The sequence below is a fragment of the Puma concolor genome, chromosome B2 (genome assembly GCF_028749965.1).
Source record: "Puma concolor isolate L17-30 chromosome B2, mPumCon1.1.hap2, whole genome shotgun sequence".
Lineage (NCBI taxonomy): Eukaryota > Metazoa > Chordata > Mammalia > Carnivora > Felidae > Puma > Puma concolor.
Window position 1 is genome coordinate 102,657,919 of NC_141671.1, and position 67,422 is coordinate 102,725,340.

Consider the following 67,422-nt stretch of genomic DNA (forward strand, 5'->3'; position numbering starts at 1 on the left):
GTATTGGGAATTGCTTATATACCATCTCTGCTTGGATTTCTGTAGTAGGCTGAGTAATGGCCCTCGAGACCATATCAATGTCTTAATCCCTGCCATCTGTTATGTTACCTTAAATGCTGAAGGAAGACTTTGAGGATGTGATCATATTAAGATGGGGAGATTATGTAGAGATAGGGAGATGATCCTGAATACCTGGTGGGTCCTAAATGAAATCACATGTAACTTTACATGAGGGACGCACAGGGGGATTTGACACACAGAAGAGAAGAAGGCAATGTGACCACAGTGGCCAAGATGAGAGTGATGCAGTCACTTGGGGCACCTGGGTGTCTCAGTCAGTTAAGTGTACAACTTTGGCTCAGATCATGATCTCATGGTTCATGGGTTTGAGCCCCACATCGGGCTCTGGGCTGACAGCTCAGAGCCTGGGGCCTGCTTCAGATTCTGTGTCTCCCTCTCTCTCTCTCTGCCCCTCTCCCACTCTCACACTCTGCCTCTCTCTGTCTCTCAAAAAAAAAAAAAAATGCAGGAGAGTAACACAGCCACAAGCCAAAGAATGCCAGCAGCCTCCAGAAGCTGGAAGAGGCAGGGAATGGATTCCTCCTTAAAGTCCTGGAGAGGGCATGGCCCTTCTGACACCTTGATCTTGGCCCAGTAAAACTGATTTTGGACTTCTGGCCTCAAGAACTTTGAGAAAATACACTTTTGTTGTTTTAAGCCACCTAATTTGTGGCAGCTTGTTACAACAGTCATAGAAAACTAATACCATATCTACTGGGCGTCTGGAAGCCTAAGCATCCAGGACCACACTCCTGGGATTCCCTGCCAACCTGCTCTTTTCATAGCTCTCCTTATCTCAGAAAAACGAAAATCCTGTACTGCTAGATGCTCAGGCCAGAAACCCTGGAATCATCCATAACTTCTCTCTGCATTTCACATTTCACATCTCACTTAGTGAATCCTGCTTGCTTGATCTTCCAAATGTATCCAGAATCACCATCAGTGCCACTACCATCCTGAGTCATCATGTCCTGCTGGAATCATTGCAAAAGACTCTAACTTGTCTCCCTGTGTCCTTCTCTTGCCCCGACACAGTTGAGAAGACAGTGTGGCAGCCAGAGATCCTTCTGATGGCTCCCATGGCATTAAAAGTGGAAGCCGGGGCGCCTGGGTGGCTCAGTCGGTTGGGCGGCCGACTTCGGCTCAGGTCACGATCTCGCGGTCCGTGAGTTCAAGCCCTGCGTCGGGCTCTGGGCTGACAGCTCAGAGCCTGGAGCCTGTTTCGGATTCTGTGTCTCCCTCTCTCTGACCCTGCCCCATTCATGCTCTGTCTCTCTCTGTCTCAAAAATAAATAAGCGTTAAAAAAAAAAAAAAAAAAAAGTGGAAGCCCAAGGTTCTTATGACTTCCAGGCCCTCTTGGACTTGGTCCCAGTTACCTGCCTCACTTCATTTCCATCCCATGCTTCTCAGAAACTCTCCTTCCACACCAGCCACTCTGGCCTTCTTCCTCTTCTGTACTACTCCTGCTGTGGGCCTTTGCACCTGCTGTTCCTTCTTCCTGGAATGCTCTTCTCCCAGATATCTGATGGCTCATCCTTCACCTCTGTCAGGTCTTTCAAATGTCACCTTCTCAATGAGGCCTCCCTGGTCATCCTGTGTCAGATTGCCCCCCCCACCCAGTGTAAATGGTGCATCCTACACATCCCTGCTTTCATTTCATTCACTTATCTATTATGTTTTCTTTTTTCCCCTCACCAGAATATGAGTTCCTTGAAGAAGCAGGTTTTTATTTTTATCCACTGCATATCCCAATGCCTAAAACAGCACTGAACACATAGTAAGTGCTCAGTCAATACTTGTTGAAGGACTGATTGAATGAATTTCCTGGTGGTCATTTTGGCCAGGAGAGTAGGGAGAGTCACAGCCTTTCCCAAAGAATCTGTGCAACAAACACATGTTTTAATTGAGGTTCTCCAATGGCTACATCTCAGAAGACTTTTGTTAAGCAAAACATCCTTTGTTTAAAGTGAAAAGAGAATGATAATTCCTGAATTTTCTTTGACCTCAGCCATTCCCGCATTGGCTGTTTCTGTCCTTTATTCATAGGTGTTTTATTTTTCTAAGTTCTCCTACTCTTTTGAGTTTCCAGGGTTGTGTAAATTATGAGAAAACTAGAAATGTTCAGCAGAAACTGATGACAATCTAGAATCATTTTGCTTTTTAATGGTTTAGTATCAGAAACAAGAAAGCACTGTAAAACATTCTTCTCTTCAAGGTCATGTCTGGCCATGTGAGATCCTTAGCTCTGCACCTTGCATGGCTCAGTCAAGTATCTAGTGAATAAAAGTAATTGCAAAGCACCTCGGCATCCATCACTCTCGATAAACCCAAGTCCTTTTACATATCCATGCTCTACACTGAAGCTACGTTTAGAAATGTCACAACCCAGCAAAGAGTTGTAAATTAGGACTTACTACACCAGAATTTATGACATCAACTCCTGTCACTGTTACATGGAAAAGGAGAGAGTTTTGACCATTAGAAGACCTCATTGGTCTTCTGTGTCAGGTACCATTTCTAAGCACTCTAAAAATATTAGCTAATTTAATCCTCATAACAACTCCATGAGATAGGTAGCATTGCTAACCTCATTTTAAATGGAACTGAGGCACAAAGATTGATTTGCAAAGGCCTCTGTATCAATTTTCCCAGGGCTACTATAACAAAATACTACAAACTCTGTGGCTCAAATAACAGAAATTTATTGTCTCACAGTTCTGGAGGCCCGAAGTCTGAGATCAAGGTATCATTAGGGTCATGCTCACCCTGAAGACACCAAGCAAGGATCTATTCCGGGCCTCTCTCCCAGCTTCTGGTAGCTCCTTGGCTTGTGTCCATGGAACTCCATTCTTCGTAAGAAAGTCTCCCTGTGTGTGTGTGTGTGTGCTTGTCCAAATTTCCCCTTTTTATAAGGATACTAGTCATACTGGATAACAAGCCCACCCTACTCTAGTGTGACCTTATTTTAACTTAACTGATTACATCTGCCAACAGCTCTGTTTCCAAATAAGGTCACATTCTGAAGAACTAGGGAGTTCGGACTTCAACACAGGAATCTTGGGAGGACGTAACAGCAATCATCCACCAGTTAGTAAGTGGCAGAGCTAGGACTTGAACCCAGTTCTGTGTGTTGACACCACAACATGCTATGGCTTGTGCATGGACAGAGTATATAGTAAAAATGGTGGTGGTGGTGGTGCAAGGTGGGGTACTAAGTACTTGACCATGGTAGTTGCAGTTATTGCCATTTTATGGTGTTCAGGGTATTTGCTCTCATGTTCTACCTGCATGGAAAAAAAAATAGAACTATGGCAGAGGTTTCATAATTTCAATGGATTTTATATGCTATTAACCGTTCTATTGCATTTCTGACAGTTTTTATGGCTCTCTTCTGGGATTTTAGAATGTTATGATGGGACATCATTGAGTAAAGGATGGGGGTAGGTGGGCATGATTCCCTCTACCCTGGGACTGGCCTGAAAGATAATAACTTATTTTTGCATTAATTAGTAAATACTTACTGAGCTCTCCAATTTTGCTGGGCTGTGTGCTGGGGACAGGAATGACCTGTGGCCATGTCAGCATAAGGCCTGCCCTCTCAGAGCTCATAGTTTCGTAGCAGATGGGAAATTATGATGGACGCTGTGGAGAGTGGTTGCTGTAGGCTGCAGAGGTCCAAGATCAGAAACCATGCAAGGCAGGCAGTGGTGAAGAGCCAACTTTTAATATTGATGAACACCAAGTATGAAAAGCTCTGAATATATTTTCATACGTAAAACAAAAAACAATACTGTGGATACACGTGTATAGCATTTAGATTGCTCTCCTATTACTCAGTGATGAGAATGGTGAGGGGGTGGTGTGGGGAAAAATCAAAATGGCTGCTTTCCTATGTCCCTTCATTGTGATTTTTTTTAATGTTTATTTATTTTTGACAGAGAGACAGAGCATGATCAGGGGAGGGGCAGAGAGAGAGGGAGACAGAGAATCTGAAGCAGGCTCCAGGCTCTGAGCTGTCAGCACAGAGCCTGACGTGGAGCTCGAACTCACAGACCGCGAGACCATGACCTGAGCCGAAGTTGGATGATCAACCGACTGAGTTAGTGTCAAGATCAAGCTAGAATACAAGCCACTGGACAGTTAACAAGTGTCAGGAGTCTTGTTTCTGCTCAAGATAGGATCCATTTTTATTTCAGTCCCCAAACACCAAAAATAGCTCTTTCCATCACATTCTTCCCTTCCTCCACTGCACCTCCACAGTGGTTCAGAGCACTGGTAGGCCCAGAGAACACACCCAGAACAGATCTCAGGGCAGAGAGTGCGTGTAAAGCCAGTGCCCAAGTGACAGAGGAAGATCCAGCTGGCAGCCAGCCTGGTGCAGTGTGTGTAGGACACAAGAAGCAACGACTCAGCCTGGCAAGAAGCCAAAACAGGCAACAATCCTCAGAGGAGGGCCAGTTGAGACCGGGCAACACAAGGGGAAGAGAAATCTGAACACATCAGAACACAAACCAAGGATCTGGTTTTCACTAGTTCCTGAATGATAAAGAAGTAGAATTGTGTCTCAGATCCCAAGGCATACCCTCATCTGAAGTTGTGTGTTTAGAGATTTCTAAGTAAGCTGTGTGGTAACATGCATCTAATTCTCTTTCCAGTGTGTTGGTCTAATCTTTTCCCAGCAAACACTTTTGGTATGTTCCTAAAGTCCTAAAGGACCCTCTCAGGGATCACTTTTGATAGTTGTCTAGATGGAGTTGACCCTACCTAATAATTCAAAGCTATTCAGTGGCTGTAGCAGGAAAACTCAGAAAGCCACCTTCCCTCCAGAATGGAGCTTAAAGAAGTCTACTTCAGTCTGAGTCTGTTACACTTTGCACCCCTACTACCCAGCAGGGACTGTGTCTTGATTTTTACTTCCCATAGTGCCAAGTACTGTGCATGCTAGGCATTCAATAAATAAATATAAATATATAAAAACTATATGTTGAATTAAATTACATGTTCTGATATTATCAGTAAATTCTGCACATTTTGGGCAGGGGTTTTCAGACACCCTGTTCCATCTAGCTCCATAGGGCTACCAAGACCTATGAATCTTGACCATCTAACCACATCCTGTTGTGCATATGTACCAGCAACCAAAGTGCTTGCCAAGCAGTTGACTCTACCCAAGTCTCAAGTGATAAGAGATTACCCATGATGATATTGGATGGTTGTCTCTAGGGTCATGGGAGGACTGCTGCTGCTGTTTGTTAATCAGGTGTGAGCTGAGATGGTCCTTGCTGAATGTAGAAGAGGGCAGACCCCAAATGCACCTTTCACAGAAAAAAATCTCAACCTCCCAACTGGTCTTCAAGCAAATTCTCTCACCTTATGAGGCAAGATGCTTGATACACAGAGGAAATAACCCCAGTTAAAAGACATGGCCATTAGTCAAGGTATAGATTTTAATTCTTCCTGAAAGGGTCAGAGGACCGTCACCCTCCTGGTGGGAGCTTTTAGTGTCATGAGTCTGGGTTGTGAATTCCGCGGTGGTAAGGTGATTATTGTCCTCCAAAAGGCGGAATCAGAAGAGCCTGGTTTCAGTCTGCCTTTGCCGCTCCCTCCCTCCTCCGTTCCACCCAGTTCTTGGAACTCACTTTACCAAAGTGTGGGCTTGTGAGGTCAATGACCTCCGGGATACCTACCTAGGTAGAGGTCAATAAAACTTGGATGGAGTAATGGGTTTAAAATTTGAACTCTGTGTATATATCTAAAAGTCTCCATGACTGATCACTCCTTTATTTTGGCTAGATGAAATGTAACCCAAATGATACAGATAAGTGTGAGATCCAGAGAAGCCACAGGCTTAGCCAGTGTTTAATGATGATGCAGTCAGGTGGCACAAAAAAAACCCACAAAAGCATAGGGCCTTCGTGGAAAGGCCCAGCTTCTTCCTACATGAGTCCCATATTGTGAGAAAAGGAAGGACCACCGAAGAAACACCTTACTATTTAACCTCCCTGACTCCCCACATCCCTCATGGACAACCCCCTGCTGGTACTCATTGCAAACTTCTTGTTCATGAAGAGGATGACCTGGGCCCAGTAGGTTTTCTCTTGTTCTTATGTTCAAATTATTAAGGTTGGGCTGGTACACATAGAGGCAGTTGCCCCTGGACTGGTCTGAGGATCAGATAAATGTGGGGTCATGGTTTGTGTGCACAGAGAAGGCAGGAGGAGGGATGGGAGAGAACGACAAGATGCCCACCATTGTTCCATCCCAGAAGATTCAATGAGATCTCTGCTGAAGGCTGTTTGGAAGCCTCCTCTGTGGACTGGCATGCTCTTCATCTGGAAGACTTCCCTGCTTAAGATTCAGGAACCATCTAATTTACTCCTCACTATGCAGATTTCTACACGTTCCGTCTTTGACACGGTCAAATACTCAAGATGCACTAGAGAGGACCGTAGGGTGAGGAAGGCACAGGAATCACAGTATTTAAGACTCAATGGTTAGTATAGACCACTCCCTTGAGAATGCCTGCTCAGGGATGCAGCACGCGCATGCGTGGTTGATCTCCCTGGGGCCTTGCTCGTGCAGGAGGAGAATCTGATCTCAGCAGTGCCTTCTTTGCTCTCACTCATCATTCCTCTGCTGTTCTGCAGTTAGTAGGGGTGCACCCGTTGTGTACCAAACACTGTTCTCTCTCAGCTTCTCCTCCTCTGTTTCCTAGTGATCATATCAGTTCAGGGATGTCAAAAGTCACTGTCTTCAGGAAAAGAGTAGCCTCAACCCATCCGTAATCTCGGAATAATTCTACAAAGATGTGATTATTTTACTTGTGTTTGACACAATTTGACACCAGTGATTTAGAGAAGGTGACTGTGTCCTGGGTCTGGGACAGTATGCTCATTTAAAATCATATATGCAACATTTTTTTTAAATGTAAAAAAAAAAATCATTTATGTATGCACGCATTCCACAGACTTAGGCACCCACTGTGCCACCAAACTTTAATTAACTCTTCTGAATTGACCTTCTTCCTCTTCAGGCTTTTTGTGATATGGCCCCACCCTACCTATCTGATCCTACTTCCCACACAAGTATAACCTCTTTCACTGTGTTCACACGAGGGTAGATCATAAGCATGCTGCTGCAAACCAGCATACGGTGCTTGCTGTCCCCCAAGTCCGCTCTCCGTGATGCTGTTGGTCCTTACTATACCGCACCTCACCGTGGCGAGCATGCAGCGCATCTCCAATAAAAATGTGGCTCCACAGATTCATCCGTGAAGCCACAATCTTTGAACACCCACAAGATCATCAATAAGGAGCTGCCTGATGCAAGAGAAAAAGGGGAAATGTTGAGAAACAGGAATCTAGGGCAGTTTCTGCTTTGAATTTGGGACTGAAGCTAATTTAAAAGGCTGCCAGAAATCTGGAACCACTTTGCTGGCTGGAAGTCGTTGGTGGAAGCACAGAAAAGAGTGTTTCCTTTTTCTTGTGGCCAGTTTGTAACATCCTGGAAACGGCCCTTGGACCCCAAGTCTCTGTTCTCCACGCCCTGCTGCCTTCATCGGGGCCACGTCTTTTTGTGTTGTTGGGGTGTCCTCTCCCCAAGACTGAAATTAACCTCAACCTCATTACATTCCTTCAAGTCTTGCCTATTCCCCACCTCCCAATATGTGGACCAGTATTGTTAATCCTCTTCTTTATTCTGGCTCCTAATTCATGAACATCCTTTCCTCCTTCCCCAGAGATGAGCTGAAAGCGTACCAACATCAAAATGATCTTCCTCCAAAGTATTTATTAAATGACTCTTTGCAGGCAGTTCTGGGCTGGGCAGAGCACCAAGTGAGTTCAGGGAGCAAGGTCCATGCCCCTCCGGGTGTCTCACCCTTCTATAAACACCAACATGGATAGAATGTTGGCCAGTTAATACGTACTTTCTCTTTAATCTTTCCTGTGCATTATTTCCTTTTGTTGTTTTGTCAGCAAAATGAGAATAGGATCACTTGCCTCACAGAGCTCTTTAGAGGAATAAATGAAGTAATTTACCCAAAAGCACTCTGACAACTATAAGGGCTCATCTACATGTTTGACATTATTTCAAGCACCCTGCATAATACCTGGCACCTTGGGTGCTTGATCATTTTTTGTTGAAAGAATCAGTGAATGAGTGAAAAAAAACAAATATAGCTTCTACACTCTGGTTAGAGTCAGGTTGGCAAGAATCAGGCTGGGAACACTCATGAAATACCATGAGAACTGTGTGACCGTACCTCATTGATGGAGATACCCTTTTTGAATAGCAGCAATGATCTGGAACATAGTTGAAAACCAGTGTTCCCAGATGAGCCAGAATACATGTCCCTAAATGCATGTACTAGAGCGCATGCCCCTTATTCATTAAAGAGGGTTTCAAACATAATTGATTTATTTTTATGATTTTGCTCATTCTTCTAACAAACATGTTCCTCTGGGCTCCTAAACTCACAGCAACACTTCAGAGCAAGTGGAAGGTGGGAGCTTCTTGCTAAAGGGACTTTACTGTGGGTCCCAGAGGTATTGCTGTAATATAGCCAGTTGTCATAATTGATATTTTTAATGATGGTCATTTGGTGATCAAGTGATACCTACAGTAGATTTTGCATTTTCTGCAATCGTTTAAATTAAATAACACATTTTAGAAATGTTAAAAAGAAAAGAAACTTACACACTTAAAACGTCAAGTCCAGTGGTTAGAAAAATGTTGGATAAGGGTAGCATGGCCAAATCGGCAGATGTGGAAGCAATGCTGTCCAGGTTCAGTGCCTACGTGCCACAAAGCAGAGGCTTCAAGCAGAGGCTATTCACCGTGGCTGTCTCTTCTCGGAGGAGCGGGTTGAACAATAATAACAATTGGTATAGCAGGTGACTTGCTCTGTGCTCTGCACTATTCTGGCTTTGTCTGTATTAACACATTAAATCCTTGCAACGAGTCTCCGAGGCAGCCTTTGCTATTATCAGCCTTTTGAGGATGATGGAACTGAGGCGCAGGGCAGTTCACTTGCCCAAGGGCACACAGTGGTGGAGGTCAGTCTGGCTCCAGACTCTGTGCTCCTCGTCACTGTGCTCATTGCTTCCCCAGGTTTTAAATGAGGAGAATAAAACTCATTGATAAGGGAGAACAATACAAGCAACGCGCTGAGCGGGAATAATGAAGGAAAAAGGAAATATTAAGACAGTCCGTTAACAACTGTGAGATCGCAAAGAAGCTGCTGTGAAAAAAATCCATGAAAAAAAAAAAAACTGTGGTTTGGGGAATTGTCTGAATGCTGTCCCAGGAGAGACCATCATTCAAAAATAGGGCACATCATATATAGCAGGGATGACGATGATTCCATACTGTGTGTGTGTGTGTGTGTGTGTGTGTGTGTGTGTGTGCGTTTAACGACCACTCAGGCCATAAGCAAACGTGGATCCAGCACCTACCATGTAAGGTCCCCTGTGTTAGGCTACTCGGGCTCTTGTAGTTTGGATTTGACAATGGTAGGTTAGGTGATGTAATGATGTAAATTTTAAGAACGGCAGACGGGAAAATTTGTCTTGAAATGGGAGCAAGAAAACAAAGTCCTCTCCCTGCTTGTCTCTGTAGCTTGACAAGCTTCAGCTTAAGCATTGGCTTGAACTCTGTTTTCATTTCCAGTGGGGTATGCTCGGAGTTGGCACACAAATGCCATGTGTGAATGGTGTGGGAGTTGAGAAAGTTGCAGTGCTGGGTCTCTCTTTAAAATTAACAGTGGAATCCTTATGAGAGCAGTGTAGGCTCTGGAATGTGCCCCACACGGTTCTCTAAGCGCATAATTAGGGAGGTCTCCATAATAAAATAGTCCTCATTCTTGCCCAAATTGGCACCCCCTCCTCCACGGCTTCCTTCGAGAGGCAGCTGACTGACAGCTGCTCTTCAGGCTTCTCCAAGCCTAGAATTTTGCCGTCAGCATCACATCCACACCCTGGTCATTAGAGTCTCTCAGGTGAGCTTTATGGATGTGTCTGCCTGCTCTGAAGTCCTGTTGCCATTAGCTTCCTGGCTGTTCTGAATTCACCGTGCATACCTCACCGATCTACGGGACGTGCACACACTCCCCAGGGCGAGATCAGTCCCCAGTGGCTCACTGCTACCTTCGTAGGGAAAAGCTCTCTACACAAACCTGCTTGTCACGGAAGCTTGCTGAAAATGATGCATACGAAGATGCAGAAGGAGTGCTTCAAAACCTACGTGATGAAAAGCGAGAATGGAGACAAGCATTCGTACGCTGTACAAGATTCTAGAAAGGCACATGCATGAGACACAGAGATGTGCTGCCCAGGGTGCCTTTTGGGAAGGAGTCGCATACTGTCAGAGCCATTGGGCCTCTCAGTGAGGACTGCTCCCCACCCAAGGTCTCACTCTTGGGGCAGCCCGTAGCCTGGGACTGAGCGAGGTAGAGAGACAAAGGCCCAGCCACTTGGCTTCACCTGGAGTGTGACAGGCAACACTCCCCTCTGCCCCAATAGCCCCACTCCCTGCAAGGGAGTGCCTTCCTGCCCAATCCAGCTTCCTCCCCTTCCTTCTGTAGGTGTTAATCTCTAATAAACATTTTGCACCCCAAGCTCCCTCTCAGCGTCGGCTTCCAGAGAACTCACCCTGTGCCATTAAGGGTAGGATGTTAATAAATATTGCACTAAGATATTGATTAGTTTGTCTATACGCTTATACATTTATAAATTCAGGATGGCTGAATTTTTTAAAAAATCATCTCCTGGGGGAAATTGGGTATCACGTCATGAGCAAACTCTTTTATTTGCGTGTACTCAGTATTCCCATTACTATTGTATTCAGGCCGGTTCACTCCCTGTCCTCACATCCCATGTGCTGACCCCTGTGTCCCATCCCATCCCACTCATTCCTGCTCTGAAGCTCTGCCCCATGCTGTTCCCTTTACTGCAAATGCCCTTCCTTCCACTCTCTTGGACATCTAAATCCTACTTATTCTTTAAGATCTTCAAGGAAGGTACTACATATCTTCCACGAAGACCTCCTTGCCTTAAGTAGCCCTCTCTTTCTATTCCTTTATTTTTTAATTAGATTTTATTGTGTTTCAACAATATGAGTCGGTTAAGAGCAGCTCCTCTCTAATTGTTCATGTGAATTAGATGCCGAATCCATACCTCCCAGTACCTGATATTGCATAGAACGTAAGGTTGTTACCTTTTTAAATCGCAGCTATTAGCATCGCTGTGGAGTTGTGTTGGATAGAAACGAGCTCTGGGAGCCACGCTTTGGCAGGTAGCAGAGTTGGTGTCAGCTCTGAGAGCACAGTTATGTGATGCGAGAGTGATGGACTCTCCTGGGAGATGAACTGATGACTGTCATTCCCAAATCCAAAGTGGGCAACACGGCCCCACAGGCAGGTGAAGTGTGACACACTGTTCCAAGCACAGGAGGTCAGGAGTAGGAGTAGGAGCGGGGAGAGGGAGAGCTGGCAGTTAATACCAACGACTCCTGGGTTAAGGTTTCCCCGGGGCAGCCCGTCTCAGCTGTGGCTGCATGTTGGAGTCAGCTGGGAAAGCTTTAAAATCCTGGCACCTGGATCTCACCCCTGCAGATGCTGATGTCATTGGTCTGAATTGGGTCCTGGGATATTTAAAAGATCCCCAAGTGATTCTAATGGTAGCAAAATTGAGCCTTCCCATTCAAAGCCATGGCTTTAAGGAAAAACGGTGATAGGAATATGTACAATAATGTTTCCTTGTAGGTTTCCTTTATTGAGTGTATCTTGCTCCACCAGAAATTGCTCTGCAAAATTGTCACCCCCACTACGTAAACTGTCTGTGTGGTTCCTCTTGGAGCCTGAGCCTCCTACTCCCAGTGGGGTCTGAGGACCACCAGCACAGACACTACTCCAGAGTCCATTAGAAAAGCAGAATTTCAGACTCCACCCAGATCCTGGATCGTGATCCCCACACTATTTGTATTTCTTTGAGAAGAACCAGGCGAGGTAGAATTGCCCCATGAAACACAGCTCCACTCCGCTTAAAATCTGCAATTCAGAGTGTCTACCTGTGTGGCTGCATCTTAATTTATCTTCAGATCAAAGCACGCCTCTCCTGGCCAGCAGTCACCCTGGCCTCCTATACCTCAGTTCTGCTACCCTGGTGGATGACTGCCATCTCTTGAGGGAGCCTCCAGGGTCCCCAAATTGAATTTTTCAGTTGGTCAATATTTTAAATTTTTTTTTTTTTTTAAATTTTTTTTTCAACGTTTATTTATTTTTGGGACAGAGAGAGACAGAGCATGAACGGGGGAGGGGCAGAGAGAGAGGGAGACACAGAATCGGAAACAGGCTCCAGGCTCTGAGCCATCAGCCCAGAGCCCGACGCGGGGCTCGAACTCACGGACCGCGAGATCGTGACCTGGCTGAAGTCGGACGCTTAACCGACTGCGCCACCCAGGCGCCCCAATATTTTAAATTTTTAAAAATATTTATTTTTGGGAGACAGAGAGAGTGCAAGCAGGGGAGGGGCAGAGAAAGACACACACACACACACACACACACACACACACACACAGAATCTGAAGCAGGCTCCAGGCTCCGAACGGTCAGCACAGAGCCTGACGCAGGGCTCGAACCCACGAAATGCGGGATCATGACCGAGGCCGAGGTCAGACGCTTAACCGACTGAGCTACCCAGGCGCCCCACTTGGTCAATATTTTAAGTTAGGAAATCTGTCTAGCTGCATTTCCCTGATGTGGTCAAAGCGGAAGAAAACAGAAATGTAATTTTATTCATATAGATAGCAAATGTTGTCAGAAATGGTTCTTTTCATCCTTCGTTTTGCATTAAAGAATGGGGCAAAATCAGAAATGTAGTCCTCAAGAGATTAGCCAAATCATCCAAATGGTTGTGAGTCAGCTATAGAACAGTCTGTTATTCCAGGTGTTCCTGGAGAGCTGAGCTGGATGAATGAAGAGAGAGGAGTTAAACAGAACCTTTAGTGCCAGAGACGAACTCTTAATGGCGGAGGGTTGTGTTAGCATATCTAACTCTGCCGTCACACATGATCACAACCTGACCCATCACTATGTGCCTTATGGCTTGAGTCTAAGCCTCCCGCTGGGTGTGCTTGTAACCTTAACAGAAGGACTTAATTGTAAATTTTCCTCACAATGGAAAACAAACAGACCAAAACAGCTTCATATTTTTGCAATGAGTAGATGTTCTGGATCATCAGCCCTGTTCTTTCTTCCTCCGTTACCAAGCTCATGGAAGGTCTGTCATTACAGAGCGAGCCCGAAGAGCTGACTCCTCATTCTATTCTGGTATAGTGCTTGGGCATGAACTCATTAGCTCCTTTACTCATTTGTTCAGCAAACATTTATTATCTACTTTTCTCTAGGAATAGTGCTAGGTGCTGGGGATGCACGCTCTTGTGTACGTAAAAGGTCAGAGAAGAACACATTGTGGATAAACTGTCAAACTTAAATTTTTGTTTTTCAAGAAGAAGGTTATATGAGAAGGTGAAGCTATAATATATTACTTCATCAATAGAGAATACTAATTTATTAATGTAAACGGTAAGATTGCTGTTAGAGATGTTCCGGCACATCCATTTTATTTTATTTTATTTTTAAACTTTTTAATGTTTGTTTATCTTTGAGAGAGACAGAGAGACAGAATCCAAAGCAGGCTCCAGGCTCTGAGCTGTCGGCACAGAGCCTGACGGGGGGCTCAAACCCACAAACTGTGAGATCACGACCTGAGCCAAAGTCAGGTGCTTAGCCCACTGAGCCACCCAGGCGCCCCCGACACATCCATTTTAAACAGAAGATGAGATGTTGATATTTGTATAAATTCAGTCATGCGGAAAACAACTTATTTTCTTCTCTCCAGAAGAAAACCACGAGCCCCTAATCTGCTACTGTAACTTTGAAAGCAGCGTGGGATGTCTGGTACCTGCACAGTCCTTCTGACCTCTTCCATCACAGTCTGTGCTGTGGAATAATATTCAGGCCAAATGTGGCCAAGTGGAAGTCCAAGCACCACAGGATTGTTCAGGAATCAATAGAAATGTGCCCACCTTGGGAATTGAAATAGTGATGTTAGATACTGGTGATGCAATGAAGGACCGAGGAGCAAGCTGTGTGCATTTTTGGTCACTTAATTCCTTAAAAGCGTGAAAGGGAAAGGCAAGGTTCTTGGTTACAGATCAAAGACCACTGCCTGGCTAATTTATGCAGAGAAGGAATCCACTGGCAACATTTTAGGCAGCTCACAGAATCCACAGGAAGCCTATAGAACTAGGCACAAAAAATGGGAGGCTGGGCAGGGGGAGCCTGTGAGGGTCATATTGCAGGTGCAATCTGGTAAGCACACTGCCATTGGTGCTGCCCCCTCCACAGCCAGGCTCTGGACGACAATACCACCGTCACCATGACAACCACAAGTCATGTCTATGTTGTTCTTTCCGAAGTCCCCATTGGGAGCATTCAATTAGTCCAGCCCAGGTCACATATCCACATGGTAGCGGCCAATGGGTGAAGAAAAGTATTGTTTGGCAACTTCTGGTTCCTATAGTAAGAGGTGGGGCCCTGTCTCCCACCATATGCATATTCTGGAAGGTTCATGCCCAAATACGAAGAGGGTATGGCTGGGCAACCAAAAATATAGGAAATGTCCACTAAAGATCGTAAATTTAAGGTTGTGTTCGTCTGAGTTCTCCTATTCCATGCCCTTCACCTGTCGTCGGAGTCCGTGGATGGTCAGGTGCCCCTGGCTTTCTGCTTAGGGAAGAAAACAAGTTGAAATTCCAAACAAACGGCAGACAAGTTATATCTCTGCTGGCTACAGTTACCAGAAGCCCAACCCAAATTAGCTTCAGCCAAACAAAAACACTATTTTTAAGACTATGCGGGAGGAATGTGTCTCATGGAGCCCAAGAGCTGATAATTGCTAAGATTTTGGCAAATGATAGCAACTCGAATGCTGTCGGGATTCTGCTCTAATATTATTATAATTAATAGTAATATTTATGAAGCACTTATTATGGGCTTGAAGTTATTTTTAATAACTACTCTATGAAATGTGAATGAAAATCACTTCCATTTTACAGATAAGGAAGCCTGGAGAAGTTAGGGCCTGTGGCCAATGTCACATAGTTGTAAGTAAGAGAACAGGTGTGGACCCAGAATCTGTGTCTGCGACCGTCACCACACTGCATGCTCCCGCCTCGGTGCCGATCCTCGGTTCTGCAGACCCCGCGTTTCACACCTGCTGTGTATCCATCAACCCAGGAAAAGATCACACCTTCCTATGTCCCATGTCCAACCTCTCACGAAAGCAACTGTGATTGGCCAGCTTGGCTTAGCTGTCAGCGGTAGCGTCACCCTGAGTGGCTTTGCTACAACCAAGTAGATGGAATGGGTGAGGGTGCGAGGCTTCAGGGGTAAGACGACCGCTTCCAGAAAATAAGGGTTGCTCGCAGCTACACAACGGTCAACGGCAAATTTCAACGTTGCCTTTTGCGTGACTTTTCATTTTGCCTTAGTCTCTAGCAATTTAGAAATAAATTACATTTTCAAAGGCAACGGCTAACTCATTCCATGTGCCTGGGAACATCTATTTCTCTACTCTCTTTTACAGAGCTGTTTTCTTCTTTTATTTTCATTAGAAAATCTCCATTTTCTTCCTTCACGCTGCACTTGGTTTCTTGGGTAAGTGACCTTAGAACCTTTATGGAAGTGGGTGAGGGATAAATCATACGTTAAAAGAGAAGACGACTACCCGGTTGAGCTGTCCAACATGGTAGCCCCTAGCCGCATCGGACTATTTAAATTTGAGTTCAACTAATTGAAATATTAAATTCCATTTCCCAGTTGCACTAGCCTTATTTTAAATGCCTAATAGCAAGCACAATATAGCTCCATATTCTAGAATATTTCCATCACCGCAGAACGTTCTACTGGACAGTGTTGCTGCAGAGGGTTCCAACAACAGCACGGACGGTCTTGAAACAACAGGCTCCCTAATGAAAGTGGCTTGCTGACCTGGCGTGACCCAGCAGCTCCCAGGAGCTGTGAGTTCCCTTTCTTTCTCGCTGCTGTGCTTCCTGTTGATCCAGTCCTGATTTGTGTCCATATTTTCTCAAAGCCAGCATTTACACCACACACGCTTGCATTTCTTTTCCGTAGTAGAAAAGATGTACGTCTGTGACAGAAAGCTTTTGGGCTGGAGGGACATTGTTAACTGATACTGCAAATTTAATGCACTTGCTTAATTGTAGCTGGGACCGAAGGAAGGTGGGAGCCTTCCTAACAGGCACTGGTTAACACCTGACATGTTTGGATGTGGAAATGCTTCAAGAGCCCAAATAAACAGAGCCCGCATGTTCTGCATAGTGGGCAAGTTTCCATCCTCCTCTTTTTTACAACTGACCAGAAAAAACCCAAAATATTCGTGCTGGAGACTGCTCTGAATCTTTAACGTGACTTTGTCCCTATTAGAACAGAACTTATTTCAATGCCGCGCCAATCCACGAACTCTGTTTCTACTACCCCCTTGGTTCTGAGGAAGGTCACGACGAGCCCATCTGAAAGGGCTTACAGCTGTCACTGTTTACAGTAAATTCTACCCCAGGGTGGGAGGGGGAAGGGGCCTGTCTTTGGCGGCAACTGGACGGGGAGGGAGAGATTCTCCTCCAAGACTAGTCAGAGGTCTTGCGAGAGTGGGGGCTGCTCTCTAGTCCTTGGCTGTGTGCTGTGGAGATGGCAGGACATCCCTAGGGGTGACCCAAGCCAGAGAGAGTGGACCCCAGATGCAGGACCTTCCAGGTCGCCGATGATTCTCAGACCCTGAGAGTGCGGCAGAAATAGCAGATCTGGGAACACGGGGGCTGGAACAATGTGGCTTGTGTGTTGCAGGACAGGATCAGGATGGAGCAGGTGCCGGATAATGATTATGATTCAGCTGCCCATCATCTCTGCGGAAGGGGGACGTGGAGCCACATTCAACCTGATTTAAAGGATGCTAAAAATATATGCTATTTATTGTACATCTGCATTGCAGAACCAAAATTCTTGCTTGCTGCGGTGAAATGTACTGGCTGAGTTTGGACATAGTTTCTGAGGCCGGGAAGGGCAGCGTCTGTGTGGCTGGCACAGGACATGGATGGTGTTCTAGCAGCCAGTGGCCAGAACTGAAGAGTTGCTTCCCACAGTCTGAAATGCTGACATGCGACTCACGCTTGAAATGTTTTGTGGGGAGCCTCATCAGCTGACAACACTCGCTGGGGCTAAGAGTGAGCTCGGCTTTGTTCTGCCAGGTCTTAGGACAGATCTCGTGTGATTTGGCGATGGATTCAATTACATTACATGTGGATTTGGCTAAGTGATAGGTGAGTGTATATTTTTTTATCGGTCTCTTGAAAAGTGATTATGGTTTTTCTGAGTTCAAGTGGAAGCTCTCATCACTGACCTCCACGTAACGGATTGGCCAGACGAACTAACTCTCCATTTCCTTTGTGCAAGAAACCGACTGTAATGGAACCGATATTTGCATCCCCCTCAAAATGCATATGTATAGAAGGTGGGTCTTTGGGAAGTATTTAGGTCCTATTCATGAATAGGATTGCTTCCTTTATACAAGAGACCCCAGACAGCTCTCCCCTCACCATAGGCGTGCTCAGTGAGAAGGCTATATTCTATGAACCAGGAAGGTGTCCTCACTGAAACACAACCATGCTACCATGCTGATCTGGGGGCTCACAGCCTCCACAACTGTGAGAAATAAATTTCTGTTGCTTATTAGCCACCCAGCCTTGGTATTCTGTTATAGCAGCCTGAGCTAAGACGCTAATGCCCATAGTCCACGAAGGCTAGTTGCCTACTGTGGCAGGAGAGGGCTGTTTGTTAGTCCACCGTGTGTGTTTGCGTCTCTCCTAACCTGTCCGTTCCATTTGATTGTATTCCAACAGTTATACATTTTGACCGCCTATTATTAAAGCCAGCAATGCAAGAATACCCAAGAAAGTGGAATGTGTTACCAATGAAAATCTCACTGCTCTGGAAAAACTCAATGAAGGAAAGTTGTTTTAAAAAGCGTTGCTAAATTATATTTGATAGTTCTCAAGAATCTAGAAGGATTCTTGAATCATGATGCTATGGACAGTCTTTAAAGTCTCATTTTGCTAAGGTAACCCAAATGCTACAACATAGAGGATATATTATGTGAGCGATTCGCCAAGCAAGGGGACAAGACAGCATTCTAACCGGCAAATCCATATTCAAAGACCATGCAGGCACTGGCCAAACAAAAGGACTGGTGAGTGAAAGCACATTTTAAAGATTCCTGTTAGAACACAATGTTTGCTGTATATATGTACCATTTGGGTGTGTGATCCCCTTTTTGTCTGAATGCATTACCGCCCTCTACTGGTCAGGAGGAAGGGACGCCACCCATGGATCCCGTGGAAGCCCCACCCACTGTTTAGTTTCGGAGCATCTATTTTCACTTAGAACGTTCAGATTTCCGGTTAAAATGCTGGCTGAAAATGTAGCCGTGGTTCCGTCAATATAATGGCATTGTTTTACATTGACAGTATTTTCATGTATTTATAGAAGAACGTTTTATAATTGGGTGATGAACACCCTCACTCCACCCCCCCCACACGATTTTATTGCCTTTTAATTACACTCGGTAATATTTTAAAATAGATGTTGATTTCAGAGGCAGTGGCTTTCCCAAAGTACAGCTTCTATTCTTTGGTGCCGCCATTCACAGTGACAATGCGAAATCAAAATGGTTCTAACGAAAGGGTCCATCTTGCAATGAATGGGAACAATAACGTGCGTGCTACAGAGAGCTCGCTCCTCGCACATTACACGACTTTTTGTAGGGAGGGAAGAGCGTTCTTGAAGGGACGTAGACGATGCGGCAGCCTTGGCGAGATGGCTGCGGGCTCCTCCCACCTCTGCGGCAGCGTCACAATCAATAATGCAGGGCTCTGCGGCACAGCCGCGCCTTCTTCCTCCACGGCGCCCGCAGCGCGCGCGGGGAGGCTGCTGCGTTAGCCTACTGCGCCATCTAGAGTCCGTCCGTGCTCATTGCAGGTTGGCCCTGGAAGGTCAAACACTGCCATCTAGGTGGTGCGTGGGGCAACGCGTAGCCTTCAAGAGGGGATCGAATTTAAAAACGCAAAAATCGAGCGTGCGGCTTATTAGTTTGCCTGCAAGGTGAATAATTTTAAGGCTAGAAATTCCAAGTGCCAATCGTGTAAACTTGAATAATGGCTAGCAAGCATCTGCCAGTCATTTGGGGTGGTACCAGGGCTATGCTGAGGAGTCTCATCAGTCTTCACTTTCACGTGACACAGCCTCGAAGGGAAAAATCCGTGTAAGCATACACCCAGTTAAATTTGAACTTCTGGTCAACCACGAACGACATTTTTTGTGTAAGTATGTCCCATATATAGTTGAAAATTTTAAGCGGGCATCCTGTTATCATTTTTATTAGCTAAATCTGACATCCCTATAGGGAAACAGATGATTGCAGTACAGGCCCAGGGGTGGTGCACAAAAGGTTTGAGGAACTTCCGGGTGCTGATTGGGATGGCTTCTCAGGGGAAGTCACTTATGCAAATGGTTCACCAGACCAGCAGACGGTAGGCAGGTTGGGCAGCATAAGAAAAGGCAAGAGGCTGGGGGCGTGGAGGGGAAAGCTCACAGCACAGCAGTTTTGTGCCCCTAGAGCACAGGGGTGAGGAGGGGACAGGCCCAACGGGAGCTTGCTGCAACACAGAGGGCCCCTACCGTGTTACCCAGGAGCTGGATTTCCTCCTGTATGCAAGGGGGAGTGAAAGAAAGGTTTCTCTTCTTCCTTTCTTCCCTTCCTTTCCGATTTTCTTTTTAAGTAGTCTCTACACCCAGCATGGGGCCCAGACCCACAACCACAAGATCAAGAGTCCCATGCTCCACCTACTCAGCCAGCCGGGCGCCCTGAAAGAAAGGTTTTGAGTAGGAGAGTCACATGGTCAAATTTGTTTTTAAGGAGGTAAATCTGGCACAGTATTGAGGATGAAACAGGGGGGTTAAGAAGCCCAGAAGAGGGGTTGGGGGAAGGCTGTCTAAGGTCAGTGAGCTAATAAGTAGCAGAACTTGGATGTGAACTGGGGTCTTCTGGCTCTAAGTCCAGCCTGCCTGTCACCTGGCCAAGGGGCCTGCCCTTTCATTGGATTAGGATTCCCACCTGCAATCATTTTTAAGATCAGGAATGCCATACCACGTTGTGCATGCTGCTCTTCTCTGAAAGAGGAGCTCCACCCACATTTGGAAATAGGGGAAAGAACCCCATCCTCGCCTTCTCTCCTCTCCTGCTTCTCATGTGGCATCCTTGGTGCCTGCCTCCAATTAACTCAACCCTCTTTCCCACGCAAACCGGACTACCACGGCCAAGTGACAAAGAGAATTAGATCCCTCTGAGGTATTTGGTCTTGTTTTCCTTAGGCCACAGCGTCACTTTTTGATGCCCTGGGAACGAGGCGAGGGCACCTGCTTCTTTTCTAAAGACGCTGCTGTGAGCCCCCACGCAGATGGCAGGGCCAGGTGTTTTGTGGTTGTTAGGGGCTGCTTGTTCTTGGATATGGTTCGCTAAGAGCTGGACGGGAGGGGGCCGCTGACAGTGCCTTAGCATAGGGCAGCCACTCAGAGAACAGAATGCACAGGTGTTGGTAGACCAGGCTCGCGCAGGTTAGTGGAGGAAGCAGTGAAAATACACCTGCTCTCTCAGGCTGTGCCACAAAAATCACGGCGCAATCTTGAGGCTGGAACTTTGTAAAAAGATTGGGATACGTTTAAGATGAAGACATAAAAGGGGGCGCATGGGTGTCTCAGTTAAGCCTCCGAGTTGGGCTCAGGTCATGATCTCACGGTTTGCGGGTTCGAGCCCCACATTGGGCTCTGTGCTGTCAGCTCAGAGACTGCTTGGGATTCTCTTTCACCTTCTCTCCCTGCCCCTGCCTCACTTTTGCTTTCTCTTTCAAAACAAACGAACAAACTTAAAAAAAAAAAAAAAGAAAAAGAAGAAGAAGAGGGGCACCTGGGTGGCTCAGTCGGTTAAGCATTTGACTCTTGGTTTCAGCTCAGGGCAAGATCTCGCGGTTTGTGAGTTCAAGCCCCACGTGGGGCTGGCTGCTGTCAGCACAGAGCCTGCTTCGGATCCTCTGTCTCCCTCCCTCTCTGCCCCTCCCCAACTTGTGCCCTCTCAAAAATTAGTGAGCATTAAAAAAAAGATGAAGACATGTAGGAAAAGGTAAGAAGTGCAATAATTAGTAATAGAAAAGGAGCATAAAAAGATGCAGTGAATACATGTATACAACAGGATAGTCGTGCTTCGCTCTGGTAGTAAGAGTGTGATTTTAAAAGGAGTCCTTTTAATGTTTATTTATTTTTGACACAGAGACAGAGCATAAACGGGGGAGGGGCAGGGAGAGAGGGAAACACAGAATCCAAAGCAGGCTCCAGGCTCTGAGCTGTCAGCACAGAGCCCAACACGGGGCTCGAACTCACAAACCTCGAGATCATGACCTGAGCTGAAGTCGGACACTCAACCTACTGAGCCACCCAGGCGCCCCTTAAAAGGAGTCCTTTTAAATGACCAACAAATGTTCATTGAACACCTGCCATGTGCATGTCCTTCCTCACTGTTCTGCCTGCGGTAGCAATCTGGCTGGAAAAATTACTGAATTATTAGCGATCGGGTTGCAGGCCCTGCTGGGAGAGGGCAGTGAACCAGAGGCGGTGGTACAGAGGTCCCCAGCTTCCATTTTGGTTCTGAGGCCTGTGAATTTTCAGGGAAGGGAACCCAGGCAGGGAGCATAGCAATCTTGCGAGACTTAGAGGGTTTGTAGCAAGCATGACGGACTCTACAAGTCATGTAGGGGAGTGTAAGAAACGTCCATTTCTTCATTTTCTTCAAATTAAAATTAACCACTTATTAAATTAAATTAATTGATTAAACTTTAATTAAAATTAGAATTAAAATTAAAGCAGGCTCTGAACCACCCCCCGCCCCCACCCCGTCTCCTCTCCATCTGGAAAGAAATTTATTCCGAGCTATCATTGGTGCGTTCTTTGCGGCCTCCAGTACCAGCGCAGACACCATCAGAGGCTGAGAAACAAGCCAGGAGGCCTCGCTGGTGCCCAGGAAAGAGGCCAGGCCCCTGGTCTTCGCTTTCCGAGCTCCCCGCCCACACACCCCGATGGCTCCGGGTCTGCGCGCGCACTGGAGGCTTTGCAGGCGCACAGACGTCTGCAGGACGCTGGCTGATTGCAGAGCCCCAGCCCTGGGTCAGCTTCCAGAAAGCACCGTTGAACACCGAGTCCCTCTGGGCTTTGAGGCTGTCACTGCTATGGCCTGAGCGGCCATGTGGCCTTGCCCGTGGCCTCCTCAGAAGCCAAACAAAAGATGCACCCATCCTGTGGTGTTGCCTTGAGCATCAGGCGAGTCAGTGCGTACACAGCCCCCAGCACAATGAGGGACCCCTGAGCCCTCACTGTTAGTGGTTACATTCCATCTCGTTTCACGCATGCGAACGCGGACCCTCCCTCGCAGCGCACTTGCAGCGTGTTCCTGTAACCAACAGGGTCTCCCTCCCACAACTGCCACGAGAGGGGAGAAAGGAAGAAGGTGTGGGTTTGGACCTTTGCCTGTCTGGGCGGCTGATCGTCCCAGGGGAAGGGAATGTTCTAGTTGTGATGATGCTCCTGATAGCAGGATTTGGGGAATCTGGTGGGAAGGGCAAGTGGGCTGTGCTCTTAGCAGATGCAGGTCGTCACCATCAGAGATGAACATTTTGCCGGTGGAAAGAGCACTGGAGCGGGAGTCTTCCCCAGCAATCCAGCGGCTTCAGCTCTCAACTCTCTAAGTGCCATTTCCTCAGGGATGTCCTCTCTGCTCCCTGGTCTCAATTAGCTCCTCCCTGTCCTTCTTTCTTGGACTCTCTTGTTCTTTGTTACTAGCCTTTACTCAGTTTTTAGTTATGGATACTTTGTGTGTGTGTTTGGCGACTTCTCTCCCAGTAGATTATATATAGCTCTAGAGGGCAGGGATTAAGTGTGTTTTATTGACCAAGTACAATCACTTAACTTCAAGTTTTTACTATGTCAAATGAGGAAGGTTAATACTGCTTTTGCCTACCTCACTGAGCTGTGAAATTAATAAAGATAATAATGTGAAACTTCCTTGTAAATCATAAAACATGATGCAAATATTAGCTCTGCTCAGCACCATGTCCGTTTGAATGCACATCCCAAGCTTGTGCATCGGGCTCCTGGACGGATGAGCATTTTGTTAGATGAGATAATAAAGGAAAGTGCTCAGTATAGGATGCACCCCGCGGTAGCTCTTATTGTCGGAAGTCGAAGAGGACAGCCCCAACCTCTAAAAATGTCATATTCCCTTAGTCCACCTGTAGTAGGCTTGAAATAGTTAACTAGATGCATGCCCACGGCTGGGGACATGTAAACGTGTGAGTAACCGCGAACCAATCAATTCTGTACACTTCAGTGGGGGAGGGGGCTCAAAGTTAGTTATCAGCCAAGATGTTCCTTTCCTCCCAAGACGCAAGGATAGTGAGTAGGATGCCTTCCCCTGCCCTGTGCAGAGAGATTACAGAGGGAGGGAAGACATTTCCAGAAAGATGGCAGCTGAAAAAAAAAAAAAAAAAAAAAAAAGAAAGATGGCAGCTGCTTTCAGAATTTCACAGAGAGCGAATGGGAGGAGCATGCACAGATAGGGGCAGTGTCACATTCGGAACCATGGGTGCTGTGGCAGGAGGGATGGAGTTGACCAGTAGGCTGGTCCTCAGCCGGGGCTCCTTTGCTTTGGATGGACCAGCTAGGAGATGAGAAAAAATCCGTTCCGATGGCCAGTGTGGGACATGAATCACTGAGGCTGGGAACTCAAAGATCAAACAGTCTTAAGCCAGAAAGATAGAAGAAATAGATTGGACTGGACCAAAACAGACACATTTTCCTTCACTAGGTCTTTCTCAGGTTTAATCCTGTTTCTTAGGGAGGAAAGCTAAGGAATTGACATCACAACCACACTGGGTATTCCTTGCTGTTTGGTGCGATTATAATTATGGTTTAATTGACTACTTAGTAATCTGTGTGGAGTTTGTTTGCACCTTATGGAGTTCCTGGCTCTCTGAAGCCCCCAGATTCCCTGTTGTTGGCAGAGGGCCCAGATTTTACCCAGCCCCTTGGCACTAGGCTTTACTTACTGTGTCTTTGTTTTTCTTAATGTTTTTGATTTTGGAGAGGGGGAGAGGGGGAGGAGTAGAAAGAGAGGGAGACACAGAATCTGAAGCGGGGTCCAGGTTCTGAGCTGTCAGCACAGAGCCTGACAAGGGGCTCGAACCCACGAACCATGAGATCGCGACCTGAGCTGAAGTCTGATGTTCAACCAACTGAGCCACTCTGCCACCCCAACAGTCTTTGTATAGCTGTGACTGCTTGAACAAAACAAAGGTGAGCAGAACACCTAGCAGAGGTCAGGTAACAGAAAAGATAGGATGTGTAAAGGGTCAAAGAGAACAGGGATAGGCCTTGGGATGGGGGCAGGATGGTGGGCCAGACATGGGGTCCACGAGAGGACAAAGCCCCAATGCAGAGGCCCATCAAGATGCATAAGCCAAGACCAAGGCTGAGAAGGTGGGATGAACAAAGGTCACACACAACTGAACACAGGAGGAGATGGGCTGGTGGCCGCACACACGACAGAGGTGAGATTTAGGAGGAGGAGGGGCACAGACCTGTCAAAATTTTTTTCTTCAATCTTAATTTGTTCAGTGATTGCTAACAGCGTAATTGTTTTATCTTAGCCCAAAAAGATGGGGGTTAACTTGACTTCATCTGTCATGGGGCCGTGGCCCCAGAGAGGGCCTTCTCTCAGGCCGGATACTCTAGGTGCCTCCCCATGTTCCATCTCCAGTTTTTCCAGTCCTGAGCCAACTGGTGTGAGGAACGCGCCGGGATGAAGTTAAGTGTAGGGCACCGTGGGGGCGTCTGAGGGAAAATCAGGAGCCGTTGGGGGTGGGGGGGGGTGTTCAGGGAAGGCCTTTGGCACCCCGTTTTCGTTGTGAAGGGAGAACTCCAGAACAGGCTGTGGTTGGGGCTGGGGGAGCAGAGACCAGGCCAGCGCTCTGTGCTCCAGGGCCTGGGAGAGAAAGGGCCTGGGGCAGGGCAAGCCTAGGATGGAGAGGCTGAGGGTGAGGAAGGTGAATGTGTCCAGCTGTACCATTTAGCCCAAGGGGAGACTCTGATCTCTGGGAACTGGTGGAACAGCTACTCAAAGAAAAGTTACCACCCGACCTACCCTTCTTAGTCCCGGAGGAGAGCGCTCACACCCTCCTGAGCGCTCACACCCTCCTGACACTCCACGCCCACCCTCCCTCGAGAAGGTAAATAGGAGAGTCTGCGAAAGAAAACAGGGTATTAAAGCAGCTCCGTGAGAGCTAAAGCCCAGCTGAGAGTGTGAGCACGAGGTCGGTGTCCCGCTGAGGAGACAGAGGGCAGCTTTGTGTGGGGCCCCAGCCGCCTCCTATCTCCCTGCTGCTGGTTCCTGGGGAACATGCGGGGGCTCCTGCTTTCCACACTCCTGGGCGCTGCTCTGGCACAGGTAAGCTCCCCCCTCCTCACCGCTTCCCCTCAGGAGTTTCAGATTTCTCCAGGTCAGAAATTAAAAAGGAAGAAGATGGGGGCAGAGTGTTGGGGGGGGGGGGTAAATACCTTGTGGGAATACTTCATGCCAAACGGGGAGCCATTTTCGTCTCCAAATAAAAGTTGTGTTTAGTTTAGAAGCTTCGGGAAAGAAGTGGAAAACATTTCTTCCTTTCAGGTAACGGCACCGAATCCACTTTCGATATGTTTGAACAGCTCCCAGATTTGAATAGTGTATATTTTTTAGGGGGGGGGGGGTACGACACACACCGCGTGGTCTGGAGGCGGCCGCCGGGGTGAAGGAGCCCCTTCATCTGGGCTCCAGGCTGGGGCTCAACTTTCCGTGGCTGTGTGCGAAAGGTGCAGAGAGCCACTGGAAAAAATGATTCTGACGACTTCCTTCAGCTAAGCCTGTCCTTGTTTGAAAGGAGCACTTGGGCTAAACATTTATATTTTTAAAACGTTCTGTTACTTTGTCTCTTCTCAAGTCATGCGTTTCTCCCTTTTCATGAAAAGGAAGCGGTCCGTGAAGACTTGGGAATAGTTTCAAGCAACAGACCAAAGGGAAATTTAATTTGAGAGGAGCAAGTCGTTGCCTTGGGATTTTTTAATAAGAAGATGAAAACAGGGTGACTTGTGTATGTGGATTTATTTACATGGAGGTGGTTACTGCTTGCACAGAGGACAGAGCTTTCGAAACCTTCCGGTGGTTGGGGAAACATGGACGTGTCTGGGAGTTAGTAGCCCAGTAGGGCGCTCAATTGTGTTTTAGGAAGGAGATTGAAATTTGTTATATAGGATATGGAGATTTCAGACTGTAGAAAAATCCTAACAAGAATGCCACTGGTGTGGTTTGTCTCCACTGCTATATGGAGGGGCACATTTTCTCCAGGGGAGGTGAGACGGAGCTGTCTCCCGCTCCGCCCTTCTTGAGAAAAGGCCCATTGTTGTTGTTGTGGATTGAATAGCACCTATCCCGACAGAGAGGTGTCCAAGATAAAAAAACAAAAACAAACACAAAGAGGTTAAGACACGGCAACAAGAAAGTATTATTTTGCTTAATTTTGTCATTATGAACTTTTGAGGAATAATACCTACTCCTTGTTGAATGTCTGCTACGTGCCGAGCACCGTGCTAGGTACTTTAGTCATTATCTTAATCCTCAAAATAACCTTACGACGTGGATTATTATTATTATTAATCCCATTTTACAGAGGAGGATTGAGGCTTAAAGATCAAGTAAATGATAGTCATCTGAGATCACAGAGCTGTACCAAATCTCAGCGCTGGTGTAAAAACCCTTTGTTTCTGGTGCAACAGAAGAGCCTATTTTGGTGTCCCAAAAGAGTTCTGTTCCATTTCTTCTCTGTCGCACCGAGTCTTGAAAGATGGTTTCACTGGAGATAGAACACTAGGTTGACAGTTGTTTTTTTGTTTTTCCTTTCAGCATTGGGTCTTATTCTCCACCTCCCCCCCACCTTCCTTTTTTTTTTTTTTAAAGGCTTATTTTTTTTTTTTCCCCCAGAAAAGCTTTAAGGTCACAGCAAATTTGAGAGGAAGGTAAAGAGATTTCCTGTCTACCACTTGCACGGCCTCCCCGCTTATTAACATCCTCCACTAGAATGGTACCTTTGTTACAACTGATGAACCTACATTGATCAGTATTACCTAAAGCCCATAGTTTACCTTGGGGTTCACGTTTGGTAGTGCCCATCCCAGGAGTTTGGACAAATGTACGATGACATGTATCCGGCATCACAGGATCATGGAGTATTTTTGCTGCCTTAAAAATCCTGCGCTCCACCCCGTCCCCCAATTCCTGGCAGCTAGTGATCTTTTTAGGGTCTCCGTAGTTTTGCCCTTTTCCAGAATATTCTATAGTTGGAATCATACAGTAAGTAGACTTTTCAGATTGGCTTCTTTCACTTAATAATATGGGTGTCTTTTCATGGGTTGATAGCTCATTTCTTTTTAGTACTGAATAATCCATTGTCCGGATCACAGTTTATCCAAGGCACCTACTGAAGAGTATCTTGGTCTCCTTTTGATGGGAGGTCAGATCTCTCTCTTGTTGTTATTCTCTTGTATGTAATGTAATGCTTCTCTTTACAAAGTACAGAGTAAAGTTATGCTTTTCCGAGTACACTTTCAAGATTTTCTCTTTATCCTTGGTTTTCAACAGGTACCTTGTGGCCTCAGAGATTGTATAGAAATGCTTCAAGACGGGAAAGAGAAGCAGGTGTCCCCAGGTGGGCAGTTTGGAGAGTAGGCATTTCCTTGAAAGGAAGCAACATGAGGAAAAGCATGGAGGAGGAAAGGGACCTGGTGAGGCTCGTAAGCAGTAAGGTGGAGGAGGAGAGTGCATTGAAAGCGAAGGCTGGAGAGGAAGGCATGAACCCGCACAGGCTTCAGATAGCATGCTCAGAATTTTGCACTCTATGCTGTAGCAGTAGGGAACCACTGGTGCCCTGTACGAGGAGGGGTAGTAGAATCAGACAGGTTTTCTAAACAGATCCCTCCAGCAGAAATATGGCAGATTCATTTGAGGAGTCATTATTGAGGGAGGAAGACCAGTTAGGAAGTTATTGCAATAGTACTCAGTAGCCACGCAGAAGGGGGTAGAGTGGCTACTTGTAGGAATAGGAGGACAATTCGCATTAGGCACTGAACGGCTATGGGAAGTGTGGGAGACGACGACCAGGAGGATTCCCGGCATCCTGACTCCAAACGTTGGAGAAGCTATCCAGAAAGGGGGGGGGGGGGGGAGGGCAGTGACGATGAGTTTGGGGAATGAATTTTTCCCATGGAACATTCTAGTGGCACTGTTTCGTAGGTAGTCAGCTGTAGGGCTATAGAGCTTGGTGGAGAACTCCTGGATGAAAATTTAGTTTCGACGCTTGCACAGGGTGGAAATGGAAGGCAAGGGGGTAGAGGAGATTGCCAAGAGACTGTGTAGAGTGAGAAAAGACAGCAAGGTCACAGAACACCAGTTAGTCTAAGTGTAAGTCAGATTTGGGGTAATAAGAGTCTGCAGAGGAGAGTGAGAAAGTAGATTGAGAGGTAGGGGTAGACCTGGGAGGGTCTGGCGTCATGAAAGCCAGGGGAGAGGAGAGGATTAAGAGTCAAACAGGGGGCACCTGGGTGGTTCAGTTGGTTAAGCATCCTTCCAACTTTCGATTTCGGCTCAGGTCACGATCTCCCAGTTCGTGGGATCGAGCTCCACATCTGGCTCTACACTGACTGCCCTCATGCTCTCTGTCTCCAAAATAAATGAAGCATAAAGAAAAAAAAAAAAAAAGTCAAACACCTTAGAGAGGGGGCAAGAGGAAAACAGAGAGATTCCATGAACATGAGCCCAGCTGGGAGGCCAGTGAATCTGGCAGGAAGGCCCCGGCAACCATGGCTGAACCAAGGGAAAATTGAGAAGAAGACGCGGTTTCTACTCCCTTCTCCACTTCTGTATTTCCAGTCCCTGCCACCACCTCCTCCAGAATCCCAGCACAGTTTATCCTCAAAATCTATCCTCACGTGGTCTCTTCAGCTTGAATTGTAGCTGAGAGGGTTGCTCTGGGGAATTCGTGTTACCAGTGATAAGCAAAAGGGCTGAGGTTGTAAGGGTGGAATTTCAAACTCATACTCTTAAATGTAGGATGTTTTGGCTTGGAAAGAGGTTTAGATTTCTGGATCAGTGCAAGCGCCTTCAGGCTATCAAATAAATTGAGGGTTAATTATAGAAATTATTGCCAGGCACTGTGCTAGGTGCCAGTATTAATTAAAATGAACCACAAAGTCCCTGAGGATGGGTAGCTTTAAGCGTGTGGAACAGACAGACACTTACACAAATGGTTTCAATTCAAGGGCATGTAAAAGAGAGGGGGGTGGGGGGTGGGGAGAGATCGTAAGAAGTTTTCTGGAAAAGGCCATAGCTAAACAGAGCTGGATGAAGAGTGAGGGCCAGTGAAGAAGGTTAGAGCCGGATGGAACAGCATCAGCTATTCAGGGAACGGCCGACACTTGAACTTGCCAGAACCTAACGGATGCTAGGAATGTGGGAGATTGAGGAGGGCCCTGAATGCTGTGCTTAGGAGCTTGGACTTTCCCAAGTCAGTCACTTTCGGGTGTGAGGGATGAAGGAGAGGAGCAGGTGAGGTCCATTTTCAGCTTCCTGGCTTGGGGAGCTCAGTGGTTGGCTCCACCATTCGCTAAAAAGGGAACTAGGTGAGGAGCAGTCTGTTGTGGGGAAGGAGAAAGTGAGATCCTCGTGGGACAGCAAAGTGGATATACCCAGGGGAAATTAAGGAGTTGTAAGCTTAGGGGGAGAGGCCTTGGCTGGAGAGGAGAGACAGATGAAGATTAGGGGGGTTGTTTAGTATCAAAGCTGGCTTGTGGCGGGACCCGGACGAGGGAAGGAGCGAAGGTCAGGGTTGAGAGCTCGGGCTCTGAAATCTGCCTGTCTAGTTTAAATCCCTCTTCTACTGCTTGATGTAGGACTTAGGACAGGTTAAACAATCTGAGCTTCAGTGGCCTCATTTATAAAATGGGGTGTATGGTTTCCTCCTGCTCCTGTAACCCGTTACCACCGATTTAACGGCTTAAAACAACACAAATTTATTATTTTACACTTCTGGACATCTGTAGTGTGAAAATAGGTATTAGAGGGCTAAAATCAAGGGTCGGCAGGGCTCTTCCTTCTGGAGGGTCTAGGAGAGAGTCTGTTCTTTGCCTTTGGCAGCTTTTTAAAAAAGTTTAATTACTTATTTTGAGAGAGAGAAAGGGAGAGAGGGCAGGAGACAGACAGAATCCCAAGCAGGCCCCGAGCCATCAGTACAGAGTCCCTTACAGGGCTCAAATCCACAAGCTTTTGAGGTCATGACCTGAGCTGAAGTCAGACACTTAACCAACTGAGCCACCCAGGTGCCCCTGCTTTCTGCAGCTTCTTTTTCCTTTTTAATGTTTTTATTTATTTTTGAGAGAGAGAGAGAGAGAGAAAGAGCAAGCGGGCGGGAGAGGGGCAGAAAGATGGAGGAAGACAGAGAATCTGAAGCAAGCTCCAGGCTCTGAGCTGTCAGCACAGAGCCCGTCGCAAAGGCTTGAGCTCACGAGCCGCGAGATCATGACCTGAGCTGGATGTCGACTCCACCAACTGAGCCACCAGGGCACCCCCGCTTTCTGCAGCTTTTAAAGGCTCCCGCACTCGTGGCTCATGACCGCCTTTCAGCTGTGACATCACGCCTGCCTCTGCTTCCCTCCCATCTTCTCTGACATTCCTGCCTCTTTCCCATTGAAGGATACTTATGGTTACATTGGGCCCACCTGGTTAATCCAGGATACTCTCATCTCAAGACCTTTACCTGCATCTGCAAAATCCCCTTTGCTGTGTAAGGTAGTATCTTAACAGGTTCTGGGGATTCGAACACAGGCATCTTTGAAGGAACACTTATTATGCCTACCACACGTGGCTAACAACTGCTCCATACTCTTCTAATGAAGGCTAAATGATATTAGGTAAGGCGCTTGGCACAGAGGAGGTACCATGTTCTTTCATTCCATACATTTTATTACAGGGAATAAGACTGCAAAAAAGCTTGCCCTTTCAAGAAGCTCACATTCTTGATGCGTGACTTAGAAGATAAACAAGTAGAATATATAGGAATAAGACAGGTGGTAAGAAGGTCTGTGGGCTAAAAGGCTGGGGCAGGGTCTGTTTTACAAAGGGTGGACAAGAAGGGCCTCACTGATAAATTTGAGCACAGACCTAAGCAACTGAAAGAGTGAGCCACGAAGATACCTGCGGGAGGAACATGCTTGGAGTATTCAAAGAATGGGGAGGCCAGGTGGACCTGAGGTTGCAGGGCCTTCGAGGGTCATTTGGCTTTTACACCGAAATGTGAAGCCGTGAGGAAGCCACCTCTTATGAGCAAGGAGTGACATGAATTAAAGTATGATTGTAAAAAGATACACATATTTAATGTATACCATTTGATGAGCTCCAGGATAAGTATATACTCATTAAACCAAAACCACTACCAAAGCCCTAAACATATCCATCACCTCCCAGAGATTTCTCCTGCCCCTTCTATTATTGTTTGTGTGTGCGTGCGGTAAGAACATTTAACATAGGATCTACTCTCTTAGCAAATTTTAAGTATGTGTATAATGCGGTAACTTAGCTATAGGCACTGTAGCTTATTTCATTTTAACCATTGTGCTGAGTGAAGAATCTAGAAGACAAAGGGGGAAGCAAGGAGATCCTTTAGGAGACCATTACAATCATCTAAAGTGAGAAATAATGGTAGCTTGGTGGTGATGGGGGGGGTGCTATCTACTCATTTCTGATTAGAGTTGGGTACATTTTAAAGGCATAACCAATAGGATTTACTGATAGGATTGGATAGAAAATGGGAGAGAAGAGTCAAGAATGACCCGACCCCAAGGTATTCTGGAAAAGTGAAATTGGCCTGTGTTCAGCAGGGATGTGCATGGAAGGGTATCTTGGAAGAGAAATTGGGAGTTTGTTCTGGTCACACTGAGCTCGCTGTGCCTGTCAGATGTCCAAGTGGAGACCAGACCGGGCAGTTCGCATCTGAGTTCCCAAGACAGGGCTGGAGGGAGACAGGCGATAGAGAGAGGGAGGAGCCTTCAGAGGTGTTCACCGCAGGGGGCTCCAATTAGAGAGTGAGAAGGAGCAGCGAGGAGGGAGGAGGAAGAAGAACGAGTGATGTGTGGGCAGCTGAGGGAAGAAAGGTTTACGGAAAGAGGCATGGTGACAGTTCCCGATGGATATTGCGACGCTCCCCGCTGTTATCTCCCAATTCAGGGGAAGTCTTCGGTTTCTAGAAATCTCTGAAATGAGTTTGAGGCATGCTTTCTAACGGCACCTGTGTCATCCAATGAAGTTCTGCTGCAGGGCGCAGGGCGGCGGGCCGCCAGACACGCCGCCTGAAGGGAGGCCTGGAGAAGCATCGGAGGTGCACCAGCGTAAACAGTTCTGTCACTGGCCCTGTCAATGCCCTCGCCAGAAGCCCAGCTGCCCTCCTGGAGTGAGCCTGCTGAGGGACGGCTGCGGATGCTGTAAAGTCTGTGCCAGACAAGCAGGGGACATGTGCAACGAGGCCGACCTCTGCGACCCGCACAAAGGGCTGTACTGTGACTACTCGGCCGACGGGCCTAGGTACGAGACCGGAGTGTGTGCGTGTAAGTGTCTTCTTCGGGACCTGCCGGGAGAGGTTGAGCCCAGACAGCATTCCCCCCTCCCTGTAATTGTTGATTGGAATAGTCAGCTTAGTTTGGCTAAGTTTGAGGTGGGTTTGGTTTTCACACCCTGGTGGGACTGGCTTTGTCATATTGGACACCATGTGTTCAGAAACCTGTTCTTGTTAATTGCACTGATGTGATCGTGTAGTGATTCTCAGGTAATTGCCTTTAGTGATAAAAATAGGGGAAACTAGGTGAATAGAGCCTGACTTCTTAAAGTGCCACGAAATGACAGCTTTTGTCACTGTGGTCAAAAGCTCAGTCTGGATTCACCCTTTTCCACAACTTAAAAATAATCTTGCTTAAAATGTAAGGATGTATATCCTGCTTTAATCTTAGCCTTTCCAAATGATCATCAAGTTACTGTACTTTTAAATGGAAGCAGATTTGTAAAAAGGAAGGTAGCGGGACCCCAAATCACAACCTGACCCTCAGATTTATGGATTTTAACTCTGGAGACTGATGGAGACCATCTAAACCTACACCTTGACAATAACTCAGGATCCTGATTTAGCTAGGATTAAAAACTAAGATTTCTAGGGCACCTGGGGTGCTTTGTTGGTTAAGCATCTGACTTCAGCTCCGGTCATGATCTCATGGTCCGTGGGTTTGAGCCCCACATCAGTCTCTGTGTTGACAGCTCAGAACATGGAGCCTGCTTTGGATTCTGTGTCTCTCTTTCTCTCTGCCCTTCTCCCGCTCATGCTCTGTCTCTCAAAAATGAATAAACATTAAACAATTAAAAAAAAAAAAAAACCTAAGATTTCTAAGGGAAGAGAGATACCCATGTTAGCTTCACATTTTAGTCAGTCTACAGAAAAGACTGTGTGGGCAGGCAAATTACTATCGGGTTTTGTTGCGAGCCTGGAATACGAGCACATCTTTGGAGTATGACTGAGTGTGTAGAGCCATTCAAGTTTGATGGCCTGATGCCCCTGTCAGCACTAAACTACATTGGTTAAGAATGCAGGCACCGGGTTCAAATTCTGGACTTTATATGCTGAGCGACCTTGAGGTCACATTGCTTAACCTCTCTGTGCCTCAGTTACGTCATACATACTTCCTCTTACAGAAGTGCTAGGAGGAACACATGAAATAATGACACAAAACCCAAAGCACCTAGCAGAATATCTGGCAGGCAGTAGACTCTTAGACATGTTAGCTATTATTTGTGGAAATTCAACAGGTCAACAGACCTATCAGACTCTGGCATCAGGATCCTCCTTTCTCCCAAATGGTGCTGGGCAAATTATTTCATTACCCTAAAAAGCACTCAGTGAACCACCACTAATGAGCCAGGCACTGTGCCCAAAGAAAACAAGAAAAGATAGAGGCGCTGCCCTCGCAGAGTCAAACCTTATTGTGTCAGACAGAGCTTTCCACAAGTGATTTCACATAGAATGTGATGAGTATTTTAACAGAGCATAGCCATGAGGGTGGGGGTGGAGATGACCTCAAATGGGTCACAAACTATGGCCCAGGGGCCAAATCTGGCCCAGAGCCTGTTTTTGTAAGTCACATTTTATTGGAACACAGCCACACTATTCAGTTCTGTAGCCTGTGGCTGCTGTATGATAGCAGAGCCCAGTAGTTGTGACAAAAACCAATGGTCTATAAATGCTAAGATATTTACAGGACATTTGCCGATCCACGATACAGAACAATGATTTTTAAACTTTGCTCTGAGGACCCCTTTAGTCTCAGAAATGAATGAATATCCAAAGAGCTTTTGTTTATGTGTTATCTCTATTGGTATTTAGATGGATTAGAAACTTAAAAATATTACTGATCCATTTAAAAACAGAAACCCCATTGCAACTTGGTAGGAATAATATATTTATGAAAATATTTTATTTTCTAAAACAAAGAAAAAATTAGTGAGAAGAATGGAGCTGTTTTACATTTGTGTACCTCTCTAATGTCCAGCTGAACAGAAGATAGCTAGATTTCCCCATCTGCTTCTGTTTTCAATCTATTGCTGTATGTTATTTTTGCTGAAATATATGAAGGAAATCCAGTCTTACATAGGTAGGTCATTGGAAAAGACAGGAATACTTTAACAGGATTTTCAGATAATTGTGAATATTCTTTTTGATATTAAAACTTGAGAAGTGGTACTTTTTTATTTAAAAAAAATTTTTTTAATGTTTATTTATTTCTGAGACAGAGAGCAGACAGAGCATGAGCAAGGGAGGAGCAGAGAGAGAGAGAGAGGGAGACACAGAATCCGAAGCAGCCTCCAGGCTCTGAGCTGTCAGCACAGAGCCCGACGCGGGGCTCGAACTCACAAACTGTGAGACCATGACCTGAACCGAAGTCGGTTGCTCAACTGACTGAGCTGCCCATGTGCCCCTAGAAGTGGTACTTTCTTGAAAATTAGCTGTATCATGGAATCTGAAACCCTATCAATGAACTTGGCAGAGTCTGTGACATCAAAATTCATTAGTCTATCCAAGACCTAGTTGGAATGGGTCTTTTACTCGTGTATAATTTTGTAACACCATGCATTGGTTATTTGGAAAATACTAGTTTGGGAAAAGGTGATGTAGATGTTCCAAATATTGATACACTTTATACAAGATTAAAAAAACACATTAACCAATACCAATCTAATCATAAAAGTCTGCATATTGTGTAGCTGTAGAGATCTTGGTGGTGGATATAGATTTTCCAAACTTCTAATTTTTGCTTGAAAGCCTGAATTCTGTCATTGGCCAGAAAAGTGTTTCCCTTGAAGTGACACGCTCACCGTTGATTTTCAAGAAAATGTCTGCCAAATACCTGAGTAATCATGGTTTATCTGTCAGTCATCTCTTTAGGTGAAATCCTCACTCAAAAAGTGGTTTCGTTCAGCCCCAAACTCAAACAATAGAATAGGTGCTTCTCAAGACGATACAATATCTACAGAAATGCTCTCTGTAACACTGCCTACTCTGTCACACAGGATATTAAAATGACATATATTTGGTGATTAAGATTTAGTAAAATTGGTAATTTCTACTGTTATTAGGACATTATTGAATAAAACTAGATTTTCTTTTTTCGAAAGCACATTTATGTACAAGTGCATTGGCAGGGAAAAAGACAGTAGTAGCCCGTACGGTTTGATTCACGCTAAGGCTCCAGCAGCAGTTTCAGCCATCATTGCTCTTACACCCTCAGTGCAAATACCAACACGGTGAAAAAAGTCAGGCACATCTCAGTGTTCTGAAAGGGTTTTGACCTTGTGGATTCTCTGAAAGGGCCTCAGGTACCGCCAAAAGGTGCGAGGGGTCACACTTTTGAGAACCGTTGATCCAGGTCAAGAATACCTCTCAGAGGAGTGAAAGTTTCCTCCAATTCTCTTAACAACAGCAAAATCAGTTGCTGTGCAGTACTGTAGTTAAACAAATTATGGTTTCTTCAGCCATTCACGTATCCTCATTTCCTACAAACACATCCTTGCCTATTGTTGGACATCTGGGAAACCTCAGTCTTCCCAGCCACCAATCCATCTCTCAGACTTACAATCAGTGTCTCATTGCGATATTCCTACTGATCCTGAATAGGGCCTGTACTTGGTCTTGATTCTGAAAGTGACTGACTGGAGCAGATCGCCTACAATATAATGGAAATGTCTCATTTCCAGCTTTTACACATGTTCTGAGAAAGTCCCAGATGGGGCCTAAGAAGCTGAGAACACTACTTCATAAAGGAGATAGCTATTACCCCTGTGATTCATAATGGGAGGTCTGGATTATCAGTTATGGCTTCTTTGGTGATTCTGCTCTTCTCTCTTTTCAGATCTTATAGCTGTGGGATGTGAGTTCAACAGGGTACATTATCATAACGGCCAAGTCTTTCAACCCAATCCCCTGTTCAGCTGTCTCTGTGTGAGTGGGGCCATTGGATGCACACCTCTGTTCATACCAAAGCCGGCTGACGGTCACTGCTCTGGGGCTAAAGGTAGAAAGAAGTCTGATCAATCAAACTGTGGCCTGGGACCGTTCCAACAACAGCTTTCAACAAGCTACAAAACAATGCCAGGTGCTTAAAGGCATATTTAGTTCTCATGTATGGCTTCCTGTGATCTTCTTTCATGTTTCTTTTATGTACCACAGGTACTCAGTAAGTACTTATGGCTTAGTGGTCAGTCTGAGAGTTAGGTTGGGTGTGCTATCTTACTCAGTCTCTGCCTCAGATAGGTAGTTTTCTAAGTATCCCTAAAGGAAACTTTATAATGTTTTAGATTTTTCCAGTAAAATATTCCAGTTTTTAAAAGCTCTGCTCAGGTCAGAAAAACTCTTCTATGCCCCTGGCTCATTCCACTCAACCTCTTCTAAGGAAAACTGACCAAATATTGTTCACATGCATCCTGAGAAACTTTTACTTGTAGTGTTATATTATGGGCAAGACGTGTGACCCATCCAGTTCCAAAAATTTTCAAAGGCAACTCCTGTGTATGACAAAAGCAGAAATGGAAGCCTGCTTATTAAAAACATTTGAGAATATGTTTTGAATTTGTAAATATTGTTTCTAAACATAGGAAACTGCTGACATACGATTATTCTTTCATTCGGCCTGAAAATGCAGCTCTATAGTTACCAACCTCTCTCTAAATAAACACACATACAGGTATTTTAAAGTAGGGTCCCCAGCTATGTATGTAGTCTGAAACCCATAATGAGACTCTTTCTCACTCATCGTGAGCACTTAGCTATTTACAGTTAGTGTCCGTATATTCATAAATACTGCATACTGGTCTGCTTTAAGTTAACATCTTGTTTAAATGCCAGGGCATTTTGGGGACAGGAGTTTCAAAAACACCCACAAATGAAGCACAGATGAGGAAGGACTCAAAAGGGTCAGTATTCATGCCTGGTTATTATTCACAGCTCTGTGTTTTTACCCAGAAATCAAGAATGCCTTTTTATTGAAATCTGGAGCTTAGTAAATGAAAGGTGCCATGGAAATACAGGAGGAATATTTATATATGCTAAAAACTTCTAAGTTCAGTTACATTATGTGGATATTTAACAAAAGCAACTATAATCAAGCAATGAATTTTAGATATTTAAAAAACTAACTCTATGAAAGGAACATTCTCAGAGACTTCCATCATGCCAGTTAATTTGAAAATAATCGAACAGGTTGTAGTGAATTTGCATTTACCATACTTGGTTATTTAGCTAACAGCACGACGCCACTAATGCTCTAAAACCTCTAAAATTATAAGCCAAGCTGTTCTTTTTTGCAAAATGTCCGGGAACAGCTGATTTTCTGAAGTGGATCTGAGGGGCTCCGTCTAAGTTCTTGGGCCTCACGCATGAACCTCGCCGGTGAGAAAATGCCCTAGGGCAGCAAGTTTCCACTAGAGCATCCTTTTGGATCAAGTTCAGTCGGTCTCATTTGCGGAAGGAGAGTAGTTGCAGAGGATCATTGGAACCTGGCTGGAGGGGGTCTTACATGGTCAGTCTCAGTGGCTCGTGCTTTGCTACAAAAAGTGAGAAATTCTGCCACTGTGCTCTCTGGTAATTGAGACCACAGGTCTAGATATGTTAGTGTATGTTCAGTCTAACGTCTCTCCTCTGCTTACCTGTGAAACTGTGGTTAGGGGCCCAAAGAGCAGTTTGGGTTTTAAAAGCAAACAGTGACCAATATACACGTTAAGGTGTATTTGGGCATACTTTACTCCAGATGGCCTACGGTTGGATTCTAGCTTTTGCTCGCTCACGATGAAGCATATGCAGTGACATAATGCCCCCATGCTTTTCTCACTGCTCACCAAATACTAAACTCTTACTTTAAAAGCTCTTCTAGTCTTCTTGCTTCTTAATGTTAACTTCCTGAACTGCAGCTCTTGGCTTAACTTTTTAAGGGGGTTATTGGTAATGTGATAATCTAACCTACCTTTATTTATTGCAGATGCGTGCCAGGCTTTTAATCTGCTTCCTGCGTTGAGGTCTTTAAACTGTTGTCTACCTTCCAGGTATCTTCATGTTTCTGCTTCCTCTCCCTCAGTTCCTTGTGCAATTGCAACATCCTACCGTTAATAACACTGAAAGCAGTAAAGTATCATTTATTCGAAGACGGCACACACTTCAAAGTGACTGATATTTCCTATCAAGAAGGTAGTTGCGGGGAGGGGGGCATCTTTTCAGAGTTTTAAATTTCCATTTTGAAGTAATATAGCCAGAATTTTGCTATATTCAACTGCAGACTCAAATCACAACCTTATTCCAAGTATCTGTTTTAGGATGCATATTAACCTTAAGGAAATGCTTTGAGACAACTAAAATGTAGTGTTTAAAATGAACCAATGGCCTGACTCATTCATGAGCAGAACAAGAAGCTCCCAGTGGATTTATAAGATGGAGGAATTATTATGCACTCATTATATTCTCATTATTCACCCCCCCTTCCCCTCCCTTCTGCTAAGCATCAATCAGTGGAGGGGCTCCATCTGTCCAGCAAATTACCCACCCGCCCATAGATCTATCTTTTCCTTTGCCATTTCTTTCTATAAGTGATTTGAAATGGCTGGCCGATGGAAAGAATACCATGGGCCTGATACCACAGGGAATGTAGCAATTAAGCTGAATGAACAGAATAGATTACACACTCACTATGACTTAGTATATGGTTACTTTGATTAGTTCAATGTAATGTAGAGAATTTTCTAAAAGACCAGATTAAAACAAGTAGAGGAAAAATAACTGGCCTTAATAGTTTATTCTCAAACATAACTTTTGTATTTTAGATTTTAGCATGCCATGAAAGTTAACATTAAGACATCATTCTAATACCTTGAATTTCTTAATCCTATTAATGTTTATTTCGTTTTTGAAAATAATATCTAGCAAGAGGCAAGTAGTTTAGTACTAAGAGAATGAGCTAGTAAGCAGAAGCAAATGGATACATTTACTCAGATTTTCAAAGATAAATTATCTTTATTCTTCCTAAGAAACTGTACTGTAACATTTGGCTAAAAGGTAATTTGGGGACACCTGGGTGGCTCAGTCGGTTGGGCGTCCAACTTCAGCTCAGGTCATGATCTCACAGTTTGTGAGTTCAAGCCCCGCATCAGGCTCTGTGCTGACAGCTCAGAGCCTGCAGCCTGCTTCGGATTCTGTGTCTCCCTCTCTCTCTGACCCTCCCGGCTCACATTCTCTTTCTCTATCGAAAATAAATAAACATTAAAAAAAAAAAAAAAGGTAATTTGAAAGTAGGAGAGAGCATGATGAATTAGACTGCAAGTTTATTTTATTCTGAGTTACACTGCATAAAAGGAAAAGTTCTGATCTATTTACTATTAGCTTAAAAATAATTATTAAAAGTTGTCTATCTGTGTGAGTACATAATTATGTATACACATGTACTTTCCCCCCTTTATTTTAGCTTATAGGAATCTCCCACTTATTTGGAAAAGAAAATGTCTTGTGCAAGCAACAAAGTGGACCCCTTGCTCCAGAACCTGTGGGATGGGAATATCTGATAGGGTGACCAATGAAAATAGCAACTGTGAAATGAGAAAAGAGAAAAGACTGTGTTATATCCAACCCTGTGACAGTAACATATCAAAGAGAATAAAGGTAAAATTTAATCAGATTTAGTTTCATTGTAATTCAATATTAAGAGACTCCTGAAAAGTACGTGTTTTAGAGGGATAGACAGTATGTGATTCTTGTAAAAATAAAATCACCTCATTGTAACTCTTAAAGTCAAACTATTTGGGAGGAAAGCAAGTATTAATCTAATTGCATTTCATGGGGGGAAATCTTACCAAGCAGGGAGGTACTGTTAGCCTGCTGATTCTAGATACTCTAGTAGCTTAACAGTGTGGGTCTTGATCAGCCTGATTTGTTGTGGTACACCCACTATGCATGCTTTTAAAAAGCAAATCCTTTTCAGAGTCTAACTTTTAAAAACTATGTTAATTTTATGTAGTGGAATCAAAGCAGTGGGTAAAAGATTTTGGTTGCTGTATCATAATGATAAGAACTGACATTATGAACATCAGAGTTCTGATCTTGGTTATAGATCACCAACTTGGAGGGAGAAACCACCATTTCCAAAATGCTCTGTGCTTATTAGATAGTAAACTTGCCAAAGGACTATGATAAAATATTTACCCCGGAACTGTTTGGTATAACTAGAGCTGGTCCTACTTCTAGAACAAGGCAAGATGACTGTCTCAAGAGTAAGTTTTGGAAATGCTACAAAACCTTTCTCATCCCCAAGTTATTCCCTACCATATTAAGAAGTTGACAACTCAGTTTTAAACGGATTAAGATATTTATTCATCCACTCAAAACTGAGTTTTGTTAGGGAATTTGCTAAGCCTTAGTGAAATAAACATCTAATAAGACGTGGCCCTTGATATTAAATAAGACAAATTTTCATTGTGGAAATTGTGGAAATGAAGGGTGGAGAGCAACAAAAACGGGGAGTGGGTCCTATGATGGAGCAAGAACAGGGAGGACAGACCTCTGGGTGGGGGGGGGTGGGGGGTGGAATTCAAAGGTAGAAAAGAGAGTGCTGATTCACTAAGAAATATTAATGCCCTGGAAATAATTATACCTGTGTGTTTGTGCTATAAAAATGTTCTGTATACGGTTTCACTTTTCTAATGACTTCTTAATGTTATGTACCTTTTCAGATCCCTAAAGGAAAAACGTGCCAACCCACTTTCCAACTTCTCAAAGCTGAAAAATTCATCTTTTCTGGATGCTCAAGCACTCAGAGTTACAAACCCACTTTCTGTGGAGTATGCTTGGATAAGAGATGCTGTGTCCCTAACAAGTCTAAAATGATTACCATTCAATTTGATTGCCCAAATGAAGGGTCATTTAAATGGAAGATGCTGTGGATTACATCTTGTGTATGTCAAAGAAACTGCAGAGATCCAGGAGATACATTTTCGGAGCTCAAGATCCTATAAAACCAACTTTATATGGGAAAAGTTAAGTTTAGGTAATCATGTCATTACATCATAAAATTAGAATGGTTTTAAAGGGTGGCAAATCTACCTTATTGATTTAAAACAGTAAGAATGCCTACTTATTCTCAAATGACTGTATTTAAGGCAATAGAAGCTTTTAAAAAGGTTTGTTAAAAAAATACATGTAAAACTTAAAAACCTTAAAAGTGAACTCTTACTTTAAAATGTATAATTATGAAATACGCAGATACTTGGTTCCATCTACATATTCCATACATAATGGAAAATTATACAATTTACAAGAAAACATTTCATTCTATAATCTGGAATACTTTGTTGAAGATGTGTAAAAAGTTTAAAACTCTTAAAACTAGCCTTTAAAACTTTGTGTACTTTGACAATGTAGCCTAGGATCCAGTCAGATGATAATCATTACATGGTGAGCAAGATTCTAGGTTAATTCTTAAAAAGGAGTAAGATTAAACTGTAAATATATTTATAGCTTCCATTGCCCTATCCTGACTATGAGTTTATTAAGGTTTCTTTTGGAAGGAGAAAGTGGAACTTCGTTGGCCATTGTTAACAACTGTAGACAACTGTAATCTAAAAGTTTATATACCAAATAATGTAAAAAATTAAATTTCCAAGATAAAGATCTAAAGCAGTATCCTTACTTTGAAAAGGAAAGAAACTTAAGAATATAACACTAAAGAAAAGCACACAATGGATTATTCTGGCTTGAAAATTGTCCCTAAAAATTACTTCCTTAAATGACAAATCTATCTATGGACTTAACATATAAATTATTTTATTTAAAGATAAATTAATGTTAAAACCTAGAGCTGGAGATTATAGTAACGAGAACACTTTCACTAGACTATTACAGCCATTTGCTGCAAAGTTCAGAAGAAGGTATCAGGCTAAGTAACATTCTGTTTGCTTATATAAATGGTGACAAGCAAAACCAATAATAATACTGTTTAAAAATAAGGACATTTATTATTATAAAATCAACTGGTTTAATAAAAAGCATTATATTTAAAGATAATTTAATACAAATACATGTTAAAATAAATGTAAAAATTCTTTTCAGTGCAAACAGGTGGTTACCCAAACAAGAAACAAAACCTCCCTAATAGCTGTAATAAAACCTATCCCTGAAAAGTTAGTGGGTATTACACAGAAATATTTATATTGTGTTCTTCTATTACTCCTCGTACTCACTTTTAAAGAATCAGGAGAATTCAACCAAATAAATTATAAATTTATTTAACAGCTCTAGTTATACCACATAATTCCAGGGCTGAAAAAATAAATTATAAATAAATATATGAAAATCTGTGTAAGATTTTTATTGAAGACATGATTACCATTGTATGAATGCCTGAATATGAAACTCTAAATAAAGTAAAATGTTGAACTCTGTTTTCTCAATTTCAGAAAAAGGGAACTTTCTGAAGATAAATGTTTGAAGTTAAAGGTACTAGGACTTTCAGTAATGTCACACACTGGTATCGCCCATGAATTGTGATGAAAGGAAAACCACTCTTTTTTTTAAGGCAAAAATGCTTTCTAATATGAAAAGTGCAAACTAGACTTTCTGAATCACAAAAGTTCTGAAAACAGAAAGATAAAGTGACCAAAAAATGTGAAATTCAGAATAGTAAAAGTACTTTTGGGGTTCTGTTTTACACAGCTACGCGTAGTCTAGGTAAATCTTCCACAGGCATGCTTCGTGTGGCGTCCAGTTGGTTATATTCCTCTATGAGCGTGGATAAAGATGACACGGCTTCCATGAAACAGCTTTCCTCCATCCCTTCAATTTGTAGATAGTGATGAAGATGAGCCTACAAACAAAGGATAATGTTGACTATTTTCAGGAAACTTGATACAAATGTAACTATCCTAAGACATATTCTTTTTTTTTTTTTATGTTTATTTTTGAGAGAGAGAGAGACAGAGAGATAGCATGGGCAGGGAGGGGCAGAGAGAGAGGGAGACACAGAATCCAAAGCAGGCTCCAGGCTCTGCTCTGTAAGCACTGAGCCCAATGTGGGGCTCAAACCCATGAACTGTGAGATCATGACCTGAGCCAAAGTCAGACACTTAACTGACTGGGCCACCCAGGTGCCCCGAAACACAGATATACTTTATTAAAATAATAGTTCACTCAATTTTACGAGAGAAATGAGCACTCAAATCCTATAAACTCAGGAGATTTCTCATTTAGGTAGTCTGAGTACAATGAATACAGTAGTCAGGAGTGCCCCTGATTTGTAACAGTATAACTCACAAGAATACATCTTAAATAGCCCAAATAAAAACACATAGTTACAAAAGTGTACTGATAATTACCTTTTTCTTGTAGAGCCTCATGAATCGCTCTCTGAGTTCCATGAAGGTGGGCTTCACGCATGTGTTATTGGCTAGAGCTAATAATGAATGGGAATGCCCCACGGGAGGTACCGAACACAGGCTGGTTTTCCAGCCTTCTTGATTCCAGGAGATAAACTGTAGAGAAGGTTTTAATCTGAGATACAAAAACTCAAAGGTGAGAATGAAGGTAATGAAAACATCTGCCATATATGGCAATGGACATTACTAATGGTAATTACCATTCTAATTGCTTAATATATAACGTAAAGTTATCTACTTTTTACTATTTTTTTTTTTTTCAACGCTTACTTATTTTTCGGACAGAGAGAGACAGAGCATGAACGGGGGAGGGGAAGAGAGAGAGGGAGACACAGAATCGTAAATAGGCTCCAGGCTCTGAGCCATCAGCCCAGAGCCTGACGCGGGGCTCGAACTCCCGGACCGCGAGATCGTGACCTGGCTGAAGTCGGACGCTTAACCGACTGCGCCACCCAGGCGCCCCTACTTTTTACTATTAACAGTATCATGGTACAGTCTGACAGTGAACTAAGGGACATTTAGTTAGGAGGACATAAAATCTGGGGAAGAAAAAGAAATGAAAATATTGTGATTTTCTTTACTTTGTAATTCAATCGAGTAGTTTTCCTAAAAAACAGACGGTCAAAAAATAGTACAACATAAACTTAGAAGCAGCGAAGTGGTGGTGGTGGTAATAAAACAACAATAGTTAAATTTTCTGAACATTTTCAGAAAATAAGACATCTTAGAGCACCTGGGTGGCTCCGGCAGTTAAGCGTCCAACTTTGGCTGAGGTCATGATCACGCAATTTGTGAGTTGGAGCCCCGCATTGGGCTCTGCTGACAGCTCAGAGCCTGGAGCCTACTTTGCATTCTGTGTCTAGCCCTCTCTCTGCCCCTCCCCTGCTTGCGTGTGTGCGCGCGCTCTCTCAAAAATAAACATTAAATAAAAAAAGAAAATAAAACATCTCCTGTATCATTCACTATTCACAAATAACAATTTTGTACTATTATTCTTGTTTTACATTTCAAAAAAGTAAGGCCAAGAGGGGCTAAATAGTTTGCTCGAGGTCATGCTTTAGTTAAGTGGCAAATGCTAGAACTGGAAGACAGGCCATCTGAACTACCATGCTACATTGTCACAAGTGGTACACATAAATTATCAGGAAAATATAAAATCAAACCTTTCAATATTTCTGCGAAGATCTGAAACCTGTACATTTCCTCTAACCATAAGGGCACAGGCGAGGTAGAGGCTATGTTTGGGGTCAGCCCGAATTAGCTGGTGATCTTTACTAAAGGCATCTGAAAACATCTGATCCAACCTAGAACAATGAAAGAATCACTGTTTATACTAAATATTACTTCTATGTTTATACATACAAAATGCAGGGATCATCATCTACAGGTAAATACATACACAAATACATTCTAAATTTCAGCTATCATTTTCTCAAAGCAATCTTGATGAAAAATATGAAAAAAGAGGACATCTTTTATCCTTCATTTAAAGAGAGGAAGAAAAAGGTGCTAACAAGTTTATATCTAACAATTCACAGCATCCTAGGCCCTTCCTTAATATAGCCCCAGTCTGGTTCTCAAACCCCACTTGCCTCAATACAAATATGATTAGGTTCCTTAGATAACTCTAGCCAAGATTCTGTATGCGGAAACTGCAGAATGTCGGGGGGGGGGGGGGGGGTGCTGCAAAAATCGCACTGTGCTACCTACTCATTCAGCAGTTATTTACCAAATGCCTATTATGTGCCAGGCACTATTTAACGTGCAAGAGACCCAGCAGTGAACAACAACAAAAACTTCCTACTCTTAATAGAGTTTACATTCTGTCTTGGTTATGTGACAGCAAGAACAGAAGTCTCCTTTAAGGAATGGTGAGTGCTATGGGGGATTCATAAATCTTTCGCTACTGTGTTAGAAATTTTGGTGTGTTATGCGCTTCTGGGCATTTTTATGGAGTTAAGGAAACCCAGAAAAGGTTAAGAACCACCATACAGAAAATGAGCACACTTACTTGTGATTTATTTTCTGACACAAAATATAAGAACTAGTAAGGAGTTTTTTGTAAGTTTGGGATACTTATCTTTATTTACATTAAAAATATGGGATTTCAAGAAACATGCACATACTTCTCAGATGTGCTTATTATTTTCATGTGATAAAAATGGGACTAGGTACAGAAATGATTTATTAATAAAAGGTACAACAAAAACCATTCTCATTTGTTTAGAAACTATTAATAAGAAATTAAAGAATTTTAAAACTGACTTTTAATAGTACAATTTTAAAACATTTTATTACTTTACTCAAGGATAAATGTGTTCATATGCTGATATGGCAGCCTATGAAATATATACAGTACAGCAGAAAAAAAGAACACAAGAGATAGAAAGAACATGTGACAAGCTCTTTAAGAGTCTAAAATCTTTAAAGTCCCTTATACATTTTCACAAACACATTTTAATTAAAAATAATCCTTTGTAACAAATTATGATTATATGAATAAAAACTGTTGAAGTAGTGTTCTTTTTATCAAAATATGCCAAAAAGCAGGGTTAAAAAGAAATTTAATTGGCTTTGAAACATTCAGGTTGAAGGACCAAGTCAAACATTTTCTCCTTTATAGCTGTACTTAATTCAATGTAAAAAATGTCTGGATTATCACTAATGTATAATAAATAGTTTAGTATGAATTTACATTGTATGTGTCCACATTAATGATGCACATTTTATTTAAATACATTAATTTTTAATACATTGGGCTGATAAAAACAGTGAATATTTAATGAATGATCACCATGTTCTATACACTATGCATGCTGCTTAACTTAAGGTCATCAGTATCCTATGCAGAAAGAGTCCTATCTATTAGTTGGCACAACCGGTTATTTGTTACCAGCTTAAATAAAAGTTAATATCACTGTGACATCCCCACAGTGTAGAATTGTTATTTTGCCAAAACTTAAAACTATAAAAACTTTAATCCAGTTTTTACTTTATAATTTACATACTATCCTCTTACAGAGTGTGACAGGACCTTTACTCTCAACTGTGGATGCCAGTTGGACCTTTTCAAGCTCATTATCACTATATATATGCTAAAAGTTTTTTTCAACTAATTTTTTTTGTTGCCTCTTAAGTTTTATGCTTATAAATGACACACACTTACAAAACAAGGTGTTCTGGAAATTTTAGGTAACAGCTACCATAAACAATAATATTGGAAAGCCTAGTTCTATAGTGCTAGACCGTGATAGCTTTAAAAGATACTCTTATTTAATATAGCCAACAAGGAAAAGAGACAGGTGCATTGATTCTCGTACTTACAGATGAGAAAAATGGAAAGTTTGTCACATGCCCAAGGTCCTGTAGCTAGTGACATAATTAGCATTTAGACTTAGTATGTCAGACTTCAAAGCCCTAAATCCTTTTCAATAAAAACCGTATCTTCATTTAGTTAGCTTAAAAATTTAGATTTAATTCCAAATAGCTTAATATTGACTTTTTAAAGTTTATCTTGAGAGAGAGAGAGACAGAGAACATGAGTGGGGAGGGGCAGAGAGGGAGAGAGAGAGAATCCCAAGCAGGATCTGCATTGTCAGCACAGAGCTAGATATGGGGCTCGAACCCACGACTGTAACCTGAGCTGAAGTCAAGAGCCCAAGGCGTAACCAACTGAACCACCCGGTGCCCCTTAATATTGACTTTTTAAACAATGACCTATAAATAAAGAATTCAAATCATGAAAAAATGGTTGTCATCAATTATAAATGATATAGGGGCGCCTGGGTGGCGCAGTCGGTTAAGCGTCCGACTTCAGCCAGGTCACGATCTCGCGGTCCGTGAGTTCGAGCCCCGCGTCGGGCTCTGGGCTGATGGCTCGGAGCCTGGAGCCTGTTTCCGAATCTGTGTCTCCCTCTCTCTCTGCCCCTCCCCTGTTCATGCTCTGTCTCTCTCTGTCCCAAAAATAAATAAAAAACGTTGAAAAAAAATATTTAAAAAAAAAAAAAAAGAAATACCCAGAGTTATTACAAACTGAAAAACAATTTTTTTAAAAAAAGTAATTCAAATTATCAAGTAACTGGAATAAAATTGCTACACTTTACCTTCGGGTAGGAATATTAACATCTGCCAGTGTATACAGAGGTGTTAGGCTTGACACAAGATAATGCAGTTGAGGAAAAGGAACTAAATTCATGCTGATTTCATTAAGATCCATATTAAGGGACCCTTCAAACCTTGCAGAGCTAAAAAATTAACATTAAAGCAAGAGAAAAAAAATTAACTTAAAAATTTTATACTTTGAATGTAGCTTGATTTATTCAGCAGGCACTTTTAAATCCTTTTGTACATTGTTCTTCAGTTAGGAAATATATGCTCTTTTTTTTTCTGTATTAGTGAAATTTAGTATCATGAACATCATGTATAAAGATAATTAAAATATACAACATCTATAGCAATTCTTATTTGTGGATTATATGAGGTGTAACCAACACACTGTAATGCTGCACGTTACATACACAAAAATATCTTACCTAAAATAGACTTTAGGTGGAATTAAACACATACAGGTCAATAATTATTTAATTATCCTATATATTTTACTAAATTTGTTAAGAGTCTGCTTAGTGTGCTCTCTAATTTGGAATATAATAAGGTCAAAGCAATCTTCCAGATCGAAGTCAAGGAGAAATTTTGGACAGCTAATGAATGAGGAGGTAAACATTAGCTGGCTTAAAAGATGGAAGACATTCTACAGCCAAACAAACCAACCAACCATGCTTACTTTTATCTAACCAAGTTCTCAACTGTCTCTGTGACAATTTTTTTTTCATTTGATACCCATTAATATTCTATAGAATGTATCCGAGGAAATGTTGCTTTGGAGCTGTAGAAATTACAATTCTGGTCTGTCACTCCAAGATCTCAAAATACTAGACAAAATAAAATAAAAAGAAGCTCTTATGACCTAGAACAACTAAAAAGTTCTACTACAAAAATGCTACTGCAAGCATCATCAGAAGCAAAGTGAAGTCTGTAAACTGTCCTTAGGTATACCATCAATACGATTACCTGGTTAGGTTCAGCAGCAAATTTGCCACAATGTTGTTCATCGCATCAAAGGGCTTCTGGTGCTGCTTTTTCAAAGCCCCAGCACTTGAAGTAACCAGACTCTTTGGCTTTATAGTTGTACCCAACTTTCCAGAATTCACCATGAGGTCAATTTTGCTAATGATGTCAAATAAAGACTTTTAAAGGAAAAATATTGGGAGAGAAGCTATTAAGAGCGGACACAGATGACATTCTACCAGGAAGAAAGGAAGAGAAAGAAAAACAATTTAAACTTATTTTTCCTCTTAGGTGGGAAAGCTGAAAGGTGAAGACAATGTTTCATATGCACATACATGCATAACATAGGACTGAATGTATACATGATATATCCATAAGTTACAATGTCATTTCTTACTTGGTTGTCAATGGGCAACACACAGTCTGCATGCTCATTAAGTTCCTTCATTGCCAAGATGCTATTATAAGGTGAGGTTATGACATCATCCTCACCAGAAGGATAAATTGAAGTCACAAATCTGTATACTTCTGGGAATTCGTCCTCAAGCACCTTTAAGAGAAACGTGCCAAGTCCAGATCCTGTTCCTGAGGATTAAAATTGCAAAGAAAGAAAACAAAACTCAGCACAAATGATTTAGAATAAAATTGTGAGGAACCTGGAATTTTGTTTTTTTTTTTTTTGTAGAAACATACGTTAAAAACCAAAGCCATTATAGAGAAGACAGTTTTAATTCCATTAAAATATTTTAAAAGCCATATAAACATATACATATAGAACCCATAAACAAAATCAAAAAGGTAAACTAAGAAAAAATCTCCAACGCATATGAAGGACTAAATTTCTTTCATAAAGAGGTCTCACAAATCAATAACCAAAAAGCCATGAATAGAAAAATGGGGAAAGTATGTAAACATGCAATTCATAATAAATCAATTGGTGAATAGATATGAATGTGCTTAACCTTTCTGCTAATCAAAGCCATCCAAATTAAAACAATCCAATTTTGAATATGTTAGATTCAGGTCTTCTAATACTCAGTGTTGGTGACAGTGTGGGGAAATAAACTTGTATAAATTGTTCGGTGAAATAATGTGGCAAGGTATTTATTAACATGCATCAAAATTTAAAATGTACATATTCTTTGGTCCCACTTTCCTTTTGGGAATATTACCTACAGCTATAGAGGCACAAATGAGCAGAAATGTAAGTATCAGATATTCAACTGAGGACTGTGTTTAATAACTGAACACCATAAACTTAACATCTACTAATGAGAAACAGACTTTAAAAATTATTATAGTAACACAATTGAATTCTATGAGACAGAGATGACATTAAAAGACATTCGGGAAAGACAAAGGGAAAAAATTACAGAGTAATAAGCATCTCATGATCTTGTTTATGTAAAAATATACACACATACGTAACAGGCATAGAAAATATCTGGAAGGACAGACATTGGCAAACTCGATTACCCGTGAGGAGAGAGACTAGGAATTAGATGTGAGAGAGGAGACCATTTTTAACCTTCACTATTATTTACTTTTGCCAGTAAATTATGAATAAAGTATAATCTGAGATTTTGAATAGATGGATTTAAAAAGGCACCATAATGAAATATAAATCAAATTGTTTCTTTTTTTTAAAACGGATCCAAACTTGTTGGTTAATGATACTAGTACGAAGAGAAATTTGTTTCTTAATTCAGTGATTACAATGGTCCTCTAAAGGCATGGTTTACGTAGCAATTATAACTTTAATTTTAAAATGCTATCATACTGCATAATAGATATATAGAAAAAATCAATTTACATAACCTGTTGAATATAAAATCTTAATATCAGCTTGAAGAAAAATAGCATGGCAAATTTTTCTTTTAAAACTCGCTAATCCTATTTGAAATTAGCAAAATACAATGTTTCTAGTTCATAGAACAGAGGAGCAAAGTACTTCATTTGCAAGGTACAGGCTTTCCAGGGAAAAGAAAGCAATGCAGATCATTTATTATAGGTCAAGGTAATTACCATGTAAGGAAAGATTTAAAGGAGCTGACTAAAAGGATTTCTTTTATTTATGTCTCTTATTGGACACAAGAAAGATCTGAAGGTAGCTGAAGAATACGGACATTTTTAAGCCAGAAATGCTTAGCTCTAGTTAGGATATGAGATTGCACAAACAAACCCTTAGGAGAAAGTCAGCATTCCCAGAAAGCTCATATATACTGAAATATAGTCAGAAATTTTATAAAAGAAACTAAAGGTAGAAGAAAAAAAATTCAGATTCAGTTCTACTATCTCTTAAAAGGGCTTAAATTAAAAAAAAATGATAATAGGAAAAAATCTGACAAAAATCTAAAATAAAAAGCAGTTATGTACATGCTCATAAACACAGAGTGTTAAAAGTTCTACCTTTATTAAGCATAGGTCTGAAAACATCCTTCAGTTTGCAAAATGAGTTCCCATTTACACTTTCACATGATTATAGGGAAATGAGTGAATAACTTTACCTCCTCCCATGGAATGTATTATAAAAAAACACTGTAAACAATCACAGTGCTCTGCCGACTTTCTGAGTTTCTCTAAAATCTGTTCTTGATAAAGCCTGCCAAAAACTTTGTGACCCACAGCCCTGAAAAAAAAGACATAAATCACAAAATCACCCTGGCATTTATTATTTCAAGGTTTTATTATTTCTGATCCAAATGAAAAGATTATAGAAAAACTTGAAAAAGTATTTTTACTGTATTAAGTACATTCTTCTGGTTTCGTATCAATAAATCATATGATGATATTTCAAAGACACTAGGTAGAAAATGTAACAAATATAAAAATATCTATAATCCTCAAATATCATGACAAAATAGAGCATTATCAATGGCTATTAAACTATGGTTTTCTAAATTTATCTTCTCTTTTTTTTCTTTAGGCATAATTATAAGAATTTATTTCCATAGCTGTTTCTCATCTCCATTTAAAATAAATTCTGATTGCAGTAAATTTTACATATTAAAAAGCAGAACACAGTCAACTAGAATGACAATAAAAATAAAGACTTTTGAACATATTGGTTTAATATGTGAGAAAACATAAGTCATGTTGTGTTATTAGATAAACTGGCACACAAAAGAACACTGATACTTATAAGACTCTGCAAGCTTTTTTGGTTAATCAGATTTGCAAGTAGCACTTTGATGCATTAAAAATGATTAAATGATTAAAAAAATGAATGAATGATTTTCCCACAACATATAGTCAGGTTGTATAACTCAAAAATTACAGAAAGATTACACAATAATTAGTGGAAAGCCAGTTAAGTAGGCATATGGATTCATTTAGTGACTGGTTCTCCCCAGATGAATCTCTAACAATGTAAAATGTAAATTCATGCTTTAAATTTTTGTTTATTTAAGTAATCTCTACACCCAACATGGGGCTCAACCTTAGGACCCATCGATCAAGAATTGCACACTCTTCTGAAAGAGCCAACCAGGTGCCCCGTAATTACACATCACTACACATTAGGAACTTGAGGGATTGCCTGTAAATAGATAAAATAACAAATACTAGGTTTGCAAATAACAAGGAGCTACTTAATTTTTAAAAAACAGCAAAAATTGTTTCAATGGAAACTATTAAATGATCATTGTTGAAGCCTTTTACCCCATTAAGGAGATCAGACCATTATATATTTAAGAGCTAAACAGCCTTGGGCTGAGCCTAAATGCTGGGACACTGGTCTGGCTTGCATCTCTTATCAATTCTATTAAATCTGACCAACTGAGAACTTGATAGAGTCAAATAACACAGGTAAGAGAAGAGTTTATAAGAATACTTAAACTTTTGTTACTATTTAGTATTTTTTTTTTTTTAGAGTTTATTTATTTTTGAGAGAGAGAGAGAGAGAGAGAGAGCGAGCATGAGTAGGTGAGAGGCAGAGAGAGAAAGGGAGACACAGAAGCTGAAATAGGCTCCAGGCTCTGAGCTGTCAGCACAGAGCCTGATGTGGGGCTCGAACTCACAAACCGCGAGATCACGACCCAGGCCAAAGTCAGATGCTTAAACAGCTGAGCCACCCAGGTGCCCCTAGTATTATTTAAGAATCGATTTACAACAAGGACTTTGGTAAATCAATTATTCATGATTTTTTTCTTAAAAAAAAAAAAAAATGAGAAAGAACTATGATACAAGTGGCTTTTCAGCACTGAGAAACACCATCATTTATCAAGGAAAAGATGATGGGCTGAAAAGCCTAGAGGTAGGTATAGCAGGTTAGATCTTGCTTTCATGTTAGCAGGACCTATTAGAATGAAGGAAAGATTGTTCCTTTTTTTTTTCCAGAGGACATTCAATTTTTACATACAGCACATTCTCACCAATTATTCCCTGAGCCAGAAATATCAGTGATGAGCTGCTTGCTGTCAAACACATCTCTCAACGGTCCCTGCAGAATTTCATTTACTACCCCTTCCTCCATGTCAATCAAGACAGCCTGAGAAAGAGAAATGAAATTTAATTAGCATATTTTTCTTTAGAGCTAGTTATTCTGTGAATTAATTTATGAACTAAAAGTTGCATTGTTCTCTTTACAGTTTAAGCTTAATCAAATCTTTATTTGGATCTTTATGTAGAATCTGTTACAAGAATGAAAAAGTAATTTCACTCTCCTCAGGAGGCGGAATACAATTAAAAGAGGGATTCTAAACTCTTATCCTACTCCAAAATACCATGTGGGGGAAAAAAAGGAACTGAATAATCCCCTCAACTGATTTTCTAACAATTCTTTTTTTCATGTGCCTACGTGACTGTAAATGTTTTGAGAACAAGGTCTCAGAAATTTAAAAGGTGCCTAACTAGAAAAAAATTCTCAATAAATGTAGGGTACATTAATGCATATTTGCTCACTAGAGCAACCATGCTGCTCTTCAGGAATCACACCCCAAACTGTCCAATTCAAATCAGTAAACTTATTACGTGCGAACCAAGGCACTGGATCAACGTTAAAGATGACAATAGGGCCCCTATGCCCAAGAAAACCTAATTCGTTACCACAAACATTATTGACATGGGAGATAACCTCTATTCCTCAGAGGAAAATGAAAATATAAAATATAAAATTAACTATGGAAAGAAAAATAGAAAAGACTGGAGGAAAATACAGCAAAATGTAAGCAGGGATGGCAGTAGAATTATATTTATACTTCCCACATCTTCTACGCTGAGGAAGATGAGTGAAAAGGGAAATAAATAAATTAAAAAGCTAAAAAAAATATGAAATAACCTTAGGGCACACTATGAAGCTATTAGCTTTGATTCAGTGTCACAGAGAAAGTGCTTGGTTTATGGGCTTCTTCAGTGCTTGTGACCCCGTAATGTTAAGCGCTTATGACATGGCACTGTTCTAAGTGCTCTGCATTTGATCCTCATCTTACGCGTAGGTACTATAGTTACCCTCACTTAACACATGAAAAAAACTGAGGCCTAGGAAAGTTAAATAACTTTAGCCCAGCTAGTAAGTGACAGAGCTAAGATTCAAACCTGCAGAATCTTCACTCTTAACCACCAAACTCTATGCTCTACTATCTCATTGAGAGGAGCCAGTCAAGTTCAGTATTTATGGAGTACTAACTGTTGTGAAGTTATAATTTATGCCCATTTAAATTCTGTGAATTAAACTGTGTAATTAACGATGCTACTATAAGCAAGCAATTTAAAAAATTATCTTACACAGTATATCAGAAATATTATATTTCTAATTGTTTAATAGTATATCAGAAAGACTACACAATAATTATGTACTGCAAATGCAATCTTTTGTATATAGCAAGCAATATGCATACACTTTATGTATACTGGACTATATAGGGCTATTTACTGGTAATTTAGGGGTTTTCTAGGATATTTTACGATGATATGCAATTTTTACCTTAAATGTTGACTTTAACATCTAATCAACCACATAAGAGACACTTCACTGTCTGGGCAAACTGTAGTGTACTACAAGTTGTGTAGGATTACAAAGAGAAAAAAAATAGCTTATAATGGCAGTGTTCCAAAACAGACTTAAGATAATTTGTGGGAGATTACCTAAATTACCTTAAAGCAACATGCAAAATACAAAGTGACATTCAAGCACCTCTGGAAGTCAGTTTTGATAGAAGCGTCACAATTCCTCCCATAGCATCTAAACTGCCTTTCTTGTTATAAAAATAACTTATCACCAACTGGAAAAAGCAGTTTGTTGTAGACAATCACGGAAGAGAAGTGTTGCTGGAATGAGTTTAACACTAAATATGGGCTACTGACTCGAAGCATTTTTGTTCAAGAGGTCTTACATGGTTGTGGTATTCACTATAACGTGGCTGGATCCATGCTTTGTATTGGGAATAGTAATTCGGATGCAAAGAAATCTTCCACTATCTTCAAATGAAAAATTAACCTGCATTAATATATGTTTCAGGCTTAGAGTTAAGGAAATTCCTTTTGTTATCATCTATCTAGACGTAGCTCTTCCCTGAAACATTCACACACAAAAAATGCTAAATACGCAGTGTTTTTATTTAAAGCACAAAACTTTCCCCCTAACGTTTCAGGTAGACATAAATGTCTGCTTATTTATATTAAAATGTGACTTAGTACTTTAAAAAAAAAATTTTTTTTTCATGTTTCTTCATTTTTGAGAGAGAGAGACAGAGTGTGAGCAGGGGAGGGGCAGACAGAGAGTGACACACAGGATCCAAAGAAGGCTCCAGGCTCCAAGCTGTCGGCACAGAGCCCAACACATGCAGGGCTCAAACTCACAGACCACAACAAGATTATGACCTGAGCCGAGGTCAGTTGCTCAACTGAGTGAGCCACCTAGGCACTCCAGTAAAAACTTTTCTTAATTTGAGAAGTCAAATTAAAATTTTATTCTCATGATAGTTACCAAAGTATAGTTATTTTAAAAGCACATGTGATAAAAGAATCTAAGCATATATATCATCTTACTCTTGCTTTCAAGGAACAAATTTTCCCCTTGGAAATAATGCCACCATCACCAACCACTCTGAAAGATAAAAAATGAGAAAAGGTCATAAGATCTTCCAAGGCTAACAGTGCTATTAGATAATAAAGTTAACTCCACTTATATAATAAAGCTACTTATAGGCCTAGAGGGGCAGGCACAAAAGGCAACAGCGAAGATGCCATTCCTCTCCCTCTCCCTTCCCTACCCTCCTATTAGGCTGAAAAAGTGACGTACTTTTCCCCCTGGCTTTCTTTGTAGTTAGGGCCGGCCATGTAATGCAGTTCTGAGATAAAAAGCAGGTATGCTGGGAAGTGTTTCTGATAAAGAGGACCAGATGCTGTTGGTGCTTGGCATATAAACATGAATATAGATGCATGGAGTGAATATAGATGCATGGAGTGCACTTTACAGTTATGAAATAATAAATATGAGGACAAGAAGCCGACACCACATGAATAATGAAGTGACAGTGCCTCGGTCTTTAAGGCACTTCTCCAAGCCTAGATCATGTGATTTCCAGATTTCTTTGTATGAGGTATCTGGATACTTTTACTGCTTAAGCCACCAGTTACATATCACTGTATATCTCAGGCTGTTCCTAGAATTTCATGTTGAACAAAAGTTACTAAAATAACTACATCTATGACCAAACATAGATATAAGTTTATATAAGTCAATACAGTAGATAAGAAGACAGAATATATGAAAGGAAGTCGGATTGAGCACAGATGATGCTCTAGGTCGAGCTGGTAAACTACGGTCCTTGGTCCAACTCTGACCAGCTGCTTATTTTCCTACATAAAGTTTTGTTCAAACACAGTCTTTCCCATTTGCTTGCTTATGCACTAGGAAGCTATACCTGCATTCCCGCTACAACAGCAGAGTCAAACAAATGTGACAGAACTTATGGTCTGCAAAACCTAAAATATTTACCATCTGGTCCTTTACAGAAACGGCCTGTTAACCCCTAGTATAGGTAAATTCCTAGTATGCTATTAAAAAGGTATGGTCATCTTGTCAAATAGATATGGAAGTGTATACAAATATGTGGTCTTGTTTTTTTTTTAAATTTTTTTTTTTTTCAACGTTTATTTATTTTTGGGACAGAGAGAGACAGAGCATGAACGGGGGAGGGGCAGAGAGAGAGGGAGACACAGAATCGGAAACAGGCTCCAGGCTCTGAGCCATCAGCCCAGAGCCTGACGCGGGGCTCGAACTCACGGACCGCGAGATCGTGACCTGGCTGAAGTCGGACGCTTAACCGACTGCGCCACCCAGGCGCCCCGGTCTTGGTTTTGAAAGATTTGTTTGTATTAATGTGGAGGCTCCCAGGTGTTGATAGTACATAGAATACTAAGATACCAAGACTCAGCTCCCCTTTTTGGAGAAACTCGGGATTGGGGAAATAAGAATGTTTTCAGGTTTAAATTACAAAACAGAGTAGATAAGAGTACAGTTATGTAGTCAATTATTAAGAACGAACAGCTGCCAGACTGAGTCTCAACTAAGTAATGCTTGAAGAAAAAAAAATTTTTTTTAATTTATTTTTGAGAGAAAGGGTGCCAGCAGGGGAGAGGCAGAGAGAGAGAGGGACAGAGGATCCGAAGCCTGCTCTACGCCAACAGGCTGACAGCAGTGAGCTTGATGCAGAGCTCGAACTCATGAACCGTGAGATCACGACCTGAGCCAAAGTCAGATGCTCAACCGAGCCACCCAGGCGCCCCTCAACTAAGTAATACTTAGTGAAAGGATTGGCCATCTCGAGTAGAGGGGATGAGAGTGGAAATTTAGTTAGAAGCATGTAAAAGGAAGTATTACAAAGGCAAATTTTAGTCTCTTAACAGTATTTAGGGGGAAAGGATGCTCTAGAATCTAGTTTTAGGTTCCGGGGAATCTAGATGGCAGATATTTCCACATAATAAAAATAAATGACACCAGCCATTAAGGTACTACACCTAACTTCCCTTGGCCTGATTCCATGGTCACCAAGCAACTTTCTACTATTTAGCTTTTCAGGTAGATTTCCTACAGAAGAGAATGCACTTTCGAAAGTAAAGGAAAATCTAGTGCTCTGGAGTTACCGTCCCTACTGTCAATTCCTACATTGACTTTCTGCTTTTTAATCTCCCATTCTCTTTGAGTTTGGTTTACCGACCTGTGCTGGAGAGCAATGGACTTATTCTCAAGATGTCAACAAGTTTTCTAAGTTTACAAGCCTGAGGGTCAGACTCTGGAATTCACCAGGGAAGTGGGGGTTCATTAGCTTTCTCTAGGAGATAACTACCTCAAATACCCAACAAACTAATTCAAACTAGAACCAGAATTTTTATTGAATTACGATAAAGATGGATATTCACTATAGACTTTTCAGTTCAAGTCCACCACAGTTTAAGTAAAACACACACACTTAACGATTAAACGTTAAACATTACGGACACACCTTGAATGTCAAAATTACTCTCTCAGGTAAAAGATAGTTATATAGATTCTTTATTAAAATCAACAAAAGTAATTTGACAGTTGCTTTCCTTCCTTTTAGCACATTCTATTTATAGAGCAAATATTCTTGACTACAAATATCACAGAAGTGTAAAAAAAAAAAATACATTTTTCTTTCAAAAGTTGGCCATTCCTGAATGCATTAACAAGATACACTGAGGGAAATTTTCAGCAGTCCTTCAGTAAAACTTTATTTCAAGGTCATGTTAAAAGAAGGCCCACTAAAGGTTCTTTTGTTCCTTAACATGGTCTTAAAAGGAAACCTGCTGTCTTGCTCTGCAGAATAATATGAGAAATATTAATGATATGGGAATAATAATGGGAAAAAATGCTTTCAATACTGAGAAAAACAAACTAACAAACAACCCAGACAACTTCTTTATAGTTACCAACTATTTAATTATCCTTTGAAGAATTCTCTCCCAATCTGATGACATGAAAAGAATCATTATGCTATGTGACAGACTTTAATCCCATCTTACCTGGTATCCACATTTCGAAAGAAGCTGCTTATTGCCTCGTCATAAATTCCTTTCTAAAAAGAAAAAAATATATTTATAGCATTTGATTAAGTTTTGCTTCTTTCCCAAATGAAATCCTTTCGATTTAATATTCTCACAATATTGTAATGGCTGGTATTTGGCTATGATAACAACAACAAAAATGCAAGTTATCAAAAAATGCTCAGACTTCTTCCTCCCTAAAAGGTAAATGCCGTAGGATCTATGGATAAAGTTTAGCTGAGGGCGCTAAAGAAAGAAGCCGCATAGGATTGCAGAACAGGTGCATCAAAAGAGCGCTTTCTCTGGATTCCTGGTGATCATTTTAAAGTTGACTAAATTCAGGAATATAATACCACACACGTTACCTGTTTTACAAAGTACTTCCCCAAATACTATCGCATTGCTCTTCAAAAGAATCCCGATAAAAATGAGACCCTAAGAATCAGGGAGGGAGACTTAAGACTTAAGATATTTGGCTAGCGTTTGTTCTGGGTCTAACGCCACCAAACGCTTAAAAACCAGTTTGTGTTTTCCTGAGAAGACCCTATACAACCTCTATCAGTATCTATCAGTTAGATAAAAGGTCAAATGGACTGATTCTTGCTTATTTGCTTATCTGTTGCTTATTCTTGCTTATTTGTTGCGCGAGCATCGGTAACAGGCGGGTGGTCTCCGGGAGGGTGGGTCGGTACCTGGTTGACCGCGGCGTGCTCCCTTAGCGCCAGATCCCAGAAGCAGCAGCCGATCTGGTTTCCGCACTGGCCGACTGCGATCAGCGAAAGGAGGGAAAGAGAGTAGCCATTAGGAGGAAAAACAAGGCCGTTGGCTGCGCGGCGACAAGGTGCCCATCCTCCCGCGCAGCTTACCCTGTACGACCACCGACTGGGTCATGCTGCTGCGGGTCCGGACTGGAGCACCCGGGAGCCGGCGGCCGCGTTCGTACTCCCCGCCCGGCTCCCGAGCTGAGCTCCCTGAAGGCCCGGGCAGCCGTAAGTCAAGCTGCTGCCGCAAGTCGCTGCTGTCGCTACGCTCTCCTCTAGGTTCAAGCGAAGTTTTTCCGTCCGAAGGCCTCGCAAGTGCGCTTGCGTCCCACTGTTACCATAGCGACTGGGCCTCGGGACCTTGGATCCTAACTGCTTGCCAACATCTTTGAGCTTCGGCAGCTCCAGAGGCCGGGGTAACTGGCGGGTAACTAGGCTTTGGGGTGGGATTTAAAAATGTATGTCTTTAAAACTGCTTATGGGTTATCAGAGGTCTAGTTTTTGTTCAGTCTCAACACCCTGGGACGCTGCTTTAATGCGTCTAGCCAACAAGCTCTTTGTTCTAACAGAAAACGGTGTAGATGAGCACAAAGAAACCCCAAATAGGCGTGTCAGGGTACACCCGAAACTAGGCTGTTAATACACTTTGACAAAACGCTTCAGAGACCCAGTCACTGTTCGTTGAAGCTGTATGCTTCCAGCATTAACTTCTATTTTTTAAAAAAAAAATTTTTTTTAAATTAACGTTTATTCATTTTTTTGAGACAGAGAGAGACAGAGCATGAATGGGGGAAGGTCAGGGAGAGAGGGAGACACAGAATCTGAAACAGGCTCCAGGCTCTGAGCTGTCAGCACAGAGCCCGACGCGGGGCTCGAACTCACTGACCGCGAGATCATGACCTGAGCCGAAGTCGGACGCCCAAACGACTGAGCCACCCAGGCGCACCCCAACATTAACTTCTAGCCCCTCTAGGATATTCAGAAGAAATCAAGGCATAGATCCAGCTCCAAGAAGCGTATAATCTTAAGGCACACGTGAAATACTAACAAAAAAATACCGTGTGTTGCTGACTGTAAGGATTTAGTGAATGAGGATGTAGATCAGTCAATAGAAGTCTGGCGGAAGAGATGAAATTAAAACTAGGCATTTGATTTATGTAAACTAGATGGAAGGAAGAAGACTAAAAAAAAAAAAAAAAATCAGGCATTCCTGAAAATTACCAAGTACTGAAAATTGTCAAACACTGAACAATACTCTGAACTCTGATCAATTTAGACCAGATTTCAATGAAGAACCCCAGCACTTCTTTACTGAAATTCATATTGTCTACAAATGCTTTAATCAAGAATGTTTTGCAATTGCTGAATTTTACTCTTAACTGCTTATTGGTGAGCATGGAGTCAGGGGTGGAGGTGCAGTCTAGAACATCCAACACGTCACTTCACGTCTTGGTGCTGAATTCCCAAAGTCTGGGGCTTTCAGAATTTGCAAAGTTTGGTCCAGTTTGTTGGCAGTGATGGAAGCAGGTCTATGCCAGTGAGTTATGGTGCTAGCTCATCTGGTATTCTGGCCTCTCAGAGCCCTATCTCTCATACTGTGGTTAGGTCTAAGTCATTATTCCCCAGAGGTCATACATGGGAACAAGTTAAATTAAGAAAGTCCTAACAACAACAACAACAACAACAACAACAACAACAACAGCAACAACAGTCCAAATAAGTCTCGTTTATAACTTCAGTCTGGAAAGCATCCGACTAACAGGCGATTCTGCTTAAGAATCAAGGTAGAACCTTATATACCAACTATATGTACAAGCAGAAGAACTTTCTAGGATTTATAGTTTCCAGGAGTCCACACCGAAGTCATATATTTGAGCGTATCCTGGAGTTGAATACATTCCTAATTAGTTGGATTGAGACCTCATTTAAGCTATTCAAGTTCAATAGATAGAGCGAGCAGAACTCAGGCCGTCCTGGGGGTTGGATGTAAAGAGCTGTACACAGCTCTAGCGGAGTTCTAGTATACCTCCTCTGATACAAACACAGTGAAAAAAGAATATATGAGTTACCTTTCAAATTCTAGCTGTAAGTGGAAAAACTAGTTTTAGAAAAGAAGAATTAGAAGCACGAGGGAGCAGACTAGAGAGCTGAAAATCAAATAACTGATGTAGATGAGAAGTCTGAGAGAATCACGAGAATGCTGAGGCAAGGACAAAGGTATTAGAGCTCTTAGAAGGTAATATCTATGAAAGAGACAAAGATAGCTCAACATAAGATTAATAAGTGCCCCTGAATAGAGAACACAGCAACTGGAAGAAGAAATGTCCTTACTGATATAAAACATAATAAAGGAAAGAAAATCTGTAGATTAAAAGAAACCAGGATTAAGGATTATAAGAAAAATAGAGTACACTGATAATGATGAATACTGAGTAATGTATAGAAATATCTATAATATAATAGGATATGTTAATTATACTTCGGTAAAAAGAGGATATACCACGATCCATGGAAAAATTTCTCTCAGACAGTCAACACGAGGATAGAGCCTAGTTAAGCCACTCAGTTTTCAGGATGAAAGAATTCTTTGGGTACCCAGTCAAGAGAAAGAAGTAGGTAGTGGTGGAGAAAAAACAGGATTTGTTGGATTCCTGTAGAGTACATTTAGTACTGGACGACTTTGAACATCTGTTACAGAGTTCTGAGGGGGCATACAACGTGTTCCAAGAAAATTATACTCTTAATTTTCCCAGTTGCGACTTAAATAAAGTTAGAATTTGTGAGGCTCTATTCATTTTTAGTCCTGTTGGCACACTGCATTTCTGAGCCCATCTCTCTTTCATATAACTTGTCAAGCATAAGCATAGTAACCAACGTGTTACCAACATTGTGTTCTCACTCTTCCCCTAGAATTCAAATTCATCAGTAAATCATCTGTCTTCTAGGTTATCACAGGAATTTTGCAAAGACTTTTTTTCCCCAATACATTTGTCACCAATAACATAAATAACTGTCCTTTCAGCTTCCAGTAACAGTTTCCTTGTCACCTGCTGCCTGACCACTATCCTACTGACATATTTTAGATTTTTGTTATGGCAGTTCTTAGGTCTGGACCTAAGTCTGTAGAAGTCATGATACATTTTGCTAAGTTATGGTAACCACTAATCCCTAAATCTCAGCCGTGTAAAACAATAAAGGTTTGTTTTTTTGGCACATGATCCATGTCTTTTGGGAGGTATCTGTGACTATGCTTTACGTTTTCCTCACCCTGGCGCCCAGGTTGCTGAGCTACCATGATTTCGTACATTCTTGGCTTTAGTGGCAGAGAGAAAGAGGATCTTACACTGCAGTTAATGGCTGTTGTTAACCCACCAAAACTAGTCACATGGGCTCTGAGTAATCACGAGGGGGCCAGGAATTGCAATTTCCAGAAGACAGAAAGCTAGAAATATTTGATAAACAACATTCATAAGTACATTACAAGCGTTCTCAGACCTGACAGAATACAGCTTCTGTGGTAGGCGACCTCTAAGATGGTACCTAATGATCTCTGCCCTCTGTTTTTGTGTAATCCCCTCTGCTTGAGTCTGGACTGGACCTAGTGACTTCTTTCTAATGAATAGAGCCCACACACAGCCCGGCAGCCATCCTGAGTTGGGGAGACAGAATTGAAAATTCTGGGGCACAAAGGCAGCTAGAATTTCTAGAGCAAAGTGCAAGAGAGCAGTGAGAGTATAGAGAAAGCTCTGGAGACCTTCAGGGAATTTCTCTGAGCCTTACACTGAGTGCTGATCAGTATGTGCATGTGGGGAAACTACCCATACTGAGGAATGAACCACTGAAAGAAGCAGGCAGAACATTTTTGGGAGTACACACAAGGGCGGAACTAGTTTACATTCCCAACATCTTGAGTGGAAGAACCCTGTAATATCTGGCGGTATTGAGTTGAGTACAGTAAAGGAACTGCCTCAGCAGTAGAGACAAATTAGCCGTAGATGAAAGGCTGTCCTGATTTAGCCTAGGAAAACACAAAATCAAGCCTTCAAAGGACCAAGCTATTTCCAAATAATTGTCCCAGATCAAAACCTGAAAGTGCTTAGAAGACTAAAAATAAAATCCAGCATCCAACAACATAAAATTCACAATGTCTGCATCAAATGAAAAATTGCAAGATCTGCGAAGATGTAGAAAACCACACTCCAGATGATGTAAAAGAATCAGTAAAAACAAACCAAGAAATGGCACAAATGAAGGAATTAGTAGACCAGGACTTTAAAATAACATAAATGTCCTCCATATGTTCAAAAAGGCAGAGGGAAGCATAAAAAGATTAAGAAGGCACAAATATAAAAGACCCAAGTCAGACTTCTAGAGTTAAAAAATGCAGTGTCTAAAATGAAAAAATACACTGGGTGGAATTAAGAGCAGATTAGACATTGCAAATGAAAAGAGTAGTGAACTTAAAGATTTAAGTGAACTTAAAGATGTAACGGTAGAAACTATCCAAAATGAAACAGAATCAAAAGATAATAAAAAAGGATCGGTGAACTGTGGGACAATTTCAAACAGCTTTATATGAGCTGTGTAACTGGAGTTCCAGAAGGAGGAAACAAAAACATACTTGAAGAGATAATGTCTGAAAAGTTTTTCACATGTGATAAAAATTATGCACCCACAAACCCAAGAAGCTCAATGAAACTTTGGATACAGGAATAAAGCCACACCAAGCACATTATAATCAAATTAATATCAGTGGCTAAGAAAAATATTAAAAGCACTCAGAGGAAAAAAGACACACTACATAAAGAGGAACAAAGTTAAGAATAAAAGCACACTTTTGGAAACAATGCAAGTCAGAAAACTTGAGCAAAAATCTTTAGCTACTTAAAAAAATAAAAAGCGTCACAAAACAAAACTGTTGACTTAGGATTTTATACTCAGCTGTTCAAAATGGAGAATGAAATACTGTTCAAAAATGGAGATGAGGGGCACCTGGGTGGCTCAGTCCGTTAAGCGTCTGATTTCCACTCAGGTCATGATCTCGCGGTTTGCAGGTTTGAACCCCATGTCAGGCTCTGTGCTGGCGGCTGGAGCCTGGAGCCTGCTTCAGATTCTGTGTCTCCCTCTCTCTCTGCCCCTCCTATGCTCATGCTCTGTCTCTCTCTGTCTTTCAATAATAAATAAATGTTAAAAAAAAATTTTTTTTTAAATGGAGATGAATTGGGGTGCCTTGTGGCTTAGTCAGTTAGTATCTGACTTTGGCTCAGGTCATGATCTCACAGTTTATGAGTTTGAGCCCCGTGTCGGGCTTTGCTCAGACCACGTGGAGCCTCCTTGGGATTTCTCTCTCTCCCTCTCTCTCTGACCCTTCCCCATTTGCTAATACTCTCTCTCTCTCTCTCTCAAAATAAATAAACTTAAAAAAATGGAGATGAAGTAAAAACATACAAAAATGGAATGAATTGATCACTAGTAGACTAGAACTGTTAAATGAAAACATTCATTCAGATAAAAGGGTAATCATGTTGGATGGAAATCCGGACCTACTCAAGGGAATAAAAACACTGAAAATGTGGGTGAGTATAAAAGACTTCTCTTGTTTTTAAAAAATTTCTTTAAAAATAGTTGCTTAAAGAGAAACTTATATGTGTTATAGGGTTTATAATATATAATATAGAATATACAAGTAGAATGTATGACAAAATAATACAGGGTAGGAAAGGGGAAATGATTCTTTCAATGTGAGTTTGTTTTTAAAAAGAATTTTTAAAGTTTATTTTATTTTGAGAGAGAGAGCAGGGGAGGGACAGAGAGAGAAGGGGACAGAGGATCTGAAGCAGGCTCAGCAGAGAGCCCAATGTGGGGCTTGAACTCATGAAGTGTGAGATAATGACCTGAGCCAAAGTCAAACACTTAACTGGCTGAGGCATCCAGGCATCCCAGTGTGAGTTTCTTTTAGTGTAAGTTTCTTTTAGTGTATGTGAAGTGGTATAATGTTATTTAAGGCAAACTTAAAAGTTAAAAATGTATACTATGAACTCTAAAGTAACCAAAATCAAAGCCAAGGGTTGTAAAGCAATAAGCCAATAATGGAGATAGAATAGATACACAAAATATACTAAGTTATTTCAAAAGAACAGACTAAGAGAAAAGGAACAAAGAACAGCATAAAAACACAAATAGCAAGAGGGCAAGAAAATTCAATGATATCTATCACACTAAATGTTAATAATTGAAACTCCTTAAGTAAAAGTCAGAGATCATTAGACTAGATAAGAAAAAGCAAGACTCAACTGTATACTGTTTCTAAGAAAGCCACTTTGACTATAAAGAAGACCAGATAGGTTAAAAGTAAAAAGACAGGAAGAGATAAATTATACTAACACTAAGGAATATAAAGTAGCTATATAAATTTCAGACAGTGGATTTCAGAGCATAGACTATTACTAGAAATAAAGAAGGATAGTTTTTAATGGTAAAGTTGTCTGTTTATCAGGAGGACATAACACTACTAAATATTTATGCAACTAATATCAGAGCTTCAAAATATATGATGCAAAAACTGGAAGAATAGAAAAGAGAAACAGATACATTCATAATTATAGTTGGAGATTTCAACATCCTATTTCATTAATTGATGAAGAATACAGAAAATCAGGAAGAACACAGAAGACTTGAATAACTCTGTCAGCCAACTAATTACATGGATAGAACACCTCACCCAATGGCAACATATTCTGCTGGAACATTTACCATGATAGTCCAAATTCTGAGCATAAGCAGGTCTCTATAAATTTAAAAGAATTACAATTATATGAAGAATGTGCTCTGCCAACAATGGAATGTAAGAAATCAGTAAGAGAAAACTAGCTAGAATATTTCCAAATATTTGAAAACAAAGAATACAGTTCTAAATAACCTACAGATCAAAGAAAAAAGCAAAAGGAAAATTTTTAACAGAAGGTAATGAAAATACTAAATTTCAAAATTTTTGGAAAGAATCTAAAGTAGTGCTTTGATGGAAATTTATAGAATTAAATGCTTATATTGAGAAGGTAGGTCTCAAATCAATGGCCCGAGCTTCCATCTTAAGAAACTAGAAAAAGAAAACCAAATTAAGCCCAAAGTAAACAGAAAAAAGGAAACGCTATAGATTGTAGAAGAAATCAGATAAATAGAAACCAGAAAATTAGCAGAAAAATAAGTGAAACCTAGT

The 67,422-nt window shown here is 41.8% G+C and overlaps 2 protein-coding genes across 5 annotated transcripts; one reads left to right on the forward strand and one right to left on the reverse strand.

Annotated features, from left to right (window-relative positions):
• The first annotated feature begins 25,510 nt into the window (after positions 1–25,510).
• Positions 25,511–43,375, forward strand: CCN6 (cellular communication network factor 6). The gene is made up of 5 exons (XM_025925674.2): positions 25,511–25,740; positions 32,678–32,975; positions 36,819–37,061; positions 40,413–40,606; positions 41,674–43,375. The coding sequence occupies exons 1-5, from the start codon at positions 25,693–25,695 to the stop codon at positions 41,953–41,955; spliced, it is 1,065 nt and encodes a 354-aa protein (XP_025781459.1). The 5' UTR covers positions 25,511–25,692; the 3' UTR covers positions 41,956–43,375.
• TUBE1 (tubulin epsilon 1) lies at positions 42,930–60,458 on the reverse strand. 4 transcript variants are annotated; one of them, XM_025925608.2, is made up of 12 exons: positions 60,312–60,457; positions 60,138–60,211; positions 59,425–59,477; positions 56,425–56,482; positions 53,811–53,926; positions 51,945–52,066; positions 49,835–50,022; positions 49,441–49,616; positions 48,474–48,614; positions 45,534–45,674; positions 44,311–44,485; positions 42,930–43,802 (listed from the first exon to the last, which is right to left on the reverse strand). In XM_025925608.2, the coding sequence occupies exons 1-12, from the start codon at positions 60,334–60,336 to the stop codon at positions 43,644–43,646; spliced, it is 1,428 nt and encodes a 475-aa protein (XP_025781393.1). In that variant the 5' UTR covers positions 60,337–60,457; the 3' UTR covers positions 42,930–43,643. The 4 variants fall into 4 exon arrangements, 3 of the variants coding, with proteins under 3 accessions (XP_025781393.1, XP_086563751.1, XP_086563750.1); XR_015251482.1 differs by having other exon boundaries at positions 43,666–43,802; positions 44,311–44,466; positions 60,312–60,458; XM_086707625.1 differs by lacking the exon at positions 44,311–44,485 and having other exon boundaries at positions 60,312–60,458.
• Positions 60,459–67,422: the final 6,964 nt, after the last annotated feature.

What these genes read in the sequence shown, in the direction of transcription:
- TUBE1 (XM_025925608.2), bottom strand. Translation starts at nt 60,336, where the DNA reads ATGACCCAGTCGGTGGTCGTACAGG. An exon ending in AGCACGCCGCGGTCAACCAG is followed by an intron (nt 59,478 to 60,137) that starts GTACCGACCCAC and finishes TTTTCTTTTTAG; the next exon opens with AAAGGAATTTATGACGAGGC. An exon ending in TCTGGCTCAGGGAATAATTG is followed by an intron (nt 52,067 to 53,810) that starts GTGAGAATGTGC and finishes CTTTTTTTTCAG; the next exon opens with GGCTGTGGGTCACAAAGTTT.
- CCN6 (XM_025925674.2), top strand. Translation starts at nt 25,693, where the DNA reads ATGCGGGGGCTCCTGCTTTCCACACTCCTGGGCGCTGCTCTGGCACAG. An exon ending in CGAGACCGGAGTGTGTGCGT is followed by an intron (nt 32,976 to 36,818) that starts GTAAGTGTCTTC and finishes CTCTCTTTTCAG; the next exon opens with ATCTTATAGCTGTGGGATGT. An exon ending in AAGCTACAAAACAATGCCAG is followed by an intron (nt 37,062 to 40,412) that starts GTGCTTAAAGGC and finishes CCTTTATTTTAG; the next exon opens with CTTATAGGAATCTCCCACTT.